Source organism: Cucurbita moschata, unplaced genomic scaffold (assembly GCF_002738365.1).
Source record: "Cucurbita moschata cultivar Rifu unplaced genomic scaffold, Cmos_1.0 Cmo_Scf00013, whole genome shotgun sequence".
NCBI lineage: Eukaryota > Viridiplantae > Streptophyta > Magnoliopsida > Cucurbitales > Cucurbitaceae > Cucurbita > Cucurbita moschata.
The window spans coordinates 2,159,507-2,212,022 of NW_019268529.1; the positions used below are offsets into that span (position 1 = coordinate 2,159,507).

The 52,516-nt window shown below is 35.3% G+C and overlaps 6 protein-coding genes across 11 annotated transcripts; 5 read left to right on the plus strand and 1 right to left on the minus strand.

The window, feature by feature from the left end:
- Positions 1 to 102: 102 nt before the first annotated feature.
- LOC111451528 (serine/threonine-protein kinase SRK2I-like) lies at positions 103 to 5,672 on the minus strand. 2 transcript variants are annotated; one of them, XM_023092000.1, is made up of 10 exons: positions 5,185 to 5,672; positions 4,173 to 4,247; positions 3,959 to 4,060; positions 3,816 to 3,869; positions 3,584 to 3,676; positions 3,035 to 3,127; positions 1,786 to 1,890; positions 1,605 to 1,703; positions 1,309 to 1,386; positions 544 to 629 (listed from the first exon to the last, which is right to left on the minus strand). In XM_023092000.1, exons 1-9 carry the CDS (start codon positions 5,359 to 5,361, stop codon positions 1,351 to 1,353), a joined length of 834 nt encoding a protein of 277 aa, XP_022947768.1. In that variant the 5' UTR covers positions 5,362 to 5,672; the 3' UTR covers positions 544 to 629; positions 1,309 to 1,350. The 2 variants fall into 2 exon arrangements, with proteins under 2 accessions (XP_022947767.1, XP_022947768.1); XM_023091999.1 differs by lacking the exon at positions 1,309 to 1,386 and having other exon boundaries at positions 103 to 629.
- Positions 5,673 to 11,016: 5,344 nt separating this feature from the next.
- Positions 11,017 to 19,315, plus strand: LOC111451789 (protein DA1-related 1-like). 4 transcript variants are annotated; one of them, XM_023092339.1, is made up of 13 exons: positions 11,017 to 11,368; positions 12,835 to 12,970; positions 13,073 to 13,163; positions 15,155 to 15,482; positions 16,379 to 16,499; positions 16,639 to 16,725; positions 17,061 to 17,180; positions 17,276 to 17,488; positions 17,584 to 17,646; positions 17,733 to 17,851; positions 17,966 to 18,024; positions 18,097 to 18,429; positions 19,227 to 19,315. In XM_023092339.1, exons 2-12 carry the CDS (start codon positions 12,875 to 12,877, stop codon positions 18,426 to 18,428), a joined length of 1,629 nt encoding a protein of 542 aa, XP_022948107.1. In that variant the 5' UTR covers positions 11,017 to 11,368; positions 12,835 to 12,874; the 3' UTR covers position 18,429; positions 19,227 to 19,315. The 4 variants fall into 4 exon arrangements, with proteins under 4 accessions (XP_022948107.1, XP_022948110.1, XP_022948106.1 ...); XM_023092342.1 differs by lacking the exon at positions 19,227 to 19,315 and having other exon boundaries at positions 11,018 to 11,368; positions 15,155 to 15,290; positions 15,324 to 15,482; positions 18,097 to 18,610; XM_023092338.1 differs by lacking the exon at positions 19,227 to 19,315 and having other exon boundaries at positions 11,018 to 11,368; positions 18,097 to 18,610.
- Positions 18,742 to 20,998, plus strand: LOC111451788 (serine/threonine receptor-like kinase NFP). Its single transcript, XM_023092337.1, has one exon. It carries the CDS (start codon positions 19,151 to 19,153, stop codon positions 20,963 to 20,965), a length of 1,815 nt encoding a protein of 604 aa, XP_022948105.1. The 5' UTR covers positions 18,742 to 19,150; the 3' UTR covers positions 20,966 to 20,998.
- Positions 20,999 to 31,873: 10,875 nt separating this feature from the next.
- LOC111451454 lies at positions 31,874 to 32,672 on the plus strand. The gene has a single exon (XM_023091887.1). The coding sequence runs from the start codon at positions 31,974 to 31,976 to the stop codon at positions 32,433 to 32,435; it is 462 nt and encodes a 153-aa protein (XP_022947655.1). The 5' UTR covers positions 31,874 to 31,973; the 3' UTR covers positions 32,436 to 32,672.
- Positions 32,673 to 37,509: 4,837 nt separating this feature from the next.
- Positions 37,510 to 40,316, plus strand: LOC111451384 (patatin-like protein 2). Its single transcript, XM_023091782.1, has 6 exons — positions 37,510 to 37,627; positions 37,767 to 37,948; positions 38,032 to 38,218; positions 39,233 to 39,394; positions 39,460 to 39,756; positions 39,995 to 40,316. The coding sequence occupies exons 1-6, from the start codon at positions 37,514 to 37,516 to the stop codon at positions 40,217 to 40,219; spliced, it is 1,167 nt and encodes a 388-aa protein (XP_022947550.1). The 5' UTR covers positions 37,510 to 37,513; the 3' UTR covers positions 40,220 to 40,316.
- A 349-nt stretch (positions 40,317 to 40,665) lies between these two features.
- On the plus strand, positions 40,666 to 50,184 carry LOC111451383 (zeaxanthin epoxidase, chloroplastic). 2 transcript variants are annotated; one of them, XM_023091781.1, is made up of 17 exons: positions 40,666 to 40,688; positions 45,176 to 45,764; positions 46,372 to 46,534; positions 46,628 to 46,702; positions 46,774 to 46,874; positions 46,963 to 47,078; positions 47,474 to 47,685; positions 47,905 to 47,996; positions 48,089 to 48,203; positions 48,305 to 48,408; positions 48,611 to 48,656; positions 48,763 to 48,827; positions 48,911 to 48,997; positions 49,079 to 49,133; positions 49,570 to 49,658; positions 49,756 to 49,843; positions 49,981 to 50,184. In XM_023091781.1, exons 2-17 carry the CDS (start codon positions 45,247 to 45,249, stop codon positions 50,050 to 50,052), a joined length of 1,998 nt encoding a protein of 665 aa, XP_022947549.1. In that variant the 5' UTR covers positions 40,666 to 40,688; positions 45,176 to 45,246; the 3' UTR covers positions 50,053 to 50,184. The 2 variants fall into 2 exon arrangements, with proteins under 2 accessions (XP_022947549.1, XP_022947548.1); XM_023091780.1 differs by lacking the exon at positions 40,666 to 40,688 and having other exon boundaries at positions 44,993 to 45,764.
- Positions 50,185 to 52,516: the final 2,332 nt, after the last annotated feature.

Genomic DNA, 52,516 nt, shown 5'->3' on the forward strand with positions numbered 1-52,516 from the left:
AAAAAAAAAAAAAAAAAAAAAAGAAAGAAAAGAAAAAGAAGAAGAAACAGATCAGATCAGATATCCCGACTTTGAACAGCATTGCACTTTCATCCAATCCTATCTTCTTCATTGTTCGTCGCCTTTTAAATCATTTTCGACAACGCGGGGTAAGAGCTGTGTTTTATTGACGTGGCACAATCCAAAGGAGCGTGTGAATCCAGGGCTAGCAAAAAGCACTTGTAAAGATAACCTACAAATGGATGAGAACAAGCTAATGTTCTTCCTCTAAACAAATTCTTTGAAAGTCAGAACCAGTCCCATAATTCTTTGTTTCGGCGCCTCAGTATCAATTGTCAAATTGCATACACTATCTCGCCACTGCTTTCTATATCAAGATCAGATTCATAGTCCAGACCATCCATGTCATCATCATCGTCCATGTCAAAGTTATCTGCCATGTAGGTAAGGCCATGTGAACCAACTGCTGGTATTGTAGCCTCAGCAATTATCTGCATTCTTGTATCGAGACTCTGCATTGGTTGATCAGGCTCTTCAAATTGATTTCCCATTGTGTTTTCATCCATCAAGTCCGATGGGAGATTCTTCAAAAACCAGGAATGGTTCTTGATCTCAGGAATAGTGATTCTCTGTCAGGTATATTAACACATTGAAAGAGAGTAAATATGATCCATTGTTGGATGAGATGGAAGATGCTGAAACTTGAACAATATACAACTACATAGATAGTAATTTCAAAAGACAACTAAAACTGCTACGATTCCAATCCACAACAAAAAATGGCAAAAGGTCAAGTCCCAAAATCATACGGTCACTAGACTTGCTACATCAACCATAATGACTTTAGTCTGCAAATGTCTACATCTTATCGGAAAGACGAGCCTTGGAATCAAATCACTATCTTCAAATTATTCAGAAACTTAGGACTCCTTTGGAAACAGTTGTCAAATAGCTATCTGATTATTAGAACACAAATGTAGTGAAAATTTGAGGATATAAGTTTAGGTAACCGTTCATAGAAGTTTTTTCTAGTTTCTCTCAAGTCTCGAGTGTCTTCATGGATGACTTGAGTTTTGGAGTAAATGGAGTTGATCTCCCCTCAATGAGTTCGTTGATAATAACTTACAGTTCATTAAAAACAATTTGGAAAACAAAATGAAAAATGAATTTTGAAAATAACTTGTCAAACAAGTTCTTAGAGTTCAGGGCAGTGCAATATCAAGTTTGAAAGAAAGAAGAGTCACTCGAGGAAACGAAGTGGTTAGGTCAAAATGAAGTAAGGGAGGTCGTTCAAATAAAGCTACTAACCTGGACATGATGAGTCCAAAGTTTCAGACAAGGGTAAATCAATCAATCCAAAACATCCCAGGTAAACCAGCAGGGCAACTTAAAGAAAAGTTAAAATCAGTTAGCGTTAATATTTAAGGCCTCACATTAAAAGCATGTGCATAGAAATCCCAGTATTGGGGCCTTCAAAGAGATATTGCAGAAATATGATCAAATTGAGATATTTTGAAGAATCAGCAGAACCCGGATTTCAAAATAAGAATAATAATACTCTTCTTACTGTAGCATAAACAAACAAATTTAGTTTGTAGTCATACCGTTGCAGGATCTGCCACAAAAATCCTTGATATCAGATGGCGACACTCGGGAGATATTTGTACACAATCTGGAATAGCATACTGCACGCTTAGGATTCTCTGCAATGGACCGGTAGAAAAGCTTGAGCTTATGCATTTTCAACTGAGAGTAACAAAATATTAGTAGGGTCATCTCCCATACTTGTATTGTCTTTCGGAAATCCTTCGGTTCATCAGGATCCTCAAAAGGATAGGCTCCGACAAGCATTACATAGAGGGTCACTCCACATGACCATACATCTGCAGTCTGATGTTTCATAGGGAATCAAGATAAAATGCCTTTTAAAGTCTACTATCTTCTAGCTTAGATGTAATGTGATACACGACGTTTAATGGTAAACATGTTGTTCAGTGAGTAACTTACTGAGAGAGTACAAGTTAAATTGACAGGATGGAATCAATGATGAAGAAAAAAAAACTGTTGATACGCTTTGATACAGCCTACCATAATGTGTAATTCCAAAGCACGACAAGATTCTATGAATAGTATAATATAAATTTAAGCTTAGAATAAAAATTCACGTAGCATGTTCATTTTTCAGAAAAGATTGAGCCATGATTTACAAATATGAGAATAAATACAATTGTAACAGAGTTTCATGATAATATTAAAATAACAGCCCCAATAAAGCAGTCAGATTAGTTGTCATGGGGGAGTGGTTTGTCTTTGACGAGAAATACCCCCCTTTTGGATTGTAATTATCCTTTATTCTTATTTTAACTAATTGGAGCCTCCTTCTTAGGGGGCTTTTTGCCAAGGTCCTATAGTGGGGGAGTGGGGGGGAATCTAAAAGCAGACACGTGTTCGCATTTCAGTACATAAGAACTCGAAACTGAACTCATACCTAAATAAAAGAGAGAAGGAAAGTTAAAAAAAAGATCACCCATCCAATGATAAGGTGGTAGAGATCAAACAGCAAGCTACTCCCTGGAAAATTTGTCCAGCTTGAAGTAGAAGTACATATAAGCATCTTCGAAATCTCTTGATTGAGTCTACTTCTATGATGCAAATATTGAGAGGTTATTCTTCTGCCATCAGTGAAGTTCCTAATAAAAAAATTCAATCACTGGACTAAACTTTTTGGCCATACAAGTGGCCCTGCAAAGCCCTCGTCCAATTAAATATGAAGGAGCCAACAACTTATCTTGATGATTTGAGCATTGGAAAAACAGACAAAAAGAAGAATGCAATCAATTTACACTGTCACTAAATTAAAAAGTGTCCAACTAATGCAAGTACTCGAGTTGGCTAGGTTAAGAATAGCATGCAGGAAAACATGTCAGATTTTCAAACTGTTGTCCAGTAGTCAGTAAAGAATTCGTGTATCCATCAAATGGAAACATCAGAGACCACATTGAAGGTCACCAGAAGTAATCTAGAAGAATCTTACCTTGCCATCATATTCTTGCCTTAATAGCACTTCTGGAGCAATATATGCAGGTGTCCCCACAGTTGACTTTGGTTGTGAATGAAGCACTGATGACTGAAGAATATAAAGAATATCAGTTATTCAATCATGAGGATGCCCCAAAGCAATCATTTGAAAATTGATTCAACGTGACAATCTTTTCATAGAGACTAAATAGAAAATAAAGTCAATCAATAAGTTCAAATCAGACTACCCTACCACAAACCCTCCGCAGGCATGAACTAAATCTAGATTCAAATTGTGTCTAGCACAGGTGTATAAACAGGATTAAAAGAGCACATCAACCTTCAAGAGAAAGATAAAGTTAGCTGTCATCTAAACCAGAAAATTTCCTTAAGATTTAAGTCATGTACAAGAAGGGGCAAAACAGAAAGGCATTCCATACAAATGAACAAATATATCTTAGTTGCAAAGAAAAACTACCGAAGGAATAAAGATTAAGTATCAGCTACAAAGTCATGTAATTTAAACAAAGATACTAAATTGCAATTGGAAACAGACAAATAATACCTTTGAGTAGCCAAAGTCACATATTTTTAAACGAGGGGCTGGACTACCATCCAGTAAAGTGTTCTCCAACTTCAAGTCCCGGTGACACACTTGCTTCACCAATAAAAGCAAGTAAAAGAAATTAAAAAAAAAAAAAAAAAAGACAATAACAAAAAATTTCCACTGCCTTCCAGGGATAGGATGTAGAAAAGAAGATGATAAGGATTGAAGATTCATATAACCGTTCAAGTACCATGGCATGGCAGAAGCTGACTCCTGATATAAGCTGCTGAAAGAAGAAGCGAGCCTACACCAGGACGATAAGAGATCAATTCCGGAACAAGAGTAAAATGATGATAATCAGAAGAAACAAAATGTAAATTTAAAAAACAAGACCTCATCCTCACTAAAGCGTCCTGCATTGCTAATGCGCTCGAAGAGCTCTCCTCCAGATGCATATTCCATTACAATTGCAAGATGGGTAGTCGTCAAGATGACCTTTATCCATGGCAGGAGTACCCAGAGATCGAAAGAAGTCATTGATACTTCAGTTAAAAAAAAAAAAAAAAAATAGAGAAAAAACAAAGCAATAAATTTGGAATTAGACTACCTCTCTGAACCTGACTATGTTAGGGTGCCTCAGGGACCTGTGATTGATGATTTCTCGCTGAACATTTTCATCTATCTACAAGAACGACAGCTTCATAAGAATTAAGAAGAAAAACATAATCCTCATAGCATTTGATTGAGAACTTGCCCACTAACTATTGGAATTAACACAATCCCAAGTGAAATTGTCTTCGAAGATTTTAGTTTCTAGATACAAGTTTTACGGTGGATTTATCTTGTGTTCTGTTCTCTCGTAATTCAGTAGCTCAATAATTTATATAAAAGAACATGCCAGTCCTAAAGAAGAACACCAGTTAACGAACTCAACAGATTCAAATATAGCAAGTTCATGCATGAAATACATGAGCTATGATAGGTAAAGAAAGATGGAAACAGCTAGGAGCATTAAATTACAAACTTATGTCACTCTCGCTACCATTTCATATAAATTTTCAGATTTTTTTTTTTTAAATATAGATTTTGAATGGGAAAGAAAAAAGACCTGAACAAAAACATAGTTCCTCTTCTCACTCCCAGTTTACGGGGAAAACAAAAAAGAACAAATACTTCATCCTTATACGCATCAATCACTACAGCTAGTTCTCAAGTTAAAAAAGAAATTTCCCAAAATACAAAAAGAGTAAAGAAATAAAAAGAAAGCAGAGTTGTGTCAAGGCAAACCCCAAAATCCAAATAGAGATATTTCAAATTGGCAAGTAACAGATGAAAAAGAAAAGCACCCAATCACAAGATGTTTGTGCGAGTTCAAAAGGAAAAAAAAATAAAGAGCCATAAAAGCACCCAATGATTAGAACTTAAAAGTAGAACAGAACAGAACAAACAACTGTAAAACTAGCAATGGAAGATAAAAACGCTCAAGGAGAACAACAAAAGCTAAAACCTAAATTTCCTTAAATAGATTAAAACGTTACAACAAGTGAAAGACTGAGCTCCAAAAGCTGATGTAAAACCAGTAAGAAAAGAAAAGAGTTAACTCAGAATCCAGTATAGACCTTATCGCCTCGCTCAATATACTTGACAGCGACAAGCTCTTTAGTATGTTTGTCTCTCATCAGCCTGGCAACCCCAAAATTCCCGGAGCCGATATTTCGGACGAAATCATAGCGGTCACTGTCGTGCATAATCGGCATATCCATGGCCGGCCCCACAGTAATCGTCGACCGATCCATTCTTGAAGGCGAAAATTCGATCACATACGAGAGGAATGGAAAGGTCGGGACGAAATAGAAGGAAAGGTTTCAGTGGATCGAAGTCAGGGGTCGTGGAAGCTCGTATCGGAGGTTCACCGGTGGGATGAATTCTCCGTTGAACTGCGAAGGATGGTGAGTGAATTCGGAGGAAGAGGGAGTTGATCGGCGACAGATTAATACCTGCGGAGAGTGAACGGAGAAATTTTAAATAATGTTGCAGAGAGGATATTTTATTTTGAAGAATTGGGATATTTTTAGTTTGACGCAGGATGAAGATGAAGGCGTGTCGTTTAATGGGAAATAGTCATAGGCGAGTGTTACGACGACGTTTTGACTCAAGTTGGCTTTGTCCATTGTCCAATGAAATTGACCATTCCTCCTGCTTTCTTTTTTATTTTTTCTTTTGGGTTTAAATTCCTAAAATGTCCTTTATTTGGATAATTCCGGTAAACTCACGTGAACCCAAAGTGTCCAGCCGTTAAGTGCTATAATCTAATGCGGTAGCGCCCACGTTGGGATTGCTTATACTTTTTATCTCTCCTTTTTCTTCCATGCAAAATAATAATAATAATAATAATAACTAATCATTTATTCTTAATATACCTAAATAATTTTCCTAAAATATGGTTCTCCGAGAAGGAAGTATTGCCGCACTTGAACAATATTGCACACGTTTGGTTAGTGACACTGACGTTAGTGAACAAGAAGTGACTCAACCAACTGAATCCAGTGAAAAGAAAATGACATCTCAACAATTTAGACCGTTCAAAAGAATCCAAAAATTAAATCCAAAGTATGTTAACGCAGCTATCATAGAAGATGAAGTTAAAGAGCTAGAGAGGTATGAAGAAGCATCATAAAATATGGCTTGACAAAAGGCAGTGAAGGAATAATTTAAAGCGTTGGAGAAAAATCAAATATGGAAACTAGTGTCAATACTAGAAGATGTCAAACTCATCTTTTGCAAGTGGGTTTACAAAATCAAGTGTCTCCCGGATGAATCAATTGAGAGATACAAGGCTCTGGCTCTATGATTAAATGTTTAGTCTAGTGGCAAAAATCACTACTATACAGGTCCGGCTAGCACTTGTGACAAGTAAAATTTAGAAACTATGGTAGAAGAATGTGAAGAATGCTTTCTTGCATGGAGATTTGGATTAGGAGATTGGCATGAACCAACTAAATAAATTTGAGAATGTAGTTGGAGTCATTAGTCGATGCGTACAAAGTCTGAAAAACCTCATTTGGATGTGGCTCGATGGATCCTAAGATATGTCAAAGGTGCAATCGACTACAATCTTTTGTACAAAAGATGCGAAGACTACAAACTAGTTGGATACTGCGATGTTAACCATGCAAGAGACCACGATACTTGAAAATCAATCACTAGGTATGTGTTTAAGCTCAATTCAAGAACAATTTTTTGTTGTAGCAAAAAACATCCAATAGTATCGTTGTCAACTACAAAAGCGGAGTATAGAGCAGCAACGAGAGAAAAACTCAAGAAAGTATGTGGTTAAAACTCTTAATGGAAGTTTTGCACCAGAAAGTTGACTATCCGTAACAACTTCATTGCGACAACTAATCTATGGTTCCTCTAGTTGAAAATCTGATATTTCATGCTAGAACAAAGCATGTGGAGGTGCATTACCATTTTATTGGAGAGAAAGCCTTGAAAGAAGAATATGGATGACCAAGTGGCAGACTTGTCGAAGAAAAGCTCATACCTAATCCGCTAGTAGTTCATAACCGATTCGGGATGGAAGTTTAGGGGTTTGTCACAAGACTTGTGGCTTGAACATCGTGGGGATGAATCGAGCAAGAGGACGACGGACGGTGGAGTTGGGAGCTCGATTGGAGGCAAGGTGTTATGGGGGTTTTCATAAACTCCGAAGCTTGTATATCCCTTAAATCTCAACCGAATCACATGATTTTTGGCTTGCTAAACTCAGGGAGAAGAGGGGCTACGTATTGGTAGTAGGAGTTGGGAACGGTCGGTGTCGGAAAAGGGAGTTATGAGCATAAGAAGATGAGGCTAGAGGAGAGAGAAACTCCTGGACAAGGTTTGATGTATGTAAGAGCACATTAAATGTTATGATGCACATTTATCAAAGAACGAACTGTTGAGTTATGATATGACCGAAATTGAGAGCATGCCTTTAGTATGATATAAAGCATGTTATGCGAAGCCGATTATTTATGTTTGAGCATAGAATGAGTTGAGATGACACATCCAATGTTGAATGTGATTATGTATGTTTAGTAAAACATATATGCACTATCTTATAAACTGAATTTATGACTAGGTATCCATGTTTAGATCACTCTAATGTCTTTGTTTTAGATGTTTATGATGTATGCAGTTATGCAGGATTAGGGGTTCGCCAATTAACCTCTAATCGTGAATCTGACTCGATTGTCAGGGGTTCGGATAACCATATAACTAGCTTATGATATTTTATGATTTATGATTGTATCTTGAGGGGACTACAGTGAAGTTTGCCTGTTAGCTTCCTATAGTGAGCATGTCACGAGCAGCAGCAGTCCACAGCTGTACTTTATGAGTTGGTCATGATTATTGTTCATGCATGTGAGTTATGCAGTTATATGAGAACGGTATAGGTCTGCCAACTAGCCCGTCATCGTAAACTTGACTCGTTTATCAGGAATCCGAATAATCATAGATCTTTCGAACAATGCTTTAATCAGAGAAATTCCAATCTTGATAGAAAGATTATTGTGTTGGAAAGAATTGGATTTGGGAGGGAATAGATGGGTGGAGGTAGGTTTGGAATGTTTTATCCAATATAGAAATTTGGATGTGCTAGACATATGAAAGCTCAAATGCATTCTTGCATATACTCATTTTGTGAATCTCTCTTGAGTACCTTATTGATCGACCACAATGAGCATCTTTTATTGGACATGAAATCTAACTAGGTTCCTCCTTTACAATTAAGATTTCTTGATGCAAGTTCGTGTACCGGTTGTTTTGAGAGTGAGCTCCCTCGAAGCTTCAAACATGTTGAGGATTGTTGGGAGTGAGTCCCACATTGACTAATTTAGGGAATGATCATGAGTTTATAAGTAAAGGAATACTCTCTGTTGGTATGAGGCCTTTTAGGAAGCCAAATGGACAATATCGTACCATTGTAGAAAGTCGTGATTTCTAACATGGTATCAAAGTCATGCCCTAAACTTAGCCATGCCAACAGAATCGAGGAACCCATAATGGTTGAGAGCTCACCCCTCTTGATCTTTTACATTACCCCGACTTAATCTAATCCCAGTTCATATTAAATTATGTCCAAAAATTTCCTCGAGTTGATAATAGTTGGTAGAGAATTGTTTCGAGTGGAATGAATTGTTAACATTGTTTAAAGAACTTGATCAATATAACTCAATGAATACGAGTTTCATTATCTTACGATTAAAGTCATAAAAACAACCTCATTGATATTATATTCCATATCCCCTCTTAAATTCATTTCCATGAGCAAATCAGCTCATTAATATGAATTCTAAACATAAATGTTCCAAGAACAAAGTCTAGAGAAGTCACGAAGTAAAAAACAAAGACTCATAAACAAAAAGTCCTTTGAATTTGATTGGTTAGACATGGGAGACCAATGGCCTCAGCACTCATCTAATGTACCCTCACCCTCAGAAGTTATGAACTTTTTCCAAGATGTTTTTGGAGACTATCCTTATACTCATGATAATATTCGAAGCCAGGTTCAATTTTTCTTCAATAATATTCTTCATTTGTGTTTTGAATATTCACAAATAATACTCTTTTAAAATGTTTGTAGGAAACTGTTCATGAATCATATGACCAGAAAACTTTCAACGATTGATTTGAGAATTTTGGTGGTAGTTCTCAATATGTAAATGATTTCTATCCAAGAATCGAGCACTTACAGATAAACACATCTTATATCAGTAAAATCCAAATAAGTATAGAATTCATTCGATAGACATTAACTTCCTTAATTTGAGATGGTAGTCAGTACAAAATACGATGAAAAATTGACACCATTTTAGTTGTCATCTGCAGGGGATGATGTGGATGACGAGGATGACAAAAAGGACTCAAAAACGGATGACAGAAGTGTGAGCAAAGGATTGTCTAAAGAACTTATGTCGAAGTTGCCATCTCACGAACACAAGGGCAGTTCATCAAAGTGGTGAGGCAAATCATTTCAAAAGCCTAAGTATGTCTCCTTCTTGCTTTCATCTTTTGATACGATCAAAATCACCTTTTTATATTAAGTATCGTACCATTAAAGCACTCCGAGAAATTTTTCTAAAGTATTTGGCTAAGTGTTAGCTCTAAAATCTAAACATTGTCTTACTTTTCTTTTAGCTTATCAAAGACTGAGTCAATATCTCGTCGTACTTATCTTTCTACTTATGCCTATAATTGCTCCCTTCCTTTGTAGAGTGGCATCGCTCCACTCCAAAATTAGCTTTTTAGAGTAGGAAAGTGAGTCCGTAAAGCTTTCTTAAAAAGACTGGGCTAATTTTTCATTTTTAAAACTGTTATGCTAAAAGTGATGATGAACCTAATTAAGTGGACAAAAACATTAATTATTAGAAATATTTCATGAAATATTCTCAAATATATTTACATCAACAAAATCGAACATAATTTTATGAATAAAACATTGTACTGTTTCAAAAAACGACGTTTCAATCTTTTTTAACGAAATATAATTTAAGGAAAACTTTGTAATATTACCAATTTAAAATATTTTTCAAACAGTAACGTGGTAAATTCTTATAATTTAATAAATTTAAATTTAATTTTTTGTTTTGTGTTGGCTAGGTGTGCCATATGCAATTTGAAGTATAAGGGGAAGGACAAAGTGACAACTTTGCCCTGCGACCATGAGTATCATCAACATTGCATCTACAATTGGTTGAAGGATAATAAAGTAACTTCACACATCAATTCTCTCTCTCTCTTTTTTTTTAATTCAACAAAACTTTTTAAAAACAATTTGACGTTCAAATTGATTTTCTAAGTGAATTTTGATATAATTATGAATATTTATAGTTCAAAATTTAATTTATTTACTATTTTTTTCTTTTTTATTAAAAAATAAAATTATTATTTTTGAAAAACTAATCAAATTGGTTTTATCCCATTAAAATTTTGATATAGTTGTGAATATTTATAGTTGAATTTTTCTAAAATTATTTTATAATATTTTTTCATTTATTTAATTTACTAATATTTTTCCATGTTTTTTTTTAATAATATAAATCAGAATTGCTGCATTTGTGAGAGAGAGGTGGTTATATCTTGAGAATCCAGACCTGGAAGAAGAATTATTTAATTATTATTATTGTATTTTCGTCAAAATTATATAATATATATTTTTTTAAATTTCTCTTATATATGTAATAATTTCTTATTTAAATCGAAATAACATGAATTGATTAGGGAATAATTAAACGTGCTCAGCTTAGAGCAATTCTGTGTTGAATGAGCTCTTAAATTTTTTTTTGGGAATCCTGTGAGACTTCAACCAACTTTAATTTTAAAAAATAAAAATATTTTATTAAGAAATGCTAAAAAAAAAATTGATTATCAATATTAAGAGGTTTCATTATTGTTTAGTATCTGCCACGAAGTATTTTCATCAATTTGTTAGACCTTTTTCATTTGATCAAAACACTTTTTCAAAAACCAATGAACTAAGTCCAAGGTGATGTCGATTGGGTAGCCGCTCTGGAAGCTTGATAGTAGCTAAATCAAACTCAATGACTCCGCAGATGGCAGATTCTTACGCCTTCGCTCATCAGTTTTGGTCGTTTTGTTATCAACTCCTGGTGACGTTTTGTGAAACCAGAAAATTTAAAAATGCAAATGGGACCAATGACGTTTTGTGGGTTGTCGTGGAAATTTTGCAAGAGTACCTACTTTCGGAGGAGGATCGAGAGAAATTTGATGAACTCTACAGAATCTTCTCTCTTCTGGGTTTGATTCTTTTTCCCTCGTTCTTTCTTCTCTTTTATTTGATCAGCTACTGCTTTTGAAGTGTCCTTTCTTTCACGCTTTCAATTCTCTTTTATGTTTCCCTTTTCTTTCCTTTTCCTTGAATGATTCTTCTTTGACTTTGATTGTCCTGGAATTTTATCTGATCTAAGATTTTATCGATCCCATAGTCTCTGCAGCATCCTTTGCCTCTTTCAGGTGGAATGGAATAGATTGGAATTGAATTCTCTTTTACCAGACATTGTTTTTACCCTCGTTTCCCTGCTGCTTTTCCTGTGAATACAGGTGTTTTGATGATGATTTTTAGTGGTTTTTTAAACGGTACGTGAGATCTTACCTCTGTTGGTGAGGAGAATGAAACATTCTTTATAAGGGTGTGGAAACCTCTCCCTAACATACACGTTTTGAAAATCTTGAGGGGAAGCCCGAAAGGGAAAGCCAAAAGGACAATATCTGCTAGTGGTGGGCTGGGCGATGTGCCAGCAAGGAGGCTGAGCCTCGAAAGGGGATGGACATGAAGCAGTGTGCTAGCAAAGACACTGGTCCAAAAGGGGTGGATTGGGAGGTCCCACATTGATTGGAGAAGGGAATGAGTGCTAGCGAGAACTCTGGGTCTGAGGGGGTAGATTGTGTGATCCAACATTGGTTTGGGAGGAGAATGAAGCATTCTTTATAAGGATGTGGAAACCTCTCCATAGCAGACGTGTTTTAAAAATCTTGAGAGGAAGCACGAAAGGGAAAACCCAAAGAGGACAATATCTGCTAGCGGTGGGCTTAGGCTATTACAAATGGTATAAGAGCCAGACATCTAGGGATGTGCCAGCAAAGAGGCTGAGTCTTGAAGGGGGTGGACACAAAGTGGTGTGCCGGCAAGGACGTTGGGCTCGAAGGGGGTAGATTGGGAGGTCCCTCATTGATGGGAGAAGGGAGCGAGTGCCAGCGAGGATGTTGGGCCGCAAAGGGAGTGAACCGTGAGATCTCACATCGGTTGGGAAGAAGAATGAAACATTCTTTATAAGGGTATGGAAACCTCTCCCTATTAGACGCATTTTAAACGTTTTCGTTCTTTGTCTTGTGAAGACAAATTTGAGATGGGTTTTTCATGATGCTATTAATTATCGTCTTGTACCACTCTAAGAATTGGTTTGCGTCCTGCAGTTGCTTATTGATTTCATGATTGTAGAATTGATTTCATGATTGTAGAATCTTCTGTTCAATGGAATGATTTGTTCTTCATTTGGTCTAGGAATAGTCTGTAATGGCAGTGAAAACTTCCACTGTTGAAATGTTTGGTCTGAAATGTTAAGTTACTTTCCAGACAACAATCATGATAAACGCATAGAGATTGATATAAAGAGCATAAAGAAATTTTTTTATGTATCATATATACTTTTTTGAATTGGAATTTAAGTGAATGATTTCAATCCTGACTAAATAACTTGCTGCAGGTAAAAGTATAGCAGCCAAACAATCCAATCGTATTAAAGTATGGGTTGGTGGACTAAATTCTTCAAAGGCCATGAAAGCCAATACAAGGAAACATATGGAAATGATAGAATTTGGGATCAACCTCAAACCTCTGTGGTAGGAAACATGTTTTACTTCTCTTCTTATTTTTATGTGGCTGTTTCTGCTGATCTGTCATAGATCAATGCCGATCTGTGTTTGTCGAAAACTTGACTGCAGGATGAATTAGCGGAGTTCGAACAAGAGGACATTGATTTTGCAACTGCACTATCACTTTCGGAAGAAGATCAAAAAGTGGAAGCAGTGATAGGTGAGTTTGGTAGCTCGAGTTGTTATAGTTTTTTTTAATCTTTGAGCATGTTTTAAAGCCTCTTTTAAGTGCATTCATCGCTTGTGTGTTTGGGGCATTATGAAGATGACATATCATAAGTTGAGTATGGCACTTGACAAGTTAACCTTACCATTACGATGTACACACATTTGTTTTGATGATGTTTAGCTTATCATCATCACATCTCATCTTTGGCAATAAGCAATAGCACATTAGACATTAAGAACTGACCAACCCCTCACCCCACATTTCACCAATCTCCAAAACACCATTTACTACGCCACCGTTTATCATCGACCACAAGTTGTGACAACGTCACTAGAAAAACATGCCATCATCATAAAGAACCAAAAAATCTTCCTCGTCCTAGAAACAAAATTCTCCACGGTTGGCTCTCACTTAGAATCTGACAATGAATATGCATCTAGCCCTCTACCCCTCTCCACAACCCCTCATCCCCTATCGCGGGTATGCTCAATCTCTCTCTTGTCGCCAGAGAATATCCTTGCGAATATAGAGCTAGGCACTCTTTTTCAGAAAAAACAGAATGAAACAGAGACAAAAGAGGTCACCTCATTATCGAAGAAGCTCTGACCAGCAATGACCATCTAAATCTTAGCACCATGGCTAAAAGAACACCACATGTGCATCATGGCATTCCTTCGAGGAAAAAGAAGCCCACTACAACCAAGAAATAGAGTAAACTGACTACAGAGATTGTTGGCCTCTTTTAGACATCAATTATGAGAAGTCTAACAAGTCACAATTGGGTGGTCAATACGTTTTATGATTATTATCTCTTGGAATGTTAAAGGCTTGGGAGATTGGCTAAAGGGAGCCCTCATCAAGACTTTCATCCTCAAATACAACTCCACTATGGTTATTCTTCCAGAAACAAAATTGAATTTTATTGATTGCTGAATGATTAAATCCCTTTGGAGTGCTAGACACATTTGTTGGGCAGCTTTGGACGCTTTAGAAACATTGAGGGATCTTAATTATGTGGAATGACCCAAATCTGATCATCTCCGAAGTCACCAAAGCCTTATAACAGGGATCTATGGCCGCCGTAGATATCAAGAAAGACATCTCTACTAGAAGGAATTGCAGGACCTATCTTCCCTATGCACAGAGAATTGGCTTTTGGCTGGTGACTTCAATATCTCTCGGTGTGAACATGAAAAGTCAAGTGGAAAAGTCACTAGAGGCATGAGACACTTTGACAATTTTATAAGAGAAGCTGAACTCACCGACCTTCCCCTCAATAATAGATCTACATTTGACACTCCTTGACACTCATCAACATATTTCTGGCCACAGAAGGTCTACTTGGAAAATTCAGTAACACCGTGTTTGAAGATTAAATAGATCTACATTTGATCATTATCTCATTTTACTTTCCATAGGTTGCTATAAATGGGGTAGCAATAAATTCCATGCTAGCAAAGACAATATGAAAATGAAACCACCTTAAAAAGATGAAGTTCTTTCTTTGAGATGTAATGCATAAAGGCATTAGTACAAGTGAAATTTTAGAAAAAAGAATGCCCTACATGACTCTATTTCCAAGTTAGTGCCCATTATGCAAGAAAGGAAGTGAATCACAAAGCCACCTATTTATGCAATACACATACGATTTGTTGACAAAAATCCTCAATATCTTCGGATGACATCTCATATTTCTTAGGGAGGTAAAGGATCTATTGGACATGGTCCTAACGTAACATCCATTCAAGAATGCAAAAGCCCTACAATGGAAGAACCTCATCATGACCTTTTTTTGAAATCAGTGGAAAAAAAGAAATAAAAAAATATTTGTGAAAAAGAACACTCATACAAGACTCTTCAACAATGCTGTTTAATTCTCATGGTCATAAACAATGATTCTGTGCAAGCTGGGCCACACTATATCAAGGTTTCATTCATAGCTTGAGTTGAGCATTTCATTTTTCATAATTTATCAATTGCAGAGGAAGAATCTCACAGTGATGAAGATGTCATACACAGTACCAAAGATGAATCAGAGGATGATGAACAAGGTAGCATAGCCCAGGCAGAGGATGACAATCAAATTACCAAGTCTCAATTGGAGGAAGATGAGAGACTTGCCAAAGCTCGAATGGAGGAAGACGAGCGATCTGCCAAAGCTCAACACGAGGAAGATGAGATGATTTTGAAATTTCAAGCTGAAGAAGATGAACAGTTAGCTAGAGCTTTCCAAGAAAGTCTAAACATAGATCCACCACCTCCTAGATATATTTTCAATCCTAATCCTGTCTTCTATCCATCTGGATACAGGTACGTATGGTCACTTATGCACATTTCTCGGCCTCGTCAAAGGGCCTGTGGCCTAGTGACTGGCGTAGCCCGACCTTGGTCTGATGATGAGTTTATGCTACTACAAATTTGGTTTAAGGTTAAAAAATGATTGTCCATGGACCGAACCAAAAGGTCCAATTTGATGGGTGAATCTAAAGTTAGATGAGTCAAACTTATAGACGTAACCTTTGTAGATTGTGCCAGAAAAGTTTAGAAGAAACTCAGGATCTCGTTCATTGTTCTTACATTTTGTGTTCGGTACAAAACTCTCAAGACCTTGGCTGGCGTATGGTGATGCCAAGGGACGTGAAGGATTGTTAGGAGGGAGTCCCACGTTGGCTAGTTTAGGGAATGATCATGGGTTTATAAGTAAGTAATACATCTCGATTGGTTTGAGGCCTTTTGAAGAAATCAAAAGCAAAGCCATTAGAACTTATACTCAAAGTGGACAATATCATATCATTGTGGAGAGTTGTGATTCCTAACAGCTTCTACGTATGGTGCATACGGGCAATATCATATCATTGTGGAGAGTTATGATTCCTAACCGCTTCTACGTATGGTGCATACGGGCCATCCCTTCAAGAAAATGAAGGCTTGACTATGAATGAACATATCTAGAGCCTTCTTTTTGGATCCTTTGGAAAGAAAGAAATTGAGGGGGCCTTTTTGGATCAAAAGCATTCCCTTGAAATATTCTTCGTCCTTATTATGCTATTTCATGATATAAATTGTCTAATCTCTTTGCTTCATATAGTTATGCTTCCTTTGTCACCTATTGGTAAAGCCTTCTGTAATTGAAAGAAATGATAGTGATGCTTCTGGAACAATAATTCTTGGACAATATGAAAGAACTGAAAGCATACTTCATGTAGGGTTTGTGCCGGGTGCCACACTGAGATTGGTTATGGGCGGTTTCTAAGTAGCATGGAAGCTTTTTGGCATCCAGAATGTTTTCGCTGCAATTATTGCAATGAACCCATTACAGATTATAAGGTAGATATGCAATTGTAAAATACCGAGAGATATTCATTTACTATCTGCTAAATCTAATTCCCGTTAACGTTAGCTACTATTTCCACATTTTGAACGTCTGCCTATTGGTTGTTGTTATAATGAATCAAAATTTTGACAGTTTCCTATCTTCTCGAACCGACCTTATCACGAATCCTGCTACTACAAGGAGCAACATCACCCAAGATGTGACGTTTGCCGCAACTTTGTGAGAATCTCTTCTGTTTACTCATTTTATTGCATGGATTTATCCATTCCATCTCAGGAAGGTGCATGTTCTTGCTTATACATTGCAGAATTTTTAAGCAACTTAAACATTGTAGATATGCTTTCTCTAATGCACAATTCAACTGGTAAAGACGAGGCAGATTCTTCTGTTATGTGTTCAAAATCAGTTTGAGATACTTAATAGTTTAAAATGAGTATCGTTTTGAGAATGAAATACGAAGGGTCTTGTCGTCTCTTTCGTATCTGTTGGTTATGAAACTGTATAACCTTGAAATGCATTGTTTCTGATCTTTTCCTTGATTCCCCTCTGCACAGATTCCTTTTAATTCTTCTGGTGTTATAGAGTATATAAAGCAACCTATCTCGTCACGACCGTATTGTCCTTCACATGAAAAAGATGGAACGCCGAGATGTTGTAGTTGTGAACAAATGGAGGTGATCTCGGTTTTTACTTGATCAAGAACAACAACGATCATTACTTTCAGCGTGTCGTTGGTTGTAGTTGAACTGACTTTTTTTTATTGATGCAGACGAGAGACACTAGTTATCTGTTACTTGAAGATGGACGGAAGCTCTGTTTAGAGTGTTCGGACTCGGCAATTATGGATACTCATGAATGTCAGCCTCTATACCTCGAAATTCAAGAATTTTATGAGGGTCTGAACATGAAAGTTGAACAGCAAGTTCCCCTGTTGCTGGTCGAGCGGCAAGCTCTAAACGAGGCCATGGAGGGAGAAAAGAATGTAAGGGCCAATGGAGCTTGTTTGTGAAAAGCATTACATGTTGTCATCCTTCTTATCAAGAACTCATTTGATTCTCTTTTGTTTGTGGATAATAGGGTCACCATCACTTACCTGAAACCAGGGGACTCTGCTTATCAGAAGAACAGACTGTTGCTACTGTATGACATTCTCCTTCTTAGATTTTTTTGAGCTAATTTGATTTGATCCATGTGGTATGATGTATTGTTCACAATAAAATCTACAGATCTCGAAAAGGCCAAAGATTGGGGCAGGCTACCCTATAAAAGACATGTTTACCGAACCTCATAGATTAGTTCGTCGATGCGAAGTTACCGCTATTCTCGTTTTGTATGGCCTTCCTAGGTAGGATTTCCTTGATAGTAGCCAAGCGACTTACTTTGATGTGTATTACTAATGCTCTTCGAATGGATGTCGAAGTGAAGTTGTTGACGTTTGCCCGTAGCTTTGTCATTGCAGGTTACTGACAGGATCTATCTTGGCTCACGAGATGATGCACGCATGGCTGAGGCTTAAAGGTCGTCTCTTTGTTTTGTACTATCGTTTACTATTGATTTCATGAACAAAATTTGTGACACAACATTAAACAGGCTATCCCATTTTGAGGCCGGAGGTTGAAGAAGGAATATGCCAAGTACTGGCTCACACGTGGTTGGATTCTGAGAATAATTCCATCTCTGGAAGTGGTGTGGCCTCCACATCTTCATCTTCATCACCTTCATCGTCCTCGTCTTCTTCATCTTCAAAGAAAGGTAGACGATCTGACTTTGAGGAGAAACTTAGGGACTTTTTCAAACACCAGATCGAGAAAAATCCATTATCAGCTTATGGAAAGGGATTCTGGGAAGGGAACAACGCCGTGTCGAAATATGGCCTAAAGACGACCCTCGATCACATTCGGCTGACTGGAACCTTTCCATAGAGTAACATTCAATAGCTTTACCTCTGGATATATAATCCCAAGTTCATACAAAAACACAACATAGTAGTACATAATGAGAAGCAAAAACAAAATCAAAATAAGCATTCAAAAGTTATGTGAAGTTATTGTGAATCTCTCTTAAATAAATGTAGCATAAATGTGCACAAGTGTTTGGATGAATACACACTTTTGCTGTTATTGGATATGAAATTCATTTTCATATGAATGGTTGGTCACTCTTTTCCTGCCACTGATAGACCACAGCAGCAAGAATAGCAGTAGTTTACAGAGAACTTATGGCCAATGTTGCTCTACAGAACATCTTGAAATGTAAAACAAAAATTCTAACTAAAATATGTTAACCCAATCATGAAATCTGACAAAATCTACTAGAAAAGCTTGTTGTTTAACAGGGCCTCTGCCTTGTCTGAGATGAAAAACATGAATTTTGTTATATAAAACTCAATTTCCCTGTTGGCTTTATGCTACTCTTGAGTTTATTTGCAGAGAATGGGCCAACCCTGCCGTCCTTTGAAGCTTTGTTTATTGTATTTTGATGCAAACAAAGTTATGATATTCTTTTGGTTTTTGTTATGAATCTTTTCCAAATGGCAAATTCACTAACTTTGATGCCTTTTCTCTTACTCTAAATGATAGATTATTGTTTTCTGATATCAGAGCTTGGCTTCCTAAGCTATCTAATCCATTTTTTCTAACCTCTCATGGCTATGGCTTTCTACTTCATATCATCTCAAGCTTTTGTTCTTATTTTCTTTTTATGTTCTTGTTGTTTCGCAGTCTCTCAATCGCTGTCGAACTCAACGGTTGGCTCGTCATGTCATTCGGAATCTGTTTGCAACACTTACGTGAGCTTCTTTGCAAGCTCTCCTGACTTTTTGGATTTGGAGAATGTGTCTGATCTGTTTGGAGTTAATCGATCGTTGATTGCTGAAGCTAGTAACTTGAATCCCGAGGATGGTCGTCTATTCCCGGGCGAGCTCTTGTTGATTCCTGTCCAATGTGCCTGCAATGGAGACCATTACTTTGCCAATATCACTTACCAAATCAAGAAGGGGGACGTCTACTTTACTTTAGCAATGACTGCATTTCAGCATCTTACTGAGTGGCAAGTAGTGAATGCTGCCAATCCCAATTTGGATCCAAACTTTCTGCACATTGGAGATGAAATAACTTTTCCTCTATACTGCAAGTGTCCCTCGAAAACCGAAGTCGAAAAGAACATCAAACACTTCATTACTTACATATGGCAGCCGACCGAGAACATTTCTGTTCTTAGTACCGAGTTTAATGTCTCGACGGATGCCATATTAGCAGACAATAACTACACAAAAATGAGAGACACACCAAACCTTCCCGTGTTTATTCCCGTGTTGAAGTTGCCTCTTCTCTCCCATATGAATCCATACTACAAGATGAAGAACGATCAACGCAAGCAGATTGTCGTCGTTTCCATGAGCATAGGAGGTTCACTTTTACTTCTTGTTCTAGCAGCTGGCCTGGTATGTGTTCATTTTGTTTTTAAGAATAGGAATTCATTGAAATGGAACAAGTTCCCTATGGAAATTGGTGATAGCCCTGCAAGGAACAATGCCTTTGAGGCTAAGATTGGCTATCAAGATGATAGGTTGCTTCCCAAGGTTTCAGATTATCTAAGCAAACCAATCTTGTATGACATCAATGTGATCATGGAGGCAACCAAGAATCTCAATGAGAGCTATCGAATAAGAGGATCGGTGTACCGAGCAACAATCGACGGCCAAGTCTTTGCTGTTAAGAAAAGCAAGGAAGGTATAACAGAGGAACTGAACATTTTGCAGAAAGTAAACCATGTGAACCTAGTAAAAGTAATCGGTTTCTCGATCGACATTGATCGGAGTTGCTTCCTAGTCTATGAATACGCCGAAAATGGTTCACTTGATAAATGGTTGCACTCCTCTTCATTGGCTTCTCTTACATGGGAACAAAGACTATCCATAGCATTAGACGTGGCCAATGGTTTGCAATATATGCACGAACATATTCAACCGAGCGTCGTTCATCGAGATATCCGAACGAGTAACATACTTCTCGACTCGAGGTTGAAGGCAAAGCTTGCAAATCTATCAATGGCAAAGCCGGCAATAGACTCAATATCACACAAGATAGATGTTTTTGCTTTTGGAGTTGTTTTATTGGAGTTACTTTCGGGGAAAAAAGCAACCGAAACAAAAGGCAACGGCGAGGTCGGGATGTTATGGAAGGTTATAAGAGAGGTGATGGATATTGAGGAGACAAAGGAAGGGGCGCTGAGGGCATGGATGGACCCAAAACTTGAAAGTTTATACCCCATTGATGAGGCTGTGAGCTTGGCAGATTTGGGGAAGGCATGCACCAATGACTTGCCAATGGCGAGGCCAAGCATGGGTGAGATTGTGTTTAATCTCTCTATTATCACTCAGTCATCAGAATCATCTTGGGTTTCTGGTTTTGAATCAATAAACATTGGCCAAAAGGTTGATACGATCCTGGCTCGGTGATCCTCTTTATTCTGTGTAATTACTGAATATTCATTTTGTCATCGTCTCAATTATGAATGAAAGTTATAGTATTAATGTGAAATGAACTAATACAGGTGCCGATTTAGCTAAAAGGAATACTTGAATAAACTATTTTATCAAGATATAATTAATGATCAAATAATATTGTTATAGCATAAGATATAAGATTAAAACTATGAATAATATATGCTATAATAACTTAAATATAACATAATATTTTAGCTATATTTAACATATTATGGCTTTAATACAACGCTATTTAATGTTTTTATAACAACTTATATAAGCTATAGTTTTATACTCTATTGTAGCATCTATTATACCTATACAAAAACGCTATAAAAAATTTTAGACTTTTAATAATATGGGCTATCAATGCTATCGTATTCATTATAACATTTGAACAAAAAAAAATTACTTGAATACACCGGAATTATATTTAATGAGATATAACTCTGATCTCGTAGGTATTCATAATTCCAACACACAATAGGATGTTGATTGAATGAATGAAGGTTCATTACATCACCATTTTGTTTGAGATACAAACATTCATATATTTAAGAACATAAAACAAAATAAACATAAAAATAAGATTGAATCATTATATAGTAATAATGGCCATTCGTGGGTTGGATGATACATATATTGTTGTTTATTGATCAATAATGTGGAGAGAAATATAATGAAGGATCATATGGATTTGAGTTGGACACATTCAGAAAAAAGACGACATATTTGACTTTGGAACTCATATGGGTTAATAATTGAAACGAAGATTCAAGGAAATTGCAGGACGCATCTTTTATTCCCCCAATGCCAATGCCTTTGTGTATCATTTTTTATTCATTTTTGCACATCAGATTCTGTTTTGATTTTGTAGGAATATATATTCTCGTATGTATTCATTGTTTGGGTTTGCCGGTTGGTGAGCTTATGCTCTTCAGCTTTGCCAACAAATCATCACTTCCTGTCTTTTATTTACTCTTACAAATGAACCCAAAACCATCCAACAAATCCTTGTGTTTCTCAACCCTAGATTTCATGAACTAACAACAATCATTAGTAGTTGAATTTCAATCCCATTTTTTTGGAGAAGTATTGAATTTAGGCATCCATTAATGATCGGAAAGGTATTACTACATGCATGCTAGTAAAGTTCGTAAAAAAATACTTGTTTAACTCGATGTTAAAACCAATGTTGGAGGAGCGCATTAAGAGCCTTCCATAAATAACAATAAAGCAAAATTATTTTTATTGTTAACCTAGAATAGATTAAAATACAACTTAGATGGAAGAAGATTTAAAACATAACTCAAATTAAAGCTCTTAATCGGCCAAATTATCCTTGTACGATGGTTTTGTTTGATTCATATTGATAAAGTTTTCACCCTTCATAAGGGTATGAAAATCTTTCCCTAACAGACGCGTTTTAAAAGCGTGAAAGTTCGAAAGAGAAAGCCTAAAGAGAACAATATCTGTTAGCAGTGGACTTAGGCCATTACAAGTAAATTGAACTGATGGATCGTAAGTAGCTATTTAAAACTAGAGCTATGTTTATGCTTAAAGGATAAGCCAGATAGGAATTGTTGTTGAGATTATGATGTGATATAGATTATGCACGAACGTGATTGACATTGGCTTGATTAAGCATGTTAGTGGATGAGAGTATCTATGGTTGATTGAAGTATAGTAAAGAATCTTGTGTGAATGGATAGTTAGCTATTAAGGTCACCTGAACTAAAGTTGTTTGTGCTTCAACGATAACATATGTCAATTGCACCGTGTATAGGTACAAATTCTAATAGGGCAGTGCCTTAATTATTATATATGAGGTACACTCCTTATATACACTCCTTATATGAGATATATGAGATATATGATTGTACTAGGATAGTACCCTAATTCTAATATGTAATTCTATAAAGGTGGTGCCCTAATAGTTGCAAGGTCGCTCCTTCCCTGATATGGGGTATGTTTAGGATAGTACTTAATAGTTGTAAGGTTAATCCTTATATGATACCTGAATTGATTAGGATAGTGCCCTAATAGTTGCATGGTCACTCCATACACAATATGTGAATTGACTAGGGTTGTCATGACCCGATTTTTTAGACTCGAGAGGCGACTATCTTTTAAAGCATAAAAATTTAAGTAAAAAGAATAGTAAACTTTTTCATTCTTAAAGTAAAATATAAATATATTTTATTTACAAATAAAAAGTATGTTTGAATATAATGGACGCCCGATAAACAAAACAACTTAAGACATTAAATAGTTGAAACACGATGTGGCTCAGTATAGCATTTATTGGCTCCTTCTTGTCACCTGAAAAACATGAGAGAACTTGATTGTGTACTCAAGTAAATTACTTATAATCTTTTAATCATGTCTTTGAGGTATAGTAGAATATCACATGCTTTCTTGACTTGTTCTTGTTCCAATCCTGAGAATTTAGGTCTTTAGGTTATGTTCTTGAGTTTCGAGTTCTTGTTTGAACATACATCTAGGGTTTTATGTGTTCTCTGTGATACTGTCTGAAACCTATACCCAAGACTTCTTACGTTCCAAGCATTGTAGTCTGAAACTTGAGTCCAAGGCTTCTTACGTTCTAAGAAACACAATTTGAAAACCTATACTCAATGCTTCTCAGATTCAAAGTGATATAGTCTAAGTACCTACATCCTAGGTTTCATACATGCAACCAAGGCTTCTTACGTTTCAAACCTGTAACTCAAGTTTGAGTACTCAAGATTCTTATTCTAATGAAGTACAATATTTCATATTAGTAGTTGAAGCTTGAATTGAACTTGAATAATTTGAAATCGACCTGACTTAGAATTTGAATTTTCTAAAAGGTTGGCGAAAAATAGTTATAATATGAAACATCTAATACTCTCTCTTTCTATTTTTTACTCTCTTTTGTTCCAAAGTTTATTAAAATGAATAAATCATTATACTAAATGCATTCCCATATGGATCGACTCAGGACTAGATTAGCAAGTCATAATCTAACATCTGCTCAATAAATGAGTAGAAAGCCTCAAACATTTGTTCATCAAGTCGGAGCAATGAACGAGGACCATAAAAAATGGGTACTAGTTCCATCATACAAATCTATTTATCTCATCACAAAGTAAGAATGTTTGATTAATCTACCACACCTAAATAGTGTGAAAGTTATCTTATTTATAATCAAATAAATTACAAGGATATGGAAAGAGTAAGAATGAGAAATAACAATAAATGGAAAGATACCTATGGTAATAAGGCAAATATTAGATATTTGCCTTATAATAAAATATCAAATATAATATATATGGTAAACTATAATTTATTACTAAATATCCTTAACACCCCACCGCAAGCTAAGCGTCGGATTTGAACGAACGTGAAGCTTGGATCTGAAAAATTCAAAGAGGTTGAGAAACACTTTTCGTGAAGATGTCAACAATCTAGTTTAGAGGAGGCGTAGAAAAGCACTTTCTTGGCCATCGAAAATTGTAGAGGGATCGCCGCTCAGCGGCGATGCTGCCTTGGCTTTGGCGAGAATATGTCTAACCCATGAAGAGGGATTGTTGCTTAGCGACAATGCTACCTTGGCTCTGGTGAGAATATGTCTAACCCCAAGAAGTAGAAGGGGAAGCCTAGAGCAAGGGACAAAGACAATGTTGAAGCCGGAAGACTCGCCACATTGGGCGAAGGAGCCAATTTTGGCGAGAAGGGCGGCGGCAACTTGGTTGGCAAAGAGGCCAGTGCGGCGCGCAGATTCCAAAGGTAAATCTCTGCAGAAGATTGATAGGTTTAGGTTAGGGTTTATGTGAAGGATGAAGGGAATATTGGGAAGAAAATGAAAGAGACTATATTGGTGGAGGGAAAATCGATTGTGTTGGAAAAGGTGAGGTTGTATGTACAAAGTATGGCGAAGAATGATTTTGAGGTCAAAAGGGTGGAGCCGAAGAGTAATCAATCGGCTCTGCATGTGGCAACTATGACAACTGCCCATGCGGCGTCAAAGCCAGTAGTGGTGGTGGAGAAGAACAGTAGAAGATTTCAAAAGTCATTGAAAAGAAAGGATCCGGATTGCTAAACCAAAATGGCTCTGATACCATAAGAATGTTTGATTAATCCACCACACCTAAATGATGTGAAAGTTATCTTATTTATAATCAAATAAATTACAAGGATATGGAAAGAGTAATAATGAGAAATAACAATAAATGGAAAGATACCTATGGTAATAAGGCAAATATTAGATATTTACTTTATAATAAAATATCAAATATAATATATATGATAAACTATAATTTATTACTAAATATCCTTAACACAAAGGTAGACATTATATTTAAGGAAAAGTACTATAAATATGAGACTCACTTCCGATATAAAGGTACATAACCTGACTTATTTCCATCTCCTTATTACTCCAACCACGTCATTGGCTTAAGTATCGAAATATGTTAAGCACAACATCATACTAATACTCAAATTATCGTCTAACAAGTCACCGCATGTCATTGCTATCCTTCAATTATTTCAAAAGATTCCCTTGACTTTCTTCTAGTAACACCTTTTGACCCAACCTCTCCAATTTGGGTCGAGGAGTTGTGCATCTTTCACTATCACCTCTTTCTACCAAGTTTAGTTCTTTATTCAATTAATCTCTTCCTTTTAATAAAAAAAAATGATAGCCTGAAGTGAAGGGCCATGTCCTTTTGCTTCTTCCAATATAGAAATATAGTCTCAATGGATATATAAGTATATTAGTGTGTGTGGATAGGATAACAAAATATGAGCAATTATTAGATCCAAAAGAGAGAAAAAAGAGTACATATTGATACCCTTATCTTTTGATGGTGGTGCTTCTAATGATATTTGGCTTTAAGCCTGGGAGATTGCTTCAATTATTAGCCTCAATCACCAAATCCCATCAAACTTTTTTTTTTTTTTTAATTAGATACACGCAAACTCAAAAGTTACTTCGAAGTTAAGCATACCGACTCTAAATTTAAAAAAAAATGAATTTTATTGATGTAGATAATCATATCAATTATGTATAGCTTTTTAAAAAACATATCGTACCTTGTATTGTACCATTTTTTTAACTTTTTCTTGTTAAGTCAATTTATTCATGTGCTTCCTTGTCTAAAAAGGCTACAAGGAGCTCATGGGTAGATTCATGCATTTTTCGATTGCTGTTTCAATCCCTTTGTACCTTGATCCATTCTTACGTTCATCTCCTTAGATGCCACAATCAAACTACGGAAGTAAAGAAAAGAAAATGACTAGTAACCAATGCATAAATTTTTAAAAGTAAAAGAATTTATTATCGAATAAAAGCATGTATAGACAAATCCCTAGAGAAGGAAAAAAAAATCAACATTATAATATTTAAGCAAATACGACAAGCCTACAATAATATGGGAGCTGCATTCCATTTGAACCGTCGATATATTAATTAATTTGATAATCCCGATGTATTAGTTACAAATTGTATTATAAGTATATTGGAAGGACAATAATTGAGCTTAAAAGTGTGGAAAGAGAATAGGGGATTTTATATTGGCCAATTATAAGAGCATATGGGGTTTGAGACCTAATAAAGAACAAGGACATGGGATTAATTTAGAAGAGGTTTGTGTGTGTTGTTGTTGTTACCAAGTGCACATGTTGGACACACAACACAAATGAAACATAGACAAGTGGATATCTCTCGTAGGCTTCGCATCCACCAACACTGTTCTGACAACATCTTACTTGGTCGGATTTCTGGCCTCCTGGATCTCTTTGTTGTTAGTTTTTCATTCACACTTTGACAAACAACCTAATTACAAGTGTGCAAACGTTGTCTAATAATTTAAACATGTTACACCCTGCATTTTCAATTTTGGTATTTGAATGATTGCTTACATCTAATTTGAATAAATTAGATTGAAATGGATTTAGGTCAGATATTTCAAATTTTTGGATTTTTTATGATAGAATTTCAATTAAATTTTAAATTCATAATTATTATTTTTTTCATGTTTTTATTTAAGTTTGTTTAGACATTAGTTAAACTTGGTAGACACCGTTCTCTTGCACGTTTTTTTGGCATGTTTCCCGACACACAATCCTCTCTCTCTAACCATGACATGCACGTCGTAGCTCACTGGAAATCCTTTGTCCAATGACATAACCACAAACTTATATAAGTGGACCAAATTTGACAAAGTGAGCGGTGATTTCACCTACCGTGATTGTTGATGACGATTTTGGCCGATGTGAGCGATGTTAACGCCCCTGCAACACGATTTCATTGCATTAATTTTGTGTCGTTGACATGAGCTTCAATTACATTGGTGTTTTCATCACTCTCAAGAAACGTGCATGAGCTTTTTTGTGGCCTCAACATCTTTTCTTCTCTTTCCCATGTGGATTTACAAATTATAAGTTTGAATGATATAAAATTAATTAATTAAACTCTTTGCCACAGTTAATTAACTAAACTCTTTAATTAATTAATTTTTATTTATTAACTATAGGTATGAACATAGAATTGCACACTCATACCATGTAAAATAAATTGTGTTCATGAATATAATTGACTACATGTAAGTCAATCATTCTCAAGTTGTTTTTATTACAATTAGATCAAAAGTTAACAAGTTGTTGAAAGAGTGGAGCTTCATGATAGACTTATTAAATAGGCTACAAAGACTATTCTTTCCTAGACAAATCAAGGGATGAGCCCATAATTCACCTAGGGTCAAGATTGAGTCGCATCTGATCATCTTTTGAAATATTTATCTCTTCAATAAACAAATTTATAAGGAGAGAATATAATTTGTGGTTTAATCATGTACAAACTCATTATATATAATATGTCTTACTTATGTATCTCCACATAATCGACTTGAATCAAATCACTTGTAATAATTACAAATTAGGTCTTATCAATGTGCTATCAAAATAAGATACTAAATCGTATCCATATAGTATAAACTATTTAAAATATTTCTTGAACATGATTCTCCTAGATGTGAATTGCATATTATTTAAGATTATACTCATTATTGATAGTACAATTTTTTATTTGTTTTCATCGATTTTTTTCTCTCAACTCAATTTAGGGCCTATCAGAGGAATTTATAAGGATTCATGCTTCGAGAAGGAGAAAAATCGAGCACCCAAAACACCCTGAACACTTAAGTAGCCATTTCATATATCCCACACAAGTTTATCCATAGGATCGACTTAGATTAGCATGAGAATGTTATAATTGAGCTAATGAAGAAATATGCATGTTTTAGCCTAAGAATCTCGAGATATGATGTTTAGATTGCAATTGGAGCCTTGTGACTTATCGTTAGGCTCTGTTATGCATGATGTGATTTTAATTTGTTTGCAAACTAATTTAGGCTATGTATGCAAGCTTACGGGTCATTCCCCGATCTTCTAAGCTTAATTGGTTAGGACGAGCCACCTTGTCTAGAATTCAATGCCAGTAAATAGCATTATGTGTTTGAATGCACATAAATAGTAAATAGTATTAAATTAGAACGTTTAAGTGGAAGTATTTCTTGATTGTATGATTATTTTACCTAAAACACAACATTTAAAAGATAAGAAAGTAATTAATATTCTTAAAAAATGACAAAGAACATCATTAATAACCTTAATTTTTATCTAATAATTGTCATGGTTCTCATTACACACAAATCACATTTTGAGAGACGTTTCTTATTAGATCGACTTATAATTCTACTTTCCATAATAAATGTGTTCTAGAATGGTGTATTTTTGGCAAGTTTCAATCATTTCCATAATAAAAAAAGAATGAGAAGCATTTAATTTTATCCATTAAAAAGACAGTAGTTCCTTTTATGGATGAAGACGTGGCTAGTTGCATGCATTGAAACGTGGCACCTTATTTGAGGAACTTCAAAGTATGATAGTATGAATGGTTATGTAAGTTTTAAGATACTAAAATACATTTGGGGGTAGAAGCTAAGGTTTACGGGAAATGACGAAACTACTCTTAATGACCCTCTCGTGTTATTATGAAATGTTCATGACTTATGAGCTTGGATTAGTGTAACACAGGCTTTAAATACATATGCGAAAACTCATATTAAATACTTTTAAAATAAAATCATAGACTTACATATTCCGTTCAAGACAAAAATAAAGATAACAAGTCTTTGTACATAAAATAAATTACATTAAAACACTTATCAACTACTAATAAAATTCAATGTGTTCTATTGCCGATCTATCTTTGATTTTCATGGTCTTTCTAGTGTTCACTGTTATTTGTGCATGAAAACTTTACCTTTACTTGAAAAATATAAGGATAGCACGTGGTTCAACACATGCATCGATATACTTCCCTGCTATGATTAATATGGACTTGTATACTACGATGTTATATTGTGGTATTATGTATACTATAATACTATACACGCTCTTTTTCCTCCGTGACATTTCGACATCTTGAGTGTATGCTAGTTGAAGGGTAGGTCCAAGGGTATGTATATAAGCTTGTTTAGGGTCCACATGCACGTACGTAAGCTGTGTGTAAAGAAGTACTACATATCAAATTCTGCTCGAACGAGAAGTAGAGACCTAGACTTGTCATGATGTTTTTAATGTTTTTATGATATGATGGTCCCACCATTGTGTGCACTTCCCAACCCCAAATGTATGATATTATGTCTTCTTAGTAAAAGGTTGAAAATTGGGTAATAAATATGAATTTAACTTCCATATATTGATTCTGATTCAATCAAACTTTCCACCAAACCGTCCCTTAAAAGGTAGGGGTAAAATGGAAATTTTGCCGCTAATGAGAAAATAATTTTTTAAAATATATTTATTAGGATTTTGTTTGTAGACAAGTTTCAATAATTTGCATAATAATAGAAAAGAATGAGAAGCATTTAATTTAATTTTATCCAAAAAAAAAAGAAGTGAATGGTTTCTTTAATGGATGAAGACGTGGCTAGTTGCATGCGGTGAAACGTGGCAGCTTGTCTGAGGACTTCAAACTCCTTGCTTTGCCCCCTTCCTCTCTCACTCCTCCACCTATCACTTTACATTTCTTCGTTTCTACGCTCTTCTTTTACTTTCTCTCTCCTCCTTTCGCTCTTTTGTCTTTTACCTAAACGATAAAAATGTTCATTTAATCGGTAAGACGAGGGTTCATTTGAACGAGAAATAGTGAAATAATTAAAGATATTTATTTTTTCTATTAGCAAAACGAGGCTAGGACGGAGATTGTAATCACTATTTTCGCCTCCATCCTACCAAATACTCGTCTCGTCTCGTACTACTCACTTTATGTCTTCACTTTCACCTCCAACATTGTTAAATTCCAGTCTCAGTCTCATATCAATTATTTTTATACTACATTGAAATATTAAAATGTGAAAGTATGTTATATTTTTACATTATTTTAAAAAAATATTATTAGATTTATTAGAGAAATTTTACTGGAAATTTGAGAGGATATGGATTAAAATAGGAATAAGGAAATATTCCAAACAAACTTTTCCAACTATAATTCAACTAATGCTTTAATTCAAAAATTGTGAAGAAAAAAAAGTCAACTCAATATAATTGGTTTAACTATGAATTTAGTCTTATATTGAAAGTTTAAATTTTATTTCAAATTAAATTTTTAAAAGTCGCTTATCATTACAAACATACTAAGTGACAATATGTTTAAGTAACGTTTTAATTATTCTTATATTATTTTAGGTCATCATTATTTTGACTTTTCATTAATATAGATGTCGATTTTTAAAGTAATTTAGAGACCTTTATGAAATGTCAAAAATAATATTATAAATTTTAAAAGAATAAAAATGTAATTTTGGAACATATTTACGAAGTTTAGTAATATTTTTTTTTAATAACTTAATCGGGTTAATATAATACCACTAATAAATATTTTTAATATATAAAAAAGGCCAAATATATTTAAAAAAAACACACTTAGGGTACTTAAAACTTTCTCTTTAAATTAAATAATTTTAGCTGTCGATTTTAATATAATGCAGTTAAAATATGGTACCAAATAAAATTGGGCTAAGATATTATATTACCATTTGTATTCTATATATTAACGTTGAATTAAAAAATAATTTATTTTATAAACTTTATACATGGTTAGGTGCAAATTTTATATTTTAATATTAAAATTTGAGTTTTTTAAAATTATATTCATTTTATTATATTTTTATTTAAAAGATATTATTAAATTTATTAGGTTTTATATATATATATATATATTAAAAAAATTTAATGAAAATCTTAAAAAACTTAAAAGATAAAAATTGAAATAAAAGATGAGAAGATTCTTCTGTACCCACGGTGTAAATATCCTTAATTTTTACTCATAGATATAAATTTAAGAAAATCGATCGAATATAAATTTCAATATAGTCTACATAAGATTTGATGGGTGTCCAAATCATTCACTCAAATTAAACTTGAGTTCTAACTACATAACTTCACCTATGTTACCCGTATTTACTATTTAAATATATACATTTACCGAAAAACCCAACTAGTTTCAACTGTTTTAACTATTTAAATAAGCACATTAGTTAATATTAACTGGTGTAAAACAGTAATTTATTATCAGTACTTTAGGGATATTTTCATATTTGAATTTAGTTTGTACTAAAATTTGGTAAATCTTAAAAAAAAAAAAAAGACTATTTGGAGAAAAATTGGTTAAAACTTATTATTTATTTTATATTTCCACGAGTCTTCCTTCCAGCCCAACACCACTAACAATACAGCCTGGCAGAATAAAACGACAAAAATCCTACGTGGCAGTCCTGTTCAATTTTCGAGGCACGCTTCTTTCCTTTATATACCCATATTCATTTCTCCGTCCTCTTCGCTCAATCACAACTCGGTCTCTTCTGACTCACTGAGTTCACCAAAGTCCGATTCCAAAAAAACAAAATCTCAACACAAAAAGAAAAAAGAAATGGGTATTTGCATTTCCTCCGATTCCCCCAATGTTTCTACGGCCAAACTCATTCTTTCGGACGGAACATTGCTGGAATATTCGTACCCGGTAAAGGTTTCGTATGTACTACATAAAGATCCGGCGAGTTTCATTTGCAACTCCGACGATATGGATTTCAACGATGTTGTAACCGCCGTTGACGACGACGACGAGCTTCAACTCGGGCAGCTTTACTTTGCGCTGCCGTTGGAGAAGCTGAACAAGCCGCTTCACGCGGAGGATATGGCTGCATTGGCTGTGAAGGCTAGCTCGGCGCTGATGAAGGCGGGCGGTGGAGGGAGTGAGAAATGTGGGTCACGGCGGGCGGTGGTGTTTTCTGAGGAGGAGCTTAGGAAGGGTCCGAGAAAGGGTGTGAAGAAGGGGACAGGGAGTGGTGGAAGTAGGAAATTCACGGCGAAATTGTGTGCAATCCCTGAATGATGGATGGACGTGTGTAGGGCTAAAATTGTAATTATGAGCTGTTTAGTTTGGTTTTTTGGGGGTTTTGGAAATTGAGATGGTGAGGTTGCTTTATGTGGATGTTTTGTTTCTTCCGCATCCCATGGTATTGCCTTAAGATTCTTTCTTCTCCACTTTTACATATTTACCCCTCATTACTAAAAAAATTAATATTTTCATGTTCCAATTATTTATGGGTATGTATTATATTTTCATTTCCATACGTGTTCCAACGACAACGGGGCCAATCAATCATTTCGATAATCTCACCTTATTAGAAAAGAATACGAACGTGAATATTTTAAATTTGAAAAAGTTCATAATCTCATTAACCTATCGATCAAACCAAAAACTTGTCATATAACTAATACCTTTAATTTGAATTGAATGCTATCACCTTTTTTCAAGCACCTTAGATAACCTGTTAACAAATTTTCATTTGAAAGAAGTGGTACAAAAGCGTGAAACTTCAAGTCAACTCATGAACTGGACAATAGAGATAAAGTGAACACGGCGTCTATTTTCACGCAAAGATTGCACAAAGATCGAAATAGGAGACAAAAGTGGTGACATATTTTGTTGTTGAATTAGCAAGATGAATGAGATAAATATGACGAGTTACAGCTTATGTCATTCAGAGATGATTCATAGTGGAAAAGGATGTAATATCAATTTACTACTTATATCACCTTATGAGGAGCTTTTTGAAAAGCTTTATGATTCAACTTTCAAGCCTCAAACAACGCAGTATAGTACAAAGCACGCTCAAGTCGGACTAGCAAGCAAAATAGAGACCAATAATCTCGAGCTAAGTCGTAGATTTTTAACTAATAGTAGCATATTTTATGAAATATTTTAAATGGATGTTTTTTTTTACACGCATTAATCACGTGATGCATGTAATGACACCTTATTTCGCAAAGAAAAAACTAGATTGAAGAATCACTTACACATTTAGACGTTTAATATCTTTAGCTAGCCATATAATAAACGGTAGAATACTATGTATGAAATTAGTTTTTGTAATAAAGAATATTCAAATATAAACAGATAATTATTTTCAAAATTTTAATGAATTTATTAGTTAATAAATCTAGGTTTATTCTAATCCAAACACAATTTTAAACACCCAACGTCAAACAACATTTAAATATGTCGATTTTAATTGTAGCAATATTTTATTTAGTTGGAAAGCTTGAAGAAATATTTAATATAATTAAAATTGAAATGTCGGATTATGTCGGTTCATAATTTAATTTATAAAAAAAAGAATAAATAAATTAAATTAAATGGAAAATCAGTGGTTGCGGATGCCAGTATAGATCTCGAGGAGATTCTAATATACCAATTATCAAATTTTCAAATCAAACTATTGGATTATTTTTTATTTATTTATTATTTTTTTGTTATGTTTTATTCATATTTGTTTTTTAAAAGTAAAAATTATAAACTTGAAACACTGCGTGAGTTCTCACAATCCATCCTTTTTTAGAGTTTAGCGTTCTCACTAGCATTCGTTCTTTTCTACCATCGATGTGAGACCCCACCAAATCTACTCCCCATTGAAGTACCAATGGGGGTTCTCACAATCCACCCCTTTTGGGTCAGCGTCCTCGCTCACACTCGTTCCTTTCTCCAATCGATGTGGGACCCCCACCAAATCTACTCCCTTCACGATCCAGCATTCTTACTGGTACACCGCCTTGTGTCTAACCCTTTCGGAGAAGAGCCTCCTCACTGGCACATAGTCCGGTGTTTAGCTCTAATATCATTTGTAATGGCTCAAGCTCACCACTAACAGATATTGTCCTCTTTGAGTTTTCCCTTTCAGGCTTTCCCTCAAACCTTTAAAACCCATCTGCTAGCTAGGGAAAGGTTTTCACACCCTCACAAAAGGTGTTTCGTTCTACTCTCCCAGTAAAGTGGGTTCTCAAAATAACTTTTTGGATCTAAAATTTAATTGAAAATATATTTGAGAGAGAGAATTATATTAAAAGAAAAAAAAAAGTAAATTGGGCCTACTATGAAGGAAAGAAGAGACTAGTCTATGGTGGAATATAATAGGTAGGGTTGGAGAGTTAAATGAAAATGCCAAAGTTGATAGTGACATTTGACATTGTATTATATATATTATGTATTGATGGGGTCTCCACAGTCTATTCTTATTGGACTCATGCAAACCTTATCATTCCCACATAAACTCTACCAATTATTTCATTTTAATTGCTTCATTTTTATTATTAAGTTTCATTGCTATAGTCTTTTAAAGCACCAAAAGTAAAAAGTAAAGTACTTTTTGCTAATAAAAAGTGTCTAAAAAGTTTTTCCATTTTTATTGCCTAGAACACGTTTTTATTTTAAACACATTTTTTGTGCTTGCATTATTTGTAAAAGAAATTTGTTGTAACAACCGTAAAAGTGTTTAATCACCCGCCATAGCCATACGTAAAGAATACTATGTATTCAAATCTGTTTAAGAATGAAATTTGAATATAAGACTATAGACATGGTTACTCGAGATTTCAAATGTAATTTTACTATGATTACACTTTTACGAATGCTTAAATTCATGAATTTTTTTGTTTATTTCATAAATGGATATGTATTTGGAAAAGCGTTCCGATTAAACTATGGTCGTAATAATTAAATGTTGTTCTTAAATCCTATATTAATCTCGTTTATTACTCAAATTTGTGATATTTTGTGTTTTCAAATTTTATAATAATAAACAACAATTACATAGAGATCATAATAATTTGAAGGAAGTTTTAGATAAAGTATGGTAAAGGGTTGAAAGATGAATGATTTTGATGGTTGATTTGAAGGGGTGTGTTCCACCAGAAAAGAAAAAAGAAGAGTTGCTTTTGATTTGTTTACCAAAGGAGGAAGGTTCGTGGGTGGGTTTGAATCAATTTCATGAGTGGGTAAGCAATGAATTGCCCCCAAAAGGTCAAAAAGCTTATCATAATTTCACTTCATTCATATCATTACATCTTCACCTTTAAATTTGGTACCATTTTCTTACCATTTTCTCACCACCTTCTTCCTTTAACCTTTATTTTGCTATGGATCCAGCTGTTAAGGAAAGGACACTTTAAAAAGGTTGGTTTTCATTTCGATTCACCTAATTATTCCAATATTTCCTTGCATTTTCTGCAACGTGATTATGTTTTTACTCTTTATTTCTAAGAATGAAGACTATTTTTATAGATCAACACGAGTTATTTTATATGATTAACCTACTGAAAAAGGAAGATACATCTTATTGGTGTAGATAGTAACTTTAAATTCTTTGTAATAGTCTTTATCTTTAAGATCACTGTTATTCAGATGTGGTATCCATTCATTGTAAGATCCCATATCGATTGGGGAGGAAAACGAAACATTCTTTATAAGATGTGGAAATCTCTTCCTAAATGATGCGTTTTAAAAACTTTGAGGCGAATCCCGAAAGAAAAAGCCCAAAGAGGACAATATCTGCGGGTGGTGGGATTGGGTGGTTACAAATGGTATTAGAGTCAGGTACCAGGTGATGTGGTAGTGAGGAGGCTGAGCCTCGAAGGGAGTAGACATGAAGCGACGTGTCAGCAAGGATGATGGGCCTCAAAGGAGATGGATTTGGTAGGAGATCCCACATCGATTGGAGAAAGGAACGAGTACCAACTATGACGCTGGCCCCAAAGGGAATAGATTGTGAGATCCCACATCGGTTGGTTGGAGGAGAACAAAACACTCTTTATAAAGTGTGGAAACCTCTCCATAGATGACGTGTTTAAAAACCTTTAGGAGAAGTCATACCTTTTTTTACTCGAATGTTACAAATTTAAACTTAGGTTGAGATTCCTTAATAATGTTATAATGTATTTAATTTCAAAAAGTATATAAGCTGAATATTTAAACTTAGGTTCTTTTTTTATATGTTTTATTAAATTTAACCATCATATCCTAATGTTCATCGTTACAAAATTATATATATTTAAATTAAAAGCCATGAATCTATTTTTAATAGAAAAAGAATCCAATTAGGCATTAATTAATTTGAGAGTGGTAGTGATTGACATGTGAAATCATTTATTTACATTGTACTAAAATATTAATGGATTGTTATGATAGTAACCCCCAAACAATTTAGATATTGATTGACTATGTCATGATATTAATAATTTGTAATTAAAATAATCTCTAATTAATTTACATATTCACCGATTATAATCATGATGGTCACCTAATCTTCATTTCCGGGTCATTTATTAATCTTCACCTATCATTTCTATAGTTCCCTTTCATGTTACACATTGCTAAACTTCAAATAATATCTAATAAATCCTTGAATTCGATGGGATTCCACATTGAAGATGAGAACGAAACATTCTTTATAAGCGTGTGAAAATCTCTCTCTAATAGACGCATTTTAAAAACCCTTAAGGAAAGGGTGAAAGGGAAAGCTCAAAAAGTACAATATCTGCTATCGGTGAACTTGAGTTGTTACAATGGTATAAGAGCCATACACCGGGTAATGTGCCAATGAAGAGGCTGAGCCTCGAAGGAGGTGGACACAAGGCAGTATGCCAGCAAAGACACTAGGACTCGAATGGTGGGTGAATTGGGGAGTCCCACATTGATTGAAGAAGTGAACGAGTGCCAGACCCGAAGCTTAGGCTCGAAACCGTGCAACCCACCTCCCTCGGCCCAGATTCGAAACGCCAGCCCAGCCACCTTCAGCCCACCTGAACATTGAGATTTAGTTATTTCTATTTGAATTTATAATTCAATTAGCATTAACAACATCAATCAGAAATTTAAAACGTAATGGACATCTCTACAAAATAAAAACTATTAAAACTTATTGTTTAACACAAAAACCATTAATAATGATTTCTTAAAACGGACAAAATTCCACGTGCCCACCATAGTTGACTTGCCTTCCAATAAAATTGTATCTATGAACAGAAACATAAAAAAAACATGCACATGCATGGTTGACCAGACATCGAGGGTTCTTCATTTATAACCACCCCTTTGGAGATACCCTTCTTTCTACCCAAACCAAGAAAATAACCATGGCAGCTGATCTTCCAAAATCGAAGATGACAACTATTTTGAGTATCGATGGAGGTGGCATCAGAGGCATCATTCCTTCAACTATTCTAGCTTTTCTCGAGTCCAAGCTTCAGGTAATACTCTTTATAAAGGTGTAGAAACTTCTCTTTAGATGGAAAGTCCGAATGAGAAAACTCAAAGAGGATAATATCTTTTAGTGGTGGGCTTGAATAATTTCTATATTGATATAAGAAATGATTGTTTTTTGGTTAGGAATTGGATGGCCCGGATGCAAGAATAGCGAATTACTTCGATTTAATTGCTGGAACAAGTACAGGTGGTTTAATTACTATCATGCTTACAGCTCCGAACAAAGACAAGAAGCCTTTATATGCAGCCAAAGATCTAACCAACTTCTTTTTGGAACGTTCTCCAAAAATTTTCCCCCAAAAAAAGTTCGTACGTCCATACATCTTTGCTTGAATGACTTTGTAATTTTTAGATATAATGACTAAATGAGTGTTTTGTTGTGTGTCAGCCATTTATTCAGCTCAGTCACCAATTTATTTAGTAAAGCTTTGGGGCCAAAGTACGATGGAAAATACTTGAGGACATTGCTGAATGACCAACTTGGGGACACAACTCTTAAGGAAACGTTGACAAATGTTGTTATTCCTGCGTTTGACATCAATCATCTTCACCCTGTGATCTTCTCCAATGTTAAGGTATGAGAAGTTCGTTGGTTTTGATTCTCGATTGAAATATACCGAAACACAATGAAATACTTGTGTTTTGTTCTAAAAATACTTTTTAATCATAATGTTTTTTTACTAACAATTCTTCTCCTAAAATGTTCTACGATTAGGAATTTCTCAATATATGACTATCATTATAACATCTCTCGTCCACCCTTAGCAAATATTGTTCTTTTTGGGCTTTCCATTTAGAAATCCTCTCAAAGTTTTTAAAACGCGTCTACTAAGAATTTCTCAATATATATGACTATCATTGTAAGAGCCCAAGCTCACCACTGGTAGATATTGTCATTTTTGGATTTTCCCTTTCCTCTCAAAGTTTTTAAAACGCGTCTACTAGGGAGAGATTTCCACACTCTTAAAAGGGTATTTCGTTCTCCTCCTCAATTAATGTGAGATCTCATAATCCACCCCCTTTGGGGCCCAGCATCCTCGTTAGCACTTGTTCCCTTCTTCAATTGATGTGGGATACCCCAATCCACCCCGTCTGCTAGAAAGAGGTTTTCACACCCTTATAAAAGGTGTTTCGTTTTCCTCCCCATCTGATGTGGGATCTCACAATCCACCCCCTTTGGGGCCCAACGTACTCGTTGGCACTTGTTCCCTTATCCAATCGATGTGGGACCCCCCTAATCCACTCTTTTTGGGGCCCAACGTCCTTGTTGGCACACCGCCTCATGTCCACCCCCTTCAAGATTCAACCTCCTCGCTGGCACATCGTTTGGTGTTTGACTCTGATACCATTTATAACAGCTCAAGCCCACGACTAACAAACGTTGTTCTCTTTAGGCTTTCCTTTCAAGCTTCCCCTCAAAAATTTTAAAACTCGTCTATTAGGAAGAGATTTCCACACTCTTATAAAAAAAATTTCGTTCTCCTCCTCAACCAAGGTAGAATCTCACAATCACATTCCATGATTCCAACCTAATGCTTAATATTCAAATTTATTTAGTTGAAACTTTATGATTAAATTGGAACATGCAGGCAAGGTGGGATGAATTGAAGAATCCAAAGTTGGCAGATGTGTGCATCAGTACATCTGCAGCACCAACTTACTTGCCAGCATATGAATTTCAAACAACCAACTCCATGGGAAATACTCACGTTTTCAATATGGTTGATGGTGGAGTTGCAGCAAACAACCCAGTAAGTATTTTCTGATTAAACTCTTACACCTCATTCACATTTCCTCACAAAATTTGATTGTATAGACCCTGGCTGCCATAACCCAAGTATCCAAAGGGACAAACATTTGTGAACCCTTCAAGACCAAGCCCATGGAAACAGAAAGGATGCTAGTCCTTTCTTTAGGCACTGGAGCAGCTAAGAATGAAGGAAAGTACAGTGCTACCAAAGCTGCAAAATGGGGCATGTTTAATTGGGTTTATGACAATGGGGCCACTCCAATAGTTGATATCTTCAGCGATGCAAGTTCCGATATGGTCGACTTTCATGTTGGTTCTTTCTTTCAATCTTTCCGTTGCCACAAAAACTATCTTCGCATTCAGGTACCCCTTCCACACTATGGCCGACTAACTTTAAGAGAATTGTCAGTAGACTTAGTAGAATAAGTTACTAACTTAGGTAGCAATTATAGGAGAATTGGTAATAGTTGCTAGTGAGTGCTTTCCAAGCTATAAATACTCCTGAGATGTTCAACAAAGAAAATTGCTTAAATTTTTTTTTTTTTTTTTTTTGTCCCTTTTACTTATTTCGACGTAATTCGGATTGATTTGGGTCGGACAGGAAACGGATTTGAGTGGGGAAGTAGCATTAGTTGATATTGCAACAGAGCAAAACTTGAAGAAGCTGACAGAGGTGGGGAAGGAGCTGTTAAAGAAAGCGGTGTCGAGGGTAAACTTAGAAACTGGAGAATACGAGGCTGTTGATGGAGAAGGTACAAATGAAGAAGCCCTCACTCAATTTGCCAAAAGGCTTTCTCAACAGAGAAAGCTTCCACTCAGCCCTTGAATCACTCGGTTCTCTTTCTATTTTTAAACTTATATCATATTGGTTACTTTAAACTTACGTTGGTATGTCATTTTTTTACTTAATCTAAAATATATTATCATGCCTTTACCTAACACATGTTTGGAGTATTTTAAGAAAAATTCAGGAAGTGATCTCATTATTGGGGTCCGTGAATGCAAACATGTACAATCATCATTTAGAGACCTATCATTTAAAATCATAGTCTTTTAGGTGGCCTCCGGTCTGAACAAATTTGATGTGTAATACTTCTCTACGACCTACACGTGCAAGCATAGGCCCACCAGGCGGGCTCACACACCTCCTGGGCCTGCATGGTTGAGCTAATTGACTGTAGCTGAATGTTAAGAGGTAGAGTGACCGTCATGTATCATATGCCAAACATGATAGTTGTTGTCGTCATTATCATCATCATCATAGTGTACTTGTCATAGTTATCATCATCATCATCATAGTGTACTCGTCATCGTTATCATCATCATCATAGTGTACACGTTCATACTCATCATAAAAATAAGTATTCTGATGTAAATGAACATACAATATACATAAGGTCCCTATACTTTTTGTCTTAAACTTTCATGCGACACAACCCCACATATTCTTCACATATTACCTTAGGTAACATGCATGCATAAGCTTTCATACATTCTGGTTGTGTATCAGAAAACTCTTCATTATCATTCATGCCATATCATAATGCAACATGACATTTCATACATGCATATCATCGTAACATGAGGTATCATCATACATCTCATGTCATCATAGCATACTACATCATCATAACATATCATAGCATCAAAGTATACATCACATCATCATCATAACGTATCATAGCATCAAAGTATATCACATCATCATAGCATTATAGCATATCACATTATCATAACATATTATATCATAACAACACATCATTTCAACATAGATGACACGTGCATGGGCCATTAGGCACGTGCCAATCATACATAAAGCAAGTCTTTTGGCCAAGTCGATAGTAGAGCCACTTACATGGATTGATACGAACCAAGAGACATCAATCATACAATATATTTCAATGAAGAGGTAAAGCAAATTATGTTTAAATTATTAAAAGATATTTTAATTCATGTCACATCAAAGAAGAATGAAACTTGATTGTTATAAATTTGGAGTGGATTACGGTTTAGAGTAATTGTATTTCATTAATGTATTTTAAGACTTTTTTTATTTACTTCAAAGTTACATTTACATGGTGGCTAATTATAGTCATAAAGTATGAATGGTACAAACGGTTGAAAAGTCACGTAAGGTCAAGAGTTTCATTTTTAGACTATATAAAGTCATGTATATTGTATTGGTAAGTAGACTTGAAAAATATATTAAAAGAAGCATTTGTGTGCTTTCCTTTAGCGAATGACTAAGTTTCTTTGCAATTCTACCTAGTTTAGGTTGCATGTAGAATCATTCAAGCTCGACATGATTAATCTTACTTGTGGAGTGATTCAAATCTCAAACAAGTATTCTTGCCTTGAGAGATTTGATCAACAAGAATCATTCAAGTTAGACATGATCGATCTTGCTTGTGAAGTGATTCAAATCTCAAACAAGTATTTTTACCTTGAGATATTCGATCAACAAAGTAATCTAAATCTTACTTCTCTTGTATTGATTCCATATCATTTGGTATCCGAACTTTAAGCTCAAGATCATATATATATTTCCTTGTGTTTATCTCTTTTGATTCTTTTATATATATATATATATAGGTAGCATGTTCACGATTGAGTAATTAAAGGGACTAATGGGTTGGCTATTAAGTTGACCAAGAAATATTTATGAATTATATCGCCATATCATGCCTTTTTTTTTTTAGTTTAAAATTAAATATAATTCAATTCCTTAAAGATGTTATATCACGAACCAAAATATATTCGATTTCTTATATATACATGTTAAACTAAAAATGGTATATTAAACAAGTATTAGTTAATTTGACTATTAGATATTAACAAAAAAGATTAGAGATTAAAATTTTCATTTTTATAAGTGGTGAATCATAATAAATAATAAAAAAAAAACAGGTAGTACAATAATATTTAAAACATGTATGATCATCTCATGCTACATTATAATAAGAAGTCATTAACCGACAAGCCAATGGTACAGCGACTGCTATGATTTTCAAATATTTTATATTTTAAATAATTATTTGAAATAAAAAACTCGAAGAACGCAAACAAAACTGCCCAAACATATATACGTAATATTTTATCAAACAGTCCATTATTTTTGTAAGCTTTAGTCAATTTAGCACTTAAGTCTTTGTTTATGTTATTATTTTAGTTAAAAGTTGTGCATCGAAATCATATTTGAACGAGAGTATAGGATGACTAAAAAAGGTTTAAAAAAAACTAAAGTTACTACCTATATCAACAATTAACGACTCTAATTTTCTACGACATGCATGACATGACTGTAAAGTGTGAAACATTTAAAATAGTTCATAAATGATGTCATGGACCTGGGTCGTTTGAAAATGAAATCTTTAAAACTAAACAACGAAAATTTAAATAAAATAAAGAAAAGAATAACACAATGCCCGTGATCCTAAGAGCTACAAATAAACATAAATACAGCAACCTAACACAATTCCATGCCTTTTGTCACAATGTTGTCGTTATCTGTATAGGGGTGTCTTGCCTTCACATGAAATTTAAGAGTAACACATGGTTTGAGTATTTTAGGAAATATTCTACAAGTGGCCCCACTATGGGATTGTGAAATGCAGTCACATGCAACATGGTATAGCGTATCATTTAAAATATGATTTCATTATCTTAGGCGGCTTTTCAGTTTGGGCTAAATTGGACGTATAGTACTTCTTTATACATGACTCACATGTGTGAACGTGGACCCACTAGACAGGCTTGCACACCCCCTAGGCTTGATGGTAGGGCTAGCACTCGCTGAATGTATGTCTTGGATAAGAAACTAACTACAGTGAACTAACAACAGGATAGTTATACGCAAATAAATTTGAAAAAAGAAATAGTTTTATCTTTTAAAACATTAAATACTTATGTCGAGATATTTTTTTATCCTCAATAATTGGACGGTAAGATGGTTGATCTTTGCAGTCATTTTGTTTTAATTGATATTATCAACATAATGGATATGAGGAGCAAATTCAGGTTAATACCAAGAATAATTAGTAACTCGAGCTTAGGTCAACCAAGTAAGTGACTCCACTATCGATTTGGTTGGAAGAATTGTTTTATGTACGATGACACATGCCCAGTGACTCCAAGCTATGTCATATGTGTGATATGTTTTGATATATGATGTTATGTTATATTACGTTATATGATATACGAAATAATACTATGATATAAACAAAATGTCATGTTAGGCAATGATAAGTGATGTTATGTCATAACATGTCATGATATACTATGATATGACATGACATGTTTTGAAATCAGAAAATCTATGATGTATAACCTCCCTATGTCATGTCATGGAAGCCATGTTATGTAGGGAATAATATATAACATAACTGACTCGAGATAATAGTTGGAATGGTGGAAGCTATGTTATGTATGGAATGATGTACATAAAATCTCGAAAATTCGACTTTAAAAAAATTGAATGTTTTTAATTTCTCGTCGGGCCAAACAGAAGCAGCTCTATGTTTGGTTTTGTCTTCTCCATCAGCTCCAATCCCTCTTTAAACACCTGGGTCAATTGTGTCAATTGTTGCCTAACGAGGAGTAACAAGAGCTCATCCTTCTATTCCAATCGCCAGTCCTCGTCTTACCGAAGCTGCTGGCACCTCCTTTTGTCATTCTTGCCGCTTTTTAGAATTTGTAGGAACCGTCTGTGACTTTTTGAATCAACATAGAGACGAGTCGAGTACTACACCTTCAGGTGTAGAAAGCTTTGTTTCTATGACAACTTTCTTCCTCCTTACTTCTTTTCTTTCCGACAACTAGCACAACTAGCTGGTGTATTATTGCATCGAAGGTGAAGACATGAAATGAGCTTCTCTTTCTTCATTTTCTTGAATAGAATGAATTCAGTAAGGGTCGAATATGCACGCCATTGCAGCTCGAGGGGCCTTAGTCCATCCATTTTTTTACCTGAAAATTTTCACTTAATTAGATTACACTTTGTCAATCTGCCTACTTGATAACTAACACACATTGAATATATGTTTATAAAGAAGGTTTTATAGAAATGAAGCCTCAAACTCGTTTATTACTCGTGAGAGATTCTCCTCTAAGTTGGATCGAAAATAATATTCCTTCACTATGTAGGTTCTTCTAATTTTTATTTCTTTATAATATAATAATTCAAACTAAAAAGAGTCTAGAGATAGAGTCTAATCTTAGAACTGGATGCAATACATCAACTAAATTAACACTAGTTTGGATGGACAGATTATTCAATGAATTCATAATAAAATTTGGATGTGAATTCAATAAGAACATGGTCGAAAAATTTGAGGTTCTTCTGTTTATAGCAAGAGAAAAGCACTTCCTTACCTAAATTGCCTAAAAAAGTTGAATTTTTTGAACTTCTCCCCGCCCCAGAAGTGGAAACATCCATTTCATGATATTCGTCTTCAAATTCGAACTCTACCACCAGAAAAAAAAAAAAGCAAACAAAAATTAACATTTATTAGTGGAGGGTACTCATTTTGAGGTGTGGATAGCGATCACTTTCGGTAGCAAACAATCAAGATAATAGTGGTGTGCTAGACATGAACCACTAAACAAGATCTTTCTTCTTCGGTACATGGCCATCAAAATACGCACAAAATGCACTTCAATCGTCCATCTATTACGTGGCCATGAAATTTCCACCACCACTCCCAAGAATTTCAGTGCTACAAGTCTCCTAAACCGACCCAATTCATCATTCAAAACACCCATCTCCATTTCTTCCTAGTTTAGTATCATCATCATCTTCTCTTCCTTTTACCTCTGCAAATTCTTCAATAGTTGTGGCTTCTTCACTGATTCACCATGGTCACGACCAGATTTCACAACCCTTTTAATCTTTCATCCTCTGGCTTATCAAGAACCTGTTTCCCAGTTCCAGTATTTCGGGATTCCCTAGTTAAGATTTCGCCTAGTCAGAGGAGCGTATGTAATTTTGGGGGTAAAACAGCATGTGGGCAGAGGAAGAAAGTATCCCAAGTGAAAGCCGCCGTCGCAGATGCACCACCGGCGGAAGGGACGACCGGGGAAATCAACCGGAGCTTGCCGACGAAGAAGGCTCGGATACTAGTAGCCGGTGGTGGAATTGGAGGTCTGGTTTTTGCTTTGGCGGCGAAAAAGAAAGGGTTTGAAGTAGTGGTTTTCGAGAGGGATATAAGTGCCATTAGAGGAGAGGGGCAGTACAGGGGGCCGATTCAGATACAGAGTAATGCTTTGGCTGCTTTGGAAGCCATTGATTTGGAGGTTGCTGAAGAAGTTATGAGAGTTGGCTGTATTACTGGAGATAGAATCAATGGACTCGTTGATGGGGTTTCTGGAAATTGGTATGAAGTCCTTTGTTTTGATTGATTATTCGTGAATCTATTTAGAATCTGATACTCTCTAGAACGAACTTTCATGGATTAAAATTGGACTTACTTTTCAAAACTATGATTTAGCTGACACTATCATGTTAACATCTGAGACATTTGACCCAAAAAAGATGAATGATATATTGCAGTGTAAGATTTGTTGTCTGCTAGAAGTTATTGGTTAATTTGTCTTTAGATTAGGTGGATAAAAGTCCTTATTAAGCTCACCCGAAAGTTTGCCTTTAAAGCTTTTATTTACGTTATCGTCGTGTAGAAAGATATAAAAAAGTTTTACGAAAGAAGTTGAGATTGTTTCGTAGTTTTTAACTTTTGTTAGGCAGTATCACTATGCGTGAGGTTCATTGATATTTCACGTAGAAGTAAGAAGACTGTTCGTTAAGATAAATTTGGAATATGAACCTACGAACGAATGGGAATGAAACGGATTTGTCGTCCAACAAATGGAACTTATCACAAGATTTCCCTTTTTTACTCGGTTTGCTGAGTTTCTTGCTATATATTCTTTGAGATGCCAATTTTCAGATCTCTGTTACATGAAGAATATGTAACTCTTTGCCAGGTACGTCAAGTTTGACACGTTCACTCCTGCAGCAGAACGAGGACTTCCTGTCACAAGGGTTATCAGTCGGATGGCGTTGCAACAAATTCTTGCTCGTGCTGTGGGTGATGATGTTATTATAAATGATAGTAATGTTGTTGACTTTGAGGATAGTGGAGATAAGGTAATATCCCATCGCAGTCCGTTTCTTGTGCTTGCAAAAAACCGAGCTTATAGCTTCATGATAAAGATTATGTTCTGCATTATGTGCCTTCAGGTGAAAGTGATTCTTGAAAATGGACAGCAACATGAGGGTGATCTCCTGGTTGGAGCTGATGGTATATGGTCAAAGGTACTACCAATATATATTACTAGTTCTTCATGTTCTTAGTGATATTCATGTTGTATGATTTATGATATCAGGTCAGAAAGGGCCTATTTGGACACTCAGAAGCAGTATATTCTGAGTACACTTGCTATACGGGTATCGCCGACTTCATACCAGCTGATATTGAGACTGTTGGGTAAGATTAAACTCTTTATTGCAATGTATGTAGACAAAAGTTTTTGGTATTATGTTCTAAGACCTGTCTTTTGATTCGTATTCTGAAGGTACCGAGTGTTTTTGGGACACAAACAATACTTTGTTTCCTCCGACGTCGGTGGAGGAAAGATGCAGTGGTATGCATTTCATAAGGAACCACCTGGTGGCACTGATGCCCCGAACGGTACGTCTATGGTAACTTTTGTAATTGATTGAAATCATGCCTCCTCTACTAGAGAGGAATAAATCTGTTCTGCCCGACACTAACGACAATCGGCAAGCTACAGTTCATAGAACTCTCTTGCACTTGGAATGTCTAATTCTTGAATGAATTACGCGACTCTTCGTACCATCTTCTTTTTGTCTTCTAACAATAAAGCGCCGCCACTCGTTCTAGCTAACTCATGCTCAATGCATGATCCCAGGCACGTGCGGTTTACATGAGTTCTTGCCACTCTGCTAACTAACTTATGATGGGAACAATACAAGATGCTAATGACAACTCTACTATGATGTAGAATGTTAGGAGTTTCCGAGGGTCGTACTTTCTTGAATAACATTTGATCGGCTTCCTGGCAGGCAAAAAAGAAAGACTGCTCAAAATATTTGAAGGTTGGTGTGACAATGTTATAGATCTGATACTTGCGACTGATGAAGATTCCATTCTTCGACGTGATATATACGATCGCACACCCATTTTCACATGGGGAAAGGGTCGCATAACTTTACTTGGAGATTCAGTACATGCTATGCAGCCAAATATGGGTCAAGGGGGATGCATGGCTATTGAGGTTCTCATTTCCATCTCGAGTTTCTTGATTTATATCTTTTGATCCATACTAATTTCGCTGCTGATAAGTTCTAGCGTCTATAAATGATCCGTCGCCTCTAATTCTTCTAGGACACCGCACATTGAAGTTTCTTCCTCTGTCACTCTTCTGCTGAAGTAGGAATTTCAAATGTAATAAAACCGGGTTGTTGTTCTTACCATTTCTTTCTGGTGATTATAGGACGCTTATCAACTTGCACTTGAGCTGGATAAAGCATGGAATGAAAGCGTAGTCTCAAGATCTCCTATTGATATCGTATCTTCGTTGAAGCGGTACTGTTTCTGGCCTGTTAATATTTTTTTTTTCACTTTTTTATCCTTCTTAATTTAATTTTATTAATCGGTTTTCGAAATGATCATCCTAGTTATGAGAGTACTAGAAGAATTCGGGTTGCTGTAATTCATGGAATGGCAAGAATGGCTGCAACGATGGCTTCCACCTATAAAGCTTATTTGGGAGTCGGACTTGGCCCGCTTTCGGTAAGAAATTGATGGATAATACTAACTTCCAACCATAGATTTAACTTTTGTGTGAGGCAAGGCTGCACGGTATGACTGATGAGTTTCAATCAATCGTCTAGTTTTTGACACAGTTCCGAATACCGCATCCAGGACGTGTTGGTGGAAGGTTTTTTATCGATCTGGCAATGCCCTTGATGCTTAATTGGGTCTTAGGTGGTAATAGGCAAGTTCTTAAAAACCTCTCTTTCATCGTTCTTCTTTCGAAAGGAAGACGTATTTAGTGAAAACTTACACAGTTCAAAGCTTTCATTACACTCGAGAAGTTATTAACCTACCGTAGAGAAGGATGACACTCGAGAAGCTTTCTCCCACGAGTATGAATATGATGAGAAAAATTAACATAAGAAATCATTTTTTTTCTGCAGTTCAAAATTAGAAGGGAGGCCACCAGCTTGCAGACTCTCAGACAAAGTATGTTATCTTGCGTTAATGTTATGATCAGTCTCATTTTAATTTTTTATTTTAGTCATTGAAATTTATTTTCTTGAAATAATGTACCAATTGACAACCTATGAAGGCGAATGATGAGTTACGTAAGTGGTTTGAAGATGACGATGCCCTGCAGCGTGCTATTAACGGAGAGTAAGCTCATGGTCCCGATTGTTCGTTTAATGGTAACCTTGCATCTGATCTTTGCATTAAAATCGAACGTGTTTTCTTATTAGATGGTTTCTATTACCGCAAGGAGACGAGGCTAGTGTTTCGCAGCCCATTCGCCTAAGCAGAGATGAGAACCAGGCCTGTTTTATTGGGTATGTCTTTGTGTTCTATTCTTTCTGTTGGTATAAAAAAAATTGGTTGCATTTGCTAAGGGCATTCTCTTATGGATGCAGAAGTGTGGAGAGGGAAGTGGAGTCAGGGTTGTCAATCGCCTTACCATTGCCTCAGGTGAATTGATTATGCTTTATATGCTTGAAAAGAATTCCATGAGATCCCACGAGAGGAGAACGAAACATTCCTTATAAGGGTATGGAAACCTCTTCCTCGAGGGGAAGTTCGGAAAGGAAAGTCTAATGAGGACAATATCTGCTAGCGGTAGGTTTGGGCTGTTACAAATGGTATTAGAGCTAGACACTGGGCAGTGTGCCAGCGAGGACGTTCAGGTGGATTGTGAGATCCCACGTTGGTTGGAGAGGGGAACGAAACATTCCTTATAAAGGTGTGGAAACCTCTCCCTAGTAGTCGCGTTTTAAAGGGAAGCTCGGAATGAAAAGTCGAAAGAGGACAATATCTACTAACGGTGGGGCTTGGGCTGTTACACTGCTGGGGTTTGAAAGTTGAATCAATCTTACTAACTTATTCCCATTATCCTTCCGAATCGCAGGTTTCAGAAAAGCACGCCCGTGTCCATTACAAAGACGGGGCGTTCTTCTTGACTGATCTAGGAAGTGAGCACGGTACCTGGCTCTCTGAGTAAGTATATTTTATGAGGCATCTCTGAACTCCAAAAAAATAGAAGTCTAGAAGTCAGTCTGTGGCTGATGATATACATTTGCAAATACGACTGCAGTCACGAAGGAAGACGGAGCCGTGTACCTCAAAATTTTCCAGTACGTTTCCATCATTCGGATGTCATCGAGTTTGGTTCTGATAAGAAGGTAATACGAAAACTTTAGCACGTTTTGTGTTTAGTCCTGAAACTTGTCTGGTCTACGACGTTGCATCAGTTGGTCGAGAATGAATTCGTGGTCTCGTAACGTTGTTACGAATTGTTTATATTTTTGAATAAATGCAGGCAGTATTTCGCGTGAAGGTGATAAGATCTGCAGTTGAAAATGATAAAGAAAAAGTAGAGGCCAAGTCATGAGACAACCTGGGAAATCTCCGTCTTTGAGTTGTTGTTAATTCTAGGAATATGTACATAATTTATTGAAAGCAGTGGAGCACTCTAAATCTGCTGATTTTGAATGCAACAGATAGAAATTATATTCTCTGTAAAGATGCATGCAACTCCACAACCCACGACCCTGTATTCACTATACATGTCTCGGGCTCATTAATTTGATCTAATAACGTTGTTGAAGAACAAGACCTTTAAATTTAAATATCCAAGAATTTTAGGACAATAAAAAAAAATTTATGGTAAGAACACTTGTTTGAAATTTGAATCACTCCATCGTTCTAAGCATTATAGAATTACGCACCAATGTTATTTTAATACTTGAACATATTTTATGATTGAACTAAAAATAGTGTAACTAAATAATCACTCGTTTAGACTCAGAATCTCCTAACAAAAAAACTCAACGAATAAAAATATTACTCAACAATCAAACTATAAAAGAGATGTAGAATGATTTCATTTCCATGGCATCTTCGACAAACTTCGTCAACTGTGTATGGGCCTGTTATCTTACCCTAAAAATTATTAAACATAGGATAAGTATTTTTTAAAAAATTACTTGATAAGTGACCCTACTACGTCGGAGTAGGAAAATATGTCCACATACAACGTGTATCATGGTTGGTGTGACCAATTTTTTCTTGATTGTTCTTTGGGTTCTGCTTTCGGTTTTTAATAGAGTTGGATGCATAATATTTCTATACACACGATCTACACACATGCATATGAACTCACTTGGTGGGCTCGTTAGCACACCATCTAGGCTTGATTATGGGCTAGCACATGCTTGTGCTACCAACAGTAAATGAAAGAAACGTGAATAATATTATGGCATACGCACCTGTACATAACGCGGGAGAAGTAATCCACTCGAACATGATGTATTACGTGATGTACATCGAGACAAACTAAATCAAACAAATACCCACAACTTTTTTCCCATTTTGGAACCACTTCCATTCTTCTTCTTTTTTCCTCTTTTTTCAAACCAATACAAATTTCAATCTCGTTTGTTTCAAACTAATTTAACGTTACTCAATCATACCTTTTTCTCTTTTGACTTTTTTTTTCCCTACTTTTTTGGATTTTGTTGACTAATATAGTTTTCTTTTGGGCTGTAGTTGAGTAATGATTTTAGTTTCATTTAAACTTGGGAGGTTGATTACTTTACGATTGCGAATTGCGAAGTGTTTAGTGACTTCAATTTTCTCGAATAGCTGGTGAATTTTTTTTCTTTCATTTTTCGGATGAAATTATAGGCCACTGTAGGGACAACACTACATGTACGTAAAAAAATTTCGTGTTTGAAAACAAAAGGTGGAAATACTAAAAGCACAAAAACAAGTTATGCTTGTAAAACACACTCAACGGTCCAACCTACAAAACGTTACAAATATATAATTGAAAGACACATATCTAAATGATTCTATATGAAAAGATGAAGGGACCGAATCTTACTTATAAAGTCTAATAGAGGAAAAGAGGGAAGAATAGGTTGAAGAGGTTGAGGCTGACCATAAGCCGAAGACGAAGGTCAACCCAAGGTAAAGATTGAAACCTGTCAAGTAAATGTTCTCGACGATCCAAGTCAAAGTCTACGATTGTTGAATTTTATTCTCTAAAGACTCGTAATTAATGATTATTTTAATAATTTTATTTACAATATAACCTCGGTGAATGGAACTCTAGTTGGATTTATGCTCTAAGACCTTAGGATTAATTATTTAATTTTTAATAATAATTTTATTTACAATATAATATTATTCATTATATGAAATATTCAAAGTTAATAATAACATATTTAACCGCACATGGATAATATACAGAAGGATTATGTTTAAGTAATAACCTGAAGGGTATAAATAAGATTGAATATCTTATTTTGGTAATACTATTAATACAACATATTTTTCCGTTATAATGATATATTAACGGATGTAATCTATTTTTGAATGTTTTTTTTCAGGAGGCTCCTACATGTATAGGTCTTGTGTTCATCAGCGCCATGAGACGTTGAAGCTATGTCATAAACGACGCCAAATTAGTGAGATTGAAACAAAAGAAAAGGACGAGATTGGAAAAGGTCCATAAGAAGAGAACTAAAATAAGAGAAATGGTTAGATTAAGTTAGGTAGATTCGTATTTACCTGGAACCAAAATCTTTCTCAAATACCAAAATTTTTTTAAAATAAAAAAAGTAAAAAGAAAAAGAAACAATCACTCCACTTCCCTGTCGTCCCTATGCCTCAATCTGAGATAGATTTTCTCAAAAGAATACACTCAATTTTCCCCCTCTTTTCCTCTTCTTTTATCAAAACATGAATTTTATTTACAAATAAATTGTAATTTGTTTTCCACCGTAAATACCAAAATGGTAATATTTATTGTCATTAATATTTTTATATACAAAAAAAAAAAAAAAAAAAAA

Bases quoted from the DNA above. Each gene is read 5' to 3' on its own strand.
- LOC111451528 (XM_023091999.1), bottom strand. From the start codon at position 5,361: ATGGATCGGTCGACGATTACTGTGGGGCCGGCCATGGATATGCCGATT. The intron at 4,248-5,184 runs GTCTATACTGGA...TCGTTCTTGTAG, and splicing joins ATATTGAGCGAGGCGATAAG to ATAGATGAAAATGTTCAGCG. The intron at 3,870-3,958 runs GTCTTGTTTTTT...GTCCTGGTGTAG, and splicing joins GACGCTTTAGTGAGGATGAG to GCTCGCTTCTTCTTTCAGCA.
- LOC111451789 (XM_023092339.1), top strand. From the start codon at position 12,875: ATGGGTTGGTGGACTAAATTCTTCAAAGGCCATGAAAGCCAATACAAG. The intron at 16,500-16,638 runs GTAGATATGCAA...AAATTTTGACAG, and splicing joins AACCCATTACAGATTATAAG to TTTCCTATCTTCTCGAACCG. The intron at 17,852-17,965 runs GTAGGATTTCCT...TTGTCATTGCAG, and splicing joins GTTTTGTATGGCCTTCCTAG to GTTACTGACAGGATCTATCT.
- LOC111451788 (XM_023092337.1), top strand. From the start codon at position 19,151: ATGGCTATGGCTTTCTACTTCATATCATCTCAAGCTTTTGTTCTTATT.
- LOC111451454 (XM_023091887.1), top strand. From the start codon at position 31,974: ATGGGTATTTGCATTTCCTCCGATTCCCCCAATGTTTCTACGGCCAAA.
- LOC111451384 (XM_023091782.1), top strand. From the start codon at position 37,514: ATGGCAGCTGATCTTCCAAAATCGAAGATGACAACTATTTTGAGTATC. The intron at 37,949-38,031 runs GTTCGTACGTCC...GTTGTGTGTCAG, and splicing joins AAAATTTTCCCCCAAAAAAA to CCATTTATTCAGCTCAGTCA. The intron at 38,219-39,232 runs GTATGAGAAGTT...TGGAACATGCAG, and splicing joins TGATCTTCTCCAATGTTAAG to GCAAGGTGGGATGAATTGAA.
- LOC111451383 (XM_023091781.1), top strand. From the start codon at position 45,247: ATGGTCACGACCAGATTTCACAACCCTTTTAATCTTTCATCCTCTGGC. The intron at 46,703-46,773 runs GTACTACCAATA...TTATGATATCAG, and splicing joins CTGATGGTATATGGTCAAAG to GTCAGAAAGGGCCTATTTGG. The intron at 48,409-48,610 runs GCAAGTTCTTAA...TTTTTTCTGCAG, and splicing joins TGGGTCTTAGGTGGTAATAG to TTCAAAATTAGAAGGGAGGC.